The sequence below is a fragment of the Heterocephalus glaber genome, unplaced genomic scaffold (genome assembly GCF_053883595.1).
Source record: "Heterocephalus glaber isolate CG9 unplaced genomic scaffold, H.glaber_assembly_v1.0 deba00001613, whole genome shotgun sequence".
Classification (NCBI taxonomy): domain Eukaryota; kingdom Metazoa; phylum Chordata; class Mammalia; order Rodentia; family Bathyergidae; genus Heterocephalus; species Heterocephalus glaber.
In genome coordinates, this window is record NW_028258384.1 from 28,515,315 (window position 1) to 28,587,403 (window position 72,089).

The 72,089-nt window shown below is 40.4% G+C and overlaps 2 protein-coding genes across 3 annotated transcripts; one reads left to right on the top strand and one right to left on the bottom strand.

The window, feature by feature from the left end:
* Positions 1–1,175: 1,175 nt before the first annotated feature.
* On the bottom strand, positions 1,176–31,909 carry LOC147822529 (nuclear RNA export factor 2-like). 2 transcript variants are annotated; one of them, XM_087196679.1, is made up of 22 exons: positions 31,817–31,909; positions 30,429–30,495; positions 11,599–11,779; positions 11,226–11,379; positions 10,855–10,938; positions 10,639–10,743; positions 10,449–10,529; positions 10,256–10,325; positions 9,967–10,055; positions 9,739–9,846; positions 9,453–9,562; positions 8,034–8,070; positions 7,563–7,631; positions 7,421–7,476; positions 7,173–7,280; positions 6,991–7,049; positions 6,759–6,874; positions 6,622–6,664; positions 5,967–6,039; positions 5,273–5,455; positions 1,573–1,633; positions 1,176–1,443 (listed from the first exon to the last, which is right to left on the bottom strand). In XM_087196679.1, the coding sequence occupies exons 1-22, from the start codon at positions 31,820–31,822 to the stop codon at positions 1,399–1,401; spliced, it is 1,905 nt and encodes a 634-aa protein (XP_087052805.1). In that variant the 5' UTR covers positions 31,823–31,909; the 3' UTR covers positions 1,176–1,398. The 2 variants fall into 2 exon arrangements, with proteins under 2 accessions (XP_087052805.1, XP_087052806.1); XM_087196680.1 differs by lacking the exon at positions 31,817–31,909 and adding an exon at positions 31,612–31,810.
* A 19,500-nt stretch (positions 31,910–51,409) lies between these two features.
* Positions 51,410–56,306, top strand: Armcx5 (armadillo repeat containing X-linked 5). Its single transcript, XM_013069542.3, is given in 5 exon segments — positions 51,410–51,784; positions 53,209–53,287; positions 53,615–54,450; positions 54,452–54,899; positions 54,902–56,306. Coding segments are annotated over 3 exon segments (1,791 nt in total). The 5' UTR covers positions 51,410–51,784; positions 53,209–53,287; positions 53,615–53,788; the 3' UTR covers positions 55,583–56,306.
* Positions 56,307–72,089: the final 15,783 nt, after the last annotated feature.

Consider the following 72,089-nt stretch of genomic DNA (forward strand, 5'->3'; position numbering starts at 1 on the left):
ATGAAGCTGAGGTATGTAAGAAGACCAAGGCTTAAGAGAATTACAGGAGCTTATCTCTGACCACAAAGGCCCTAAGGGAAGTACAATGTTGACATTATTCTTTCTGTAATGTCATCGTTCCCCCTCCGTGTCTGTTTTTCAGAAATTGACTCTCCAACTCATGGCTCCCTGATGTAAATGTACATCAAGAACTGAAAAGTGGCAAGTGCTAAGGCAATTGCTTGTGCCAAACACAAAATAGTGCAGGCACAAGTTGTCGACGGTGGTGCCTCCTCACCTGTGTCATCCTTTGTGGGATTGTAACTTGAAGACTTTATACTGCTATTATCTTGCTTTCAAAGCTGATGCCTGCTTGTTGTCTATAGTGCAAGCATTACCAAATTGTGGGAAATAAATTGCGCAGATGACCCTTTCCACACTTGCCTGAAATTCAGAACCATTAATTCCCAGTTGTTCGTTGTGAAAGATCTCACAGAACCAACCACGAAGCGAGATTCTGTGCTATTGCTGTTGTTGCCTGGAAGTGAAAAATCAGTGTCCGAAGGCCCCAAGAACGTGGACATGGAGCATCGGCCATCAGCTCTGTGAGGGATGCTCTGGGCAGACAGGCTGACTCTCCTTCGCCCTGCAGATGCATAGCATGGGAGGCCTCCCAGAGCACCTTCAGGAAGGGGCGTGGTTGGGGCAGTGTGTGGGAGGACAGATGGAAGCCTGGAGAGAGCTGGGGAAAGGCCCATTTCCCATTCACCTGTGTGAAAGTCATAAAACTGATCATGGCGTGCTCTATGAAAATGCTCAGATGATTAGGGATGAGAAGTAAAATCTATGTGCCCTCACCTTTCTTCCTTCTTCCCACAGCCCCCACTAGCCAGGCGCCACCCCTTTTGAAGTTCCTGTTGTGGGAGGTTATATGCGTGGTGCTTCTGCAGGACCACAGGTAGAGCATCTGACAGAGCCACATGGCCTCCCGAAGGCCAGTCTATGGAAGCAGCACGTGTCCTTTCTCAGGAGGATTTTTTTTCACAAAGTACCCATGAGGACCAGCCTGTTGGATCTGCTTAAACACAGCTAGGGATGAGTGGGGTGAGAGTGGGGGTGCATGGGGCCTTCTGTTCCTGGCCCTGACGGCTAACAGCTGGGGCAGGGGGAAGAGCAATCCAGGACACACAACATGCAACCTGCAACGTAACTTTTTATTATGACAATAAACAGCCATCTTGAATGGGGACAACACACAGAACAACTGGTCATTTGGGTGGTTATGTTACCTGGCCTGCCAGGTAACCTTGGCTTCTTGGTGAGTCAGGATTCCAACCCCAGTCACAGGTACTGATTGTGGGTTGGTGACAGAGAAACAATGATGTGGGTGAAGAGCAATAAGATGTGCAAGGGCTCCTTTCAGGGCATTTGTTTGAAGGCTTCTGCTGGGATCTTGTCCTGGGTCTGAAAGGAAGGGGATGGGTTGTCAGAAGAGCCAGGAGCCCTGAGTTCCATTCCCAGGCCATCCCAGCCCCTACCTGCCTGAAGGCCCAGAGGCATCCATCTTTCACTTACGTCACTCCCAGACCTTACCTGGAGCATTGTGAAGATCTGACCAGCTCTGGTGTAGTTCCACCCATTGTCCTCAAGGCACCTGTGGTGGGAGAAGAACAGGTGATCCTCATCACTACCACAGGACAGACACACTGGCCCCACAGTGGTTGAGATGCCAGTCTTCACCTAGGGTGCTCTTTTGCTGGGACACCTGCCAGAATGAGCATGGTTATGATGAAGAAGAGAGACTTTGTGAAAATCAAAACATCGGTCACTAACATTCATGCTTGCTAGAGACCAAAGCAGAAAAACAAGAGGGTTTGAAACAATTAAGGAGCTTAATACCCAAGATAAGAAAGACGCTCAAGTAAATAACAAATGAAAATCAAAAATTTAAATTCTTCCAATAATTTTAAAGTTGAAATACTAAACACATACTCTAGTATATACCATTTTAAGGTGTGGTTTTCTGGTATATTCATTCGATTCCCACCTATCTAATTCTAATTGAGTTTTTATCAACTCAAAAAGAAACTCTCTACCATTAGAGACCATCCCCTACTTTCCCATTTTGCTCAGAACCTGGCAACCACTATCCTCCTACTCTCCTTTTTGTCCTCTCTGGATGTGTCTATTCTGGCCATTTCATATTAATGCAATCACACAATATGTGCCCTTTTGACACTGGCTTCTTTCACTGCGAATACTGTATTCAAGGTTCATCCATGTCGGCATAGCATGCATCAGGACTGTATTCTTTTTCATGACTAGATAATATCCCGCTGTATGCATGTTCCACATTGGTTTTGTCCACTCATCAGCTAGAAGATATGTGTGTCATTTTCACTTTTTGTCTATTTTAAGTATCAGAGTTTTCTGAGTAAACATATTTGCAATGCACATAGTATATACCTAGAGGAGTAGGATTAATGGTTTATATAGTAACTGCATGTTTAACATTTTGGGGAGCTGCCAAGGTGTTTTCCCCGGTGACCCCTTCATTTTCTATTTCTACCAGTACTGCAGCAGATTTCCAATTTCCCCACATCCTCACCAACACTTGTTACCTTTCATTTTATTGTTTAAAGCCATCCTAGTGGATATGAAGTAGCAACTCAATGTGGTTTAGATTTGCAGTTCCCTAATGACTAAGGTTGATGAGAAATGTTTCTTGTGCCCGTGGGCTATCTGTATCTTTGGGGAAATATCAATTCAAGTCCTCTTGCCATGTTTCCATTGGCCTGCTAGTCTTTTTATTGTTGAGTTGTAAGGGTTCTTTGTGTATTCCTGTGAGATTTGTGGTTTGCTCATTCTGTCACTTGGCTTTGCACCTTCTTGGTAGTGTCCATCCATATGCAATAGCTTTTAATTTTGACAAAGTCCAACTTTTCTATTTTTCCTTTTTATGGTATAAAATCAGTTTTACTTTTCAGGTGCTATAGCATAGCCAGAGATTTCCATTCATTTTTTGAACTTGTACTAAGTGTCACTGAGCTTATTCTGGAATTGTTTTGTTTTGTGTTTTTACTTTTATTAGTACATGTTTGTAGTACATAACGTTTACATTCAATGTAGGGACTTGGCACATGTACATAACACATTTCAATTCTTTCTTTTTGCCCACTCTCACCACTCCCTTTTATTTTTTAGCACCAGATTCATTTATTTATGAGACCATACGAAATTAATTCTCACATATACAGATGGAAAACCAGACTAAAAGACCAAAGAATATATAAAACATGTAAGACAATTGTACTAAGTCAAGGTACACTTTTAGATACATTGTCCACACAGGATTGTAATACCTTTTTCTCTCTCTCTCTCTTTTGCTACTCTGCCATAAAAAGCATAAACTGGGTTCATCTGTAGGCAAACGGATGCACCTTGAGACCCTATGGTTAAGTAAAGTAACCACAGACACACAAGCTTAAATATCACATGGTTTCTCTTACAGGAAAAAGTTCCTCTCTCCTCTCTCTTCTCCTCTCTTCTCTCTCTCCTCCCTCCCCCCCCTTTCTCTCTCTCTCTCTCTCTCTCTCTCTCTCTCTCTCTCTGTCTGTCTTTCAGATACATAGAAAGAAAGATAGAGATAGATAAATAGATAGACGATAGAAAAATAATAGGACAAAAGGGAAAAAAGGTATTCTAACATTTATTTCTCTTTGGTACTTGCTCTTACAGTGTCACATATAAGAAATGGCTGCCTAATTCAAGATCATGAAGACTTAACAACTGTTTTCTTTGTTGGGTTTTATACTTGTAGCTGTTGATTTTAGTTTTTAGATCCATTTTCAGTCAATGTTTGCATGTGGTCTGAGTTAGAGGAGTGGTGGTAAAAATTCACTGTTCTTCAAGTGTACACACACTTCTGTTTTGTTTTTGTTTTTTTTTCTCCATGGGAATTTCTTTTGCACCCTGGAAAATAATCCATCGAACATAAATGTTAGGGTCTATTCAGTGGAGGGTCTATTCAATCGTATCTTGTTGATTCATATGTCTGTCCATATGCTGGTACCCTTCAGTCTTGATCGGTGAAATTTTGTAGCAGGTTTTGAAATTGGGAAATGTGAGTCTTCTAACTTTGTCCTTCTCTTTCAAGATTGCTTTGGCTATTCCGGGTCCACTGCATTTTCCATATGCATTTTAAGATGATCTTAACACTTTTTGCAGAGAAGCCATCTAGGGTTTTGATAGGGATTGTGTTGGGTCTGAAGATTCCTCTAGGTAATGTTACCATCTTAACCACATTAACTCTTCCAACCTATGTATATGAGCTTGCTTTCCACTTGTTTAGGTCTTCTTTAATTTTTTTCAGCCACATTTTGTAGACGTCAGAGTGTTAAGGTTTGGACTGCTTTAATTACTTTTTTTCTTAAGAGTCTTACTCCTTTTGATGCTATTGTAAATTGATTAGCTTTTAAATTCATTTCTGAATTGTTTACTGCAAGTACATAGAAATAGAAATGACGTCGTGATACATTGGTTATGGATGTTGCAAACTGGCTGAACTTGTTGATTAGTTCTAGGGGCTTGTTGTGAAGGGTTCTTCTGGATTTTTCCATATGAAAGATGTCTTAGTTACTTTCTCATTGCTGGGACAAAATGACCAACAGCCTCAACTGAAAAGAGGAAAGGTTTATCTTGGCTCACAGTTTGTACAGGTTTCAGTCCATAGTCGGCTGCCTCCAAGGCAGAATGACATGGCAGAGAAGAAAGAGCTCATGGCATAGCAGGCAGGAAGCATCGAGGGATCATGACAGGAAAAGGGATACACACACACACACACACACACACACACACACACACAAATCTGCTTTCCAGGCCACCCCTACAGTGACCCACCTCTTCCCACCAGGCTTTACCTCCCAACATCACACCCAGCTATAAACCCATCAGTGGTCTAATCCAGTGACACACAGGCATGATCTAGTAGGACACACCCATGATCCAGTCACCTCCAAAAAGCTGTGAACCTATGAGCTATGAGTGCATGAGTCCCTTTGGAGGGACATCTAGATATAAGCCATAACAAAAGGTAATGCCACTTGGACATCATACTACTTCAAAAATTCTTTACATACGTCAGTATAAAATATGATACCTTTTTCACAGACCCACATTTGGGGAAACAAAATGTCCACATAGCTATTTTCCCAAATCCCATGTGAGTTTCCATTATACTCACTCCCCTCCTGGCTCCACTTCCCCACAATCACATGTGTAACCTGGCACTCACTTCTGAGACCATTCGGGTTTCATTCCAGACTGCAGGGAGAAAGCCTGCACCATTCTCTGATGCTCTTGGGAGAGGGTGGGCATGGAGCTGGAGCAGGGTGTGGCCATGGGCACGGAGAAGGCACTCTGGATCTCATCAGGCCTGGCATCCCTCACAAACAGTTGGTCATTCACAATGTATAGACTGGAAGAAAAATAGTCCCTGAAGCAACTGAACAGGTAGACAACCCCCATACCACCACCAACAGGATCCTCCCTAACGACTGCCACTCAGCAATGGGATTTCTTCCATATCCCTATTGTACCTGACTCCCAGATTACGTGGCTGGTACCCATGGAGCCTACGTTTGGGGAGACCATCTACCAACTTCACTGGACTTAACAGTTTTAATCCCAATGCATTCATACTATACAACAGCCCAAGAACTTTGATGTTCTTATTTCTGTTTTTAGACAAAGTCATACAGAGGTCAAATAATTTGACCAAGGACAGAGTTAGTGAGTTTTGGGGTCAGGAAGAGAACTGGTATTCCAATTTTAGAGCCCTCTCCCTGCACCATTAGGCTAGACTGCTCCTTGGATCTACCTGTTGGCCTTCCACAATATTGAGAATACTCCGAGGACTGCACCACCACATTCCTACAACACTGGCCCCAGGCTGAGATGGGCGTTCCCATCTACAACACAGCACTTACCAGGAACTGCTGCCAGGAGTAGCGATGAAAGTCCGGGTGAAGGCATGAACACCTCCCTGAGATGTTCCCTGTACTTCAAGGACAACAAACAACAATGCCCTCTTAGAGTTGCACATGCTTCACTCACTCACACAGCATTCCCCAGTCAGGGTCTTACACTGAAAGGGGCAGGACCCGAACAGTTGTTCATCTGGAGTCAGGAAGGTGTGGTGGCAGTGGGAAGGCAACAATAGAAACAATCCTCTCCTGGTGGGTGATGGATCCCCTAACACTTTCTGGGGGAAACCACTTTAAAAGCGAAAACCACTTGATTCCCACCTCACATCTACCTGAGAGATGGGTGCTAACCGGTCTCTTCACAAATAGGGGAAACTGAGAGGTCAAGTAAATGCCCACAGTCACAGAGTAAAGACCTGGGAGGGGAACCATCAAACTCCACAGCCTGTGTCCCTAATGACTGAGCTGCAGGCCAGACAGGTGCGGATCGAGGACAGACCAGGATGGTTTGTGCTCAGAGTGAGGGTAGGAGAACAGAGAAGGAAGGAAAGGAAGGAAAGGGCAGAAAATCACGAAGGCTGGGAGACTCCTGAGAGGGTTCCCACCCCGGGAAGAAGAGCAGCAGGGGATCTGGACAGGGGCGTCTATGAACACTCACTTTCCTTGAACACTCCATTGACAGAAAAGCAGAGCATCGTTTTCTGAAAGGGGAGAAAACAAGAGCTCAGGATCCTACTTAACCTCCTACTGTCTCCAGCTTTCTAGTCCGGCCCCAGGAAGGAAGCAGGTGCTTACCCTCTGGAGCCACATGTCCACCACAAAGTTATTGCAGTCATGCTGAGTTTTGGGCAACATGCTGAGGGAGTCTACAATGTCACGTTTCGTGTACTTCAGCAGCTGTCTCCGCAAGTCTGTAGAAAAGAGCAAAAGGGAAGGTCAGCGCACTGACACATCCTGTCCCTTGGCTCCTGTGACTCTCCCCCTCACAGGTCTGTACTCTGTCCAGTCTTCCCCCTCACACACTTACTGGGATCTTTGAGCTTCTTCATATTCCTGCTATACTTGAAGTACTCACGCAAGTTGCTCCTAGGAAAAAAAAAAGGAACAAGAAGTGGTGGTCCAGGCTGCACGTGTGTTTCCAGGAGCTGCCCCGTGTCTTCTGGAGAGCCACACACAGCCCAAGACCAGAGTCTGAGCTGTGACACTCACGAGTCTAGGTCCTCAGGGTTGAGGGGAATGGCCAGGGAGAAGCAGGCCTCGTTGTGGTAAGCATTGAGGAGACCCTGTCGATCTCCATAGTCATAGATCAAGTAATACCTGCAGGGGAGCAAAGGGGACAGGCTATCTCTGTGGTCAGTACCCCAAATGAGACCTGAAAGGTCCTAGGAACACACCTGTGCCAAGGCAGCCCATCCCATCCTAGCCCTCCCCATCCTCATGGTCCCCGGGGGTCTCACTCCTTCAGGAATTGCAGAACCAGGTTCTTCATGGTCTCAGATCCCTTATAGCTTTCCTAGAATAACAAGTCAGTTTTAGACTGTGCGGCTGATTAAACCTCCCCTGCAACACTCCAAATCTCTCTTTGTCCTTCTTCCTCACCTGGCTGGGTGTTATTAACCCGGGGGCATCAACATTAATGAAAATTGGTGGGCTTAACTCCTGGCCATCCTGGAGAAGGAAAGAGGAAGTCAGCAGTGCAGATCACATGGGTGGGACTGGATAAACCAGCCAAAGAGATGAACAGACCCAAGGGCGAACAAAGGGAAGAGGTTGGGTGGGAAATGGCCCTGGAAATTCCATGGGCAAGCTTACAGTGGGCATCTGTGTCATGGGGTCCTGGAAACCTCTACTAATAAGATGCAGCCTTTGTGTGCATGTGTGTCTCTGTGTGTGCTTGCAGACATGTTTTCCAGGGAGAACATTCATGCTTTTCTCAAGAATCCATGCCCTCTGAAATGGACGAGGGACCCATGCAAACTCGTAACCCAGGCACGACCTAAAGGGTTTGTGGGCAGGTGTGGAGGTTGTGTAGGAGAGAAAGAGGAGATGATGACAAAGGTAGGTACTTACCAGGCGTAATAACTTAGGGAAACAATTTCGGATGGCACTGTCCAAAAACCAAAAATCAAGTAGCGTGATTTGTCAGTTCAGGGTTGCTCAGCCTCTCTCCTTCTGACTCTCCCTCTTGCTCCCTCTCCAACCTCCCTCTCCAACCCCCTGGGTAGGTCCCACCTACACTGCCCTGATTCCCTTCCTGATGCCCCCGGGTTAATAAAAGAAGTTGCCATGGGAGCCCAGGCTCCAGGGCTTGCTTCCCCTCCCTGCCTCCCTTACCTCCCTCAGTGTCCCCACAGAAGGCTCTGCAGGGAGCAGGGAATGTGGTGGGAGCCCAGGGCTCCACTGCCATGCTGGGTGTCCATCAGGAAAGCAGGGGAATGGCCATAGAAGGGAAGTGATGGCAGGGGAGGAAGGGAGGGATGGGGGAAACAAAGGAGACTACAGTCAAAGGAGAAAGAGGAAGCGAAGCACGGGGAAAGGGAAGATTCTTTGTCCTGGTCTTGGAGATCAAGCAGAAGAGAGAAGACTGTGGCTCCCTTGCTGCAGCCCTTTCCTTTACCTGTCCCTGGCTGGCCCCGAGGCCTGAGGAAGGAATGAAATCATGCAGCTGCTGGGCTGGGACCCACTGGCTGCCGATTGAGCCTCTGTCTCCTGTGTGAACCCAGTCTGAGCCAGACACGGGGAGCAGGGAGGTGGGGGTCAGGGGTCATTCCCCAGAACCAGAAGGAGTGAAGAAGGGTCAGCCCGAGGCTCAGTAAGGGTCAGAGGGTCCGTGCCTCGCCCAAGAAATCCTGCTTGTCTGAAGTTACCGAGGGCTCCTCTGAGGGACCAGGTAGGAGGACGTGATGCAGCAGAAGAGGAGAGGTGCAGTAGCCCTGAGAGGCCTGTCCTTCTGCCTGCTCCCCCTCCCCTGTCCTCTGCTTTCCCCTCCTGCCTCAGGAAGCCCTCTGCTTGCTGCTGGTGGCACACTTCTGGCTCACCTATGCAAGGAACCCAGATTTCTCCCCCAGGAGGGCACTGCTCTCAGCAATGGCCTAGGGGAGTGGATGCCATGTCGGCAGCCACCTAGGGCCTCAATCCTCAGTGTGGGGCAGGAAAACGTCCATGTTAACCTGGGTCAGGCGAGGGGGACCTTTTTGGAGCAAGGGAAGGGGAGGGCAACGCTCAGGACAAGGGAGGGAAAACAGTATCAACTTGGGGGAGCAATGGGAGGGCATGCTGGAGGAGGGGGAGACTGGGTGTAGAGAGGCGGAAACACACCCCACATCAGGTCAGAAGAAGGAAGACACCTATGAACACAGCCAGAGGACACAGATGGTGAGGGCGAAGGGGTGTGGTGCACCTAGAGGAGCAGGGCTGCCTCCTCCTGCGCACGGGCATACCGGGGACAGCTCAGGCTCTCGGGGACACAGGGACAAAGGCGTGACCCACCTCACATAGGCAGACTGGTCTGGGAACTTGCTGCAAAAGGGGTTCCCTTGTAGCCACAACTCTTCCAGCTTCAGGCCCTTCACCTTGTCTAACTCACAGATCGACTTCAGCTATGAAAGACGGGGATGGAACTGATAGAGGAGTCTCAGGGAAAGAGGGGCATCTGGCACCAGCTCCCCCAGCCCCCACCCTCACCCACAGGTACCTTTGCCTGCCTCTTGCCATCACCCTGGAGTGCACTCCCAACCACCCCCAACCCCAGCTTCAACTGGCTCCCTGTACTCACTTCATTTTTGGAAAGGTTCAGAATCTTGACTTGGGGGGCCTTCTCCACAATGTTAGCCAGGCCATCCAGTTGGTACAGTCTGTTATTTCCCAAGTTCAAGGACAACAGCTTTTTGGAAGGGAGTGTTAAAGGCATGATTACCATCTAGGGCCTGGGAAACAAACCCGCCCTGCACCCCATCCTGTCTGCCCCTCTACCTAAATACTGCCACTAGGCCTAAAGCCTCACCTCAGGGAAATTGCTTTCAATGATCTGCAGGGTGGCAACCATGCAATTTCCTCGATTCAGGATCATTTCAATCTGGTGGCCCATCAAGTCTTCAGAAAGTCGAGAGAGAGAGAGAGAGAGAGAGAGAGAGAGAGAGAGAGAGAGAGAGAGAGAGAGAGAGAGGCTGAAAGGGCCCCAGCCGGACCAATGTCAGTACAGATCCTCTGCAAGTTGCCTTCCGTGTGTCTTCCTCCCAGGCAGATCCCTCCACTCTCACCTGGCCTAGAGTTACTGTGGGTCAGCCACATACCTGGGTCAAAGCGGAGCTTCCGAAGGTTGAGAGCTTGCTGGGAGCCATCATATCGTTTCTTCATGATGAACTGTAGAGACAGAGAGAGCGGCTGTGAGGCTGTGAGGATGGCAGTGACAAGAACATCAGGGGCTGGAGGAAGAAGACAGGTGTGGGGGAAGTGGGTACATAACGTGCTTTGACTCTGCACTACCTTTAGCTGCTCCATTTGTTCTGGCGTGAACTTATTCTTCACAGAGTAGGGTACAACAGAAGGAGTCACAAAGATAGATATCTGCGGGAAGGAGAGGACCTCTGATCTCAAAGCCAGTAACCAGCAACCAGCCCCTGGCCTGCCCACCAGCCCCAGGACTAGGTGCAAGGAATGGCCCACCAGCACACACCTTTCGCTTCTCCTCATCATAAATCTTATTCCTGACATGCTTTATTTTGGAGGCAATGCGCGCATCCTGGACAAAGAACAGGGCCCGATTGTTGATGTAGTGGAACTATAGGCAGAGGAGGCAGAAGCAGTGGTGTCAGATGCCAATGGCCCCTGCTGAGCCACACCTCTTCCCCTCCCCTGTGCCCACTCAGCTGGCTTCACCATCCTCTCTTACATCAACCGGGCTGAAGAAGACACTGCAATGGCTCTGGATTAAATTCATTAGCCAGGCCTTGTCATATTTTCTGCCAAATGGAATCTACAGATAAAAACAAGGAAAAGGAGAAAACAGAGACCATACGGAATTAGGACGGAGAGTAGACCCAACTAAGTGTTCTTTTCTGACTTTCTACCTAGCTTTAAAGGACTTCTAATGGGACCACTGGCATGATTCCTTGTTTCTGTGCCAAATATGGATTGCCTAAACCCCCTTCTCTCCATCTAGAGGTTCTTCTCCAAATTGTCAACATACCACAGTTAACACAATCGTCCTTCTGTTAGGTTCCAGAATACTCTAGCTAATGCAGACCTTGCCAGGATACTCACTGTGATCTTGAACCAGCTCTCCACCCTTCTGTCTTGTGTGTCCTCCTCCATTTTTCTCTCTCGAGACTGTGGGTCTCTGCACATGGTAATAAGGACTTGGCGTGAACCACGCCATTTCCCTCTCCTCTCGTTGAGTTCTCTGGCATAAGGAGTGCTGGCCAAGGGAGAGAAGGACAGTGTCTAGAAGTGTGAAGAGTGTCTTCTATACACCCTCCTCCTACTGATACCAGGGCCACAACTAGGACTGCTCGTCCAGTATTCCACAGCTACCATTCTTCTCCTGTCCAGTGAGAGATGAAAAAGGCTGCAGAGTGTGAAAGAGTCGTGCAGTTCTGGGCCTGCTACCAGCAAACCAGGCTGCCTGATCACTTACTATCTTACTCGGGGATCCTCACGGACATCCCTCATCCAGTTTCCACCATCCTCCTGGAAGTGTGAAGGCAGAAGTCCACGCCCACTGCGTTCATAAGGAACGCTCCTCCTGCCAAAATTACAGCGGGAGGAACTCCCACCTGGCTTTCTTCCTTGAAGAACGCTGATGCCATCTCTACAGTCTGAAACAGGGAATGAAGATACATGCTCAAAGACATGTCAGTGGTCCACTTACCACATACCACATCGTGAGCTAACACCGTGGTAGGGTAAGCAAAGGGCCCACCTGCCCCAAGGGACCAACTGCACAATCCCCAGAGAGCAAACTCCTCTGCCTGTCCAGGCACGAGAACCTTATCCCACAGGTTGCACAATCAGGAGAGGTATCTTTGGAGGAGGAAGCAACTGTGTTGAACCTTGTAAAGAGTGGAACAAGACTGATGGTAAAGAACAGGGGGATACACGCCCATGAGCTCGCTTAGACACCAGCCACATGCCAGGAAGCTGCGCTAATCTTGCTTTCAGGCTTCCCTGCTCCTGACAGCTATCTGACACCAATAGCTTGGAGACAACCTCTCTCACACCTCCCCAGTCCTTTCAGCCACCAAACTGATTCTGTGAGCATTCAGCAAGCTATACTTCCTTTTTGGGTGCAGTGCCAGCTTCAATGGCAGGTAGGATGGAGGAAACAGCCCCCTAAACTCTTCCCCTCCACCCCGGCTGCCAGCCTTGCCCTTAACAACATGGGGCTTCAAATATCCAGAGCAAGCTTTCCCTTTGCCCAGCTTGCAATGCTTTCCGAAAGCCCAGGAGAGGACTCTTCCTAAACTCGGCTCTTCTACAACAAGTTTCAGAGCCACACACTGGGATGATAAAGCTGGAACTGTGATTTCCAAACATGTGGAGATTTCCCTCTTATATTTCTGTTATTTCTAATTGAATACCACCTTGGTCAAGGTCATGGAATGTACTCTGTATGATTTCAGTTCTTTCAAATCTGTCCAGGTTGTCTGGGGGGCCTAGAAGGTGCTCTATCTTTGTGACCGCTACATAACACTTTAGGAAATATCCAGTGTATTCTGCTGTTGTCGGGTAGAGTTTCTAGTTATGCCATTTAGATCCTGTTATTGTATCATATTTCTCAGATCTTCTGTATCCCGGCTGATGTTCTGTCCCATAATTCTAGCGATCAGAGTGCTCAAGGCCCCAGCTCTCCCTGTGGATTCATCTGTTTCTCCGAAGCATTTGCTTCGTGTACTCTGTGTCTCTGTCGTTTAGTGTGTACACACTTAGGATCCTTATGGCCTCCTAAAGGATTGGTCCTTTTATCATTATGTCTCTCATTAATTTTCTCTGCTCTGACATCTAGCCTCAGGCACGTTTATAAAGCATTTTGGTTACATCTCACCCTGTACCCCCTCTTAGGAGTTGCTTTGTTTTTCACCCTAGCCCCCTTTCCCTTTCCCTTTGAACATATCTAATTCACCATGTGGCAGGATTTGGAAGTCTGCTGTTGGTCTCTATCATCTCAATTCTTTCTCCCACAGGTAGAATCACTAACAGTTTTATATTTTGAGTGAAGTCGACTGAACCCACCATGTACCGGCAGAAAGTAATATTAGTGTTTTGGGAGGCATGGGGATTAAGGTAAATTAGACCATCACAAAACAGCGGCCTGGCAGACTCTAACATTTAAGTTTCTCTATGCTTGTGCATTAACGATTCCACGTTGCCTCTGGACAAACTTATGAATAAAAACTGGCTCAGTCCTAATCACTTTACAATGCATTAATGATGATCTCCGGGGTGGATCACTGCTTTCACTGTGTGACTCACTGTCAGGACAGTCCTGTTACAAACTTTAGCACTTCTCGTATGTGGGAGAAGGGGAGGGAAATGAAATTAAAAGTAAGTAGAGCATTTGACCCACACATTCTACTTGCTTGGCCTCAAAGACTTGGATATGGCCTGGAGTGCTGTTTTTTTTTTTTTTTTTTGGTAGCGGGGATCGAACTCGGAACCTTGCGCTTGCGAGGCGTGCGGCGGAACCACTGAGCTAAATCCCCGACCCGGGAGTGCTCTTTTTCAATCACATTCCACATCCAACTACTCCACATATTCTCTTAGCTCACCTTCAAAATATACCTAGAGTCCAGCCACTTCTCACCTCCTCCAGGGCCACCACCCTGGCCAGGTCACCATCATCTATCCCCTGGGTTATAACACCTTCCAAATGGTACTGCTGCTTTTACACTCCTCCCTTACCATCTATTATCAACACAAAAGGCAGAGTGATTGTTAAAAGCACATGTCAAATTTTGACACTCCTCTGCTGAAAGTCTTATAGCACAGGTTTGCAGTCCACCCATACATTAAAAAAAGAGTCTGCAACAATCTTCTAAAACAACAACAAAAAAGAACCTTGTGGGAGACATTTGGAGAATGTCAGGAAACCAAAATGTTTTCACGAAAATTCATAACCAAATGCCAAACATCAGATATTTAAAGTGCAGGTTAACATGACACATGGTCCATGTCTGGAGTACAGGAAGAGCCAGAATCATTTCTGAGAACCAACATTACTTCAGGAATAGCACCACTGAGGGAAAAGTGGGAAAGTGAGTTAGCTAAAGCTACAGCTACAGTCTCGGGCAAGGCCCTGTGTCGGCAGTCACACAGGACAGAGGACATGTGATTAAAAAATCACAGAGGAACCCGATGGAGAGACACAACACGGAAGAGAAAACACACAGGAGGTGCGTATCCACTTACTGAACTCCTGCATCTCAGCTCCATCCCTGGCTTGTGGCTGTGTGATCAGAATCAAAGGCAGCAACAGGAGTATTACAAAGCAGCTAGTGCCTCTCACCCAGTCAGCCTGGGTTCCCCCTCAGGCTCCACCACCTATTAGCTGATCCTCCCACACAGAAATACTAGTGTGTATCCTTTATGACGTCACGTGTGTTCCTATGGCACCTCCCATGCTGCTTTGGAATTCTGCCTACCTCACTGCCATGCTGCTGAGTACACGGCAATAGCCTCCCGCTGAACGGGGTACGAAGGAAACCCCCACTTGCCCAGTGACAACCCACCATTGCTCAGTGTTGGGCAGAGTCAACTCTGTTTCTCCTGACCTGGTCACAGAAATCCCGTGAGAACTGAATCCCCAGTTCCCTTTCTGGTCATGAGTATTTGGCTCACATTCCTTAGGTACATTTCCCAGGATTTCTCAGCCCAGCAAGTGGCAGAACCAGAACCTACTGGTCTGTCTCCACACCCTGAGTGGTCTTTCTGTGACTGTACTGCTTCTACCCTAACAGGAAACTTTCTTGTCTACTGGAAAGACTTTTAGGAGTGGGCCAGGGATGACATTTTGTGCTACTCAGTCCTGTTGGTCTGGGAGCCATGCATCTTGGACCAGGTGGAGGTAGCTGGCCAGGGGGAAATCTATTAGGGTCACAGGGTTTCCAGAGCAGGACTGACTTTTAGGCTGCCAGGGTCTGGCACACAGCAAGAGCCCAATTAATGTTTGTGAAATAAATGCACCTGATGTAGAGTTGGGATCACCAACCAAACCACTTTTGAGAATGCATCTGCCTCAACCACTGCTACCTACACCTATTTCTTTAGCCCAGACAAATTCAAGCTACAGAACTGTTTCACACCCTGCTTGGAAAGCTAGCATAAATTGAATTTCCATTTTGAAAAACTAGCATTTTTCTTCAGTGTGCCCTTAGAAATAGAACTAAGTACCTCCTTGTGGACTAATGCTAAAACTGCAGATCTGATGATGTCGGAAAAAGAGGCTTTAGCAAACAGTGTTGACAGAGATGAGAGGCTTTCTCTGAATCCAGATGCAGCTTTCTAGATATGTGCCATGTGTAGGAGGAATATTATGGGCTTGCCAGGATGGCTTTTGCCACTCAGCTTCATGACAGACACACAGGACCACTACCAGTGTCAGAGGAAGGAGTGCATGAGTGTGTGCATGTATGTGCTCACATGGGCATGTAGTCGTGTTTTGTATTATGTGTTTTTATAACCAGGTTACAGATACAGGCATTCCAAACGTATGTTGGTAACCGCATGGCTACACAAAACTGGATTCCACTGCATTTTTCTGCTCATGGCCAAATGTCGTTCCTTGTTTTAAATGTGCTTTTCACATCTCTTCTTACATCTTGGTGTTTTAATATTTGTTTGTTTCTAATTAAGAATGTAATAGAATTCTCCGTTCAGAACAACAGTGAACCAATACTCGTGGGTTGCCCAGGATTGCAGAGCATCCCCAGTGGAGAAGGCTAAAGGGAGCAGTGGAGCACAGCCTGGGCTCCAGAGCAGCTCCAGGATTTTGAGTTCCTGCTCCGGTTTCCCAGGAGAAACACATGAAAACATTTACGTATGAGAGATATTTTTCTATGGATACCATATTGTATCAAACACATTTCACCATGAATTGTGTGCGCCTAACTTCCTAGGAAATATTGAAAGATCCAAAACTCATAATTACACTTTAATACAGACATCTCCTGTGTTGAATGTACCCTACAAAACATTCTCTGTTTAAATATATTCACATAATTATAGGGTTGTGTTTTGTGGTCTTTTGGAACAGAAGTATGATGGGGCCAGAGAGGGGCTGATACTGTCGGGACAGGGGTAGAAATGGTTGACACTGGAATGAAGTATATAGATGGAAAAGAAGGGTATGTCATGAGTTGGTGACACACAGAGTAAAAAGGGTGGATGCATGGTTTGGAAAGATGAGGGTGAGTGCTGGGAAGAGCATGGAAGGTATACTGAAAACGCTTGTGGGGAAGTGAATTCATCCTGGAGATAAGCACCCCTCCTCCTCACCTTTAAGTTGAACACCAGAGAAACAACAGTCTCCGCACAGTCTGAGAAAAGGAGAAACATTGCAGGGGAACAGCATTCACTGATGGGCTCTTGGGAAGAAGAATGGAAGCCCGAGGTCTCGGTTCCAGGCATCATGTCCCCTACTGCTGTCCAGATTCTGAGCGAGTCCTGCCCCAGCACTCATTTCAGTCCCAACACAGAGTTGCGTGTTATTGATTATGGGCATAGGGTTTGAGGTCAGATCAACCAGAGTTTGAGTCCTGATGTTAATTCTATGGCTCAGGGGGAGTAACTTTGACCTCACGCTCCTGCAAGTTTTTTTTTTTGTTTTTTTAATTTTTGAGAAGGGAGAGTTTGCTGCTGTTGTCATCATCCTCATGGGGTTATTGAGAAAAGTGAGTTAATATGTGAAAATATATGGAAAGAATTTTGGGAAATACCTGCACACTATAAGTAAATTGGCTATTACTAGGTCAAGTCCCTAGCACAATTTCTGATGTTTAGTGAGGGTGGACATGCGTGAGCCGCACTCCTTGTTAATTAGTCCTTCTAGAAGTGAGAAGGCAAACAGATTGGGTAAATGGGAGCAGGCTACCTGTCGGCTATTAATGTATTGCACAAAATGGCAATAGTAAACACAACATCCCCGGGAGAAGGTAATCTTACATACAGATTAAGGGAATCCAAATAAAACGTGCAGAGACTGAAGCGAGTATATAGAAGGATTCAGTAGTGGGCATGAGTTCCCATTTCCAGCCTTGTGGCAAAAAAGTATTTTTACTCCAGTAATGGCTCACATTTAAGTGGCTGACTACAGGAAGCGAGACAGAATATTCACCACACCACATGACACCAGGTGAAAGAAATGTACCTCAGGTTACAAAACTCTGTATTAAGGTATGTTTCCAAAGGAGAAAATGTGAATGAAAGCTGTGGTATTTGTGTGTAAATATAAGCACGAAAAAGCCAGTCAAAGGCACAGAGGAGAATGTCAACTGTGTGTCTGAGTGAGTGGTTGGGATGCAGAATAGTTATGCTTTCACATCCTTGCTTTCCTTGTCTAAAAGCATGTTTATGCCTGTGTTGGGGTTTGGCTGTCCTTACAGAAAAGCACTATTGCTATTGATCCCACTAGACAGTATAATAGAAAGAATTTATCATTGATAATCAGATGTATCTTCTCTCTGATAAATGAGCTACATTTCTTTCAAAGATTCACCCAACTTCTCCTGATCCCAAGCTCCTCCCATGTAAAACTCAAGGATTAGGGCTGACTACCGCCTCAATCAAAGTGTAGAACTTACCTCACACCCCAGACTATTCCCCTTTAATCTCTTCTTTGCCCCCTGGCCCCATGCAGGCCTTGATCAGCTCTGAGTTACTCTACATTAGTTTTATTGTTCTATAATGTCCTGTAAATGGAATTGTTCACCCTGTGCTCCTCTGTGTCTGGCTTTCTTACGTCAGCACAACCCTTTTGAGATCTATCTACACACTTGATTTGTTACTGATGGATCATATTCCATCATATGAATACCAGGGACAGGGAATCTATGGCACCTGTGCCGGAGCCAGCTGTCTGTAAGCATGGAAAGCTCTCCATGGAAAGTTTCACCATCACTGGGATAGACCATAAATTGTTTCCCTTGATGCCACTGTTTGAATGAAGTTTCAGGAGGAAGAGAAAGCAGATCCTTGTGTTCAATAAGCCATCATTCTTGGACAGTCTCTATTCCTTCATTCTAAGGAGTATAACTTCCTCTCTTATCAATCCTTTATCTCCCTGGGGGAAATCTTATCTCAAGGTTGTTTTCAGCCATTTCTGTTTTTTTCTCTTCCCTCAGAGCCAATGGTTGGATCAGATGAATTTGAGCTGTCCCTTCCTTCCTGGTCCTGGCTTGGGACTGTCCCCTGCAGTGGCAGCTTCACTGCTGCATCAGCACTGGGCCCATGGAACACTTGCCTATAGTTCTGACCTTGCTCTAGTCTTGCCAGCAGTTTACTTCCATCCCTAACCCAAGCTGAAGTGGCCCATGCTTTACCACTGTGTGTTCCCACTTCCTCTCTCCCTTAAAAAGGCATTCTTCTCAATTAGGTACAAGAGAATCCCATTTTGTATTTTCCACTGTAGCTATCTACTTGTTATGATCAGAACATTATTATTCCAAAACCACAATTATAAAAGTTGTAAATAATTTGCAACACTTGAACTCTCATCATTTAAACTGTTCCGGTAGCTGTCAACCTTGAATACACATTACAGCTACTTGGGGGGAACAGAAAAATCATCAAGATGAGGCTCCACCCGGCACACTAAGGCAGAGTTGGGTTCCGAATAGGCAAACACACTGTTTAAGCTCACCACCTCACTGCATCCTGCAACCATGGTTGCAGAGGCCAGGATAGACATGTCTGCTTTTGACCTATGCTTGCCAGAAGATTACCAGTAGGAATGGCTGCTGCCTCATTTGGCTGACTTTATGCTCAGTGTTTCCTGGAAACCTAATGAGTTTATCAGCTTTGAGCAGGGTGTATGCCATGGGGAGAAAATCTGACCTGCAGCTTCTTACTGTGTTGCCTGAAAGTTAAGAATGCTTGTTACATATTTAAATGGTGGGAAAAGTGCAAAAAAAAGAGTACTATTTCCAGATGTATACAAATTATATGAAATTCATGTCAGTGTCCAAAAACTTTCACTGGAAGACAGCCGCATTTTCAGTGTGTACAGCTGCTTTGGCTCTACAAAGGCAGAGTTGAACAATTTGAGCAGGGACTAAGTGGCCCGAAAAGCCTCAAGAATTCGTGATCAGGGCCTCTCCAGAGCAAGTGTGTTGAGCTCTGGTTTAGACCAAGTAGCTATAGAGCAAGCTCACGGTAACTCTGGTAAGGTCCTTTGGCTAAGCCTAGGAGGCAGTTTTACTTTAGTTCCCTGTGACTTCACGGTGGGGTCTTCTGCAGCAGACCTTCCTATCCAGGTGCTCTAGGAGAGGTGTGGGAGGAGAATAAGGAAGGAGCAGTCACTAACCATCAAACCTCGAAACTCACCATAGAGTTTCACTCTGACTTACTTCATTTATTTTAAAATTGTATTCCATTATAAAGAAATATCCTCTATGATGTACTTATTTTTAAATGGATCAAATGCAAACTTAGATCTTTGGATATTTCAAGATCCTGGGAACCTATGGACCACCTAGCCACTTTCAAAGATCACTGTAGGTCACACCATTATGGCTACCCTTCCAGTCTTGCTGCCTATCTACGTTAGCCCCTTGCTCGACCCTGAAGATGCAGTGCTTCTGCTGGGCCTCTGGCTCCAGGCTCCTTTCTTCGTCAATGAAATGGGGTTGAGTACGACAGTGAGAGGCTGTCCCACTTCATCTGTGGCCCACGGCCAGAGCACTTTAACAATGACAACACCCTCCCCAAACACAGGATGCCCAATGGCATGGGGAAAAGAGTGTCACTGGCATCTCTCAAAACAGCTGCTTGGTCCACCTGTGCACTGACACCAAACACTTCCTTTCAAGTGACCACAGGTGACAAACTGTGTGTCACGCAATACCTGCAATTCTTCCTCTCCTGTGAACTGGATCCTCGCCATCTTTGCACCTACTGAGTTCACATAACCTAGGCAGATCCCTATTTCCTTCAGCATCCTTTGCTTGCAATGAACTTGAGTGTCAGGTACTGCATTAACCAAGGTTCCAACTTCCCTATGCCAAAATTTGCTCTAGCTATGTTATAAGGGCAAGATCTACTTAATAAAATATATTACATTGCTTACATAAACTCTGCGAGGACCAGAAAAGCAGGCTCAGATATTGCCAAGACAAGGGAAAACTCTCTCATGCCATGTGACTGTCAGGACTACCTGTTAACTGATGTGTGTGACAGAAACTAAATTCCAGAACCATTGCCATCAAACCTGGTGAGCTCTCTCCTCACAGGTAGCTGACCCCCTTTGTGGGTCCCAAGTGACTCAGTGCCTGCTCTGAGCCACATTTTGGTATACGTGTTTGACGTGACCGACATTTCTTTAAGGACTCTGACCGCAAGGGACCCTGGTACATATGCGTGCCAGCGAGTTCCTGTGTGCTCCCAAGTGGGTTTGTGTGTGCGTGCATGTCTGCATGCATGCGTGTGTGTTTCATGATTTTAACTTTCCAGTCTCCACAGTCTAGAAAAGCACATAAGACTGTTTAAGAGCACTGGAATAGTTGCTGAGTGAGCCAATTCAACATATATTTCCCAAACCACTATAATGCTTCCCCTTGTAAATGGTATATTCACAATGAACATGGTATTTTGTCTGTGCTGCAATAGTTTTGTGTATATTATTATTTCACTCAACAAACTTGTCAGTGTGTTTTGCGGTGTCTGTAGCGTCTCTTGAGGCTTACATGAAGATGAACACATGGGCAGCTTTTGTTTATTTCCATGTTGGTACATGAATTAATTTACATCTGTATATACGCAGGCATGTGTTATGTCTTTACTGAGCTGCCTGTTTGAATGTACAGCTTATTGCAGTAGGCTCAGGGTGATGTTGAACAGAGATCTTCATAGGAGTCATCTTTGTCTCTTTTCCAATTGTAAAAGGAATGCTTCTAATATTTCACTCTAAAGGGTAGTATTTAGTGTGCATTATTGCTTTAATACTGGTGGCCAGTTGACAGAAATAGTGTTGTTTCCGATTTGATGGGAATTACTGTCATTGCTGTGATTTAATCCTGGCTGGCTAATTTACTGCATGGATTTTTGTTTTCTATTTTTGGGTTTTTTTTTTTTGGGGGGGGGTTGTTCGTTTGTGTTAGTGGATCTTTTGTGAAAATCATCCTTTCCTCCTTCCATTGTTCAGGTAATGTGTTAAATTTCATTATGAACCTCTTAAGGGTGATGAGCTAACTTCCTGTGTTTGGGATTAAGCACAATTTAGGCGTGCCATGTTACCATGTTACCAAATCCATGGCTGGATTTGGTTTGCTATTGATTTGTTTGTACGTTTTCCATGAATGTAACTAATTGATGTTGGCTAGTAATTTTGCCACGACATATATTACTTGTGAAGGGTACTTTTAATAATGTTAAGATTTTTCTACTTCTTCAGCTTTGAAAATTTTATTTGCCCCTGGGGTTTTTCTACCTAACCTAAAATTTCAAATAATCAGCACATCTTTACCATCTTATCTATTCAGTCTTTTTTGTAACTACAAGCAAACATGACACCTTCTTCATAATCCAAGAGAGGCTTTTCCGTGCCTTCTAATTTTCTCCTGCCGTGCTGCCAGAGGTTTTATTGCTATTCCGTTTCCAAAACACTGAAACTGAGCATTTTTGTTGAACTGTATCTCATCTGTTATCAGCTTCACTTAATATCTGCTCTTAGATTTGTTATTTTTCCCTGACAACGTGGAAGGACCTGAGATGGTTTTCTCCTAAGTAAATGATCAATCAACAATCCTTTCATCTACCATTGAGTTTTATTTTTTATGATTCTTATCTTTGAATACATTAGATAGTCTAGTATCCAATATATTCACTTGTTTGGCAAAGGCCGAAGGCTTATCTGTACTAGTGTTTTTTTTAGTTCTTTAAAAATTATTTTTTTCATTAAGTTCATTGGTACAGGAGGACCCCCGGGTACAACCACTAGCCGCCAGCGTACCAGCGTGGGCTGAGCCGCCCTGGGCCACATGTGACCAGCAGGACGGTGAGGACCCCCGGGCACGCCTACCAGCCATCAGCATAGCCTCGAGGGCGCCTGCAACCCCCACCCACCTCTGGCCGCTTGGCTGTCCAGCTACCTGGTTCCACACTACAGAGGCACAGGGGGACATAAAGGCCATTCTCCTGAGCTGCGGAAGTGAACATCAGAGAGAGGGCCTCTCTCAGGTTCCCTGATGACAACTGAAGCCCACTGGAAAAGTGAAGAGAATCTCTGCAATAAAGGCACACCAGACCACTGTACTTGGTAAGTTGGAGGGATCATCACCTGCCATCAGAACCTGGACTATCTTGGCAGGGAAAGGCAGCTGGAACCTGCAGTACAGCCTTGCAGAGTTCAACCCTGCAGGAGGACAGGGAGCTCAACTTGGGACATGCAGCCAGAAATCTGCCTGAATCTCACAGGTCTGTGACTGGCTTGCTGGGACTCACTGACTTATCTGCACACTGCTGCCCACACTGTCTATTGTGACAGCAGAGACATACACTGAAGGAGGCCCTACCTTTTTATCTTGTATTTGTTATTTTAAAAATTATCACTATTTTTTCTTTGCTCTTATTTTTAATTTTTCTTTTTCTACTCTTTTCAAATTTTTACTTTTCTCTTTTTGCTTTCTTTTCTCTTTTGCTTTCTCTCTCTCTCTCCCTCACTCACTTGCTGTCCTACATTGTTCTTCATCTCCGTTTGTGTTCCTGTTCTGGCCCCAATTCATATTTCTTCTTTATTTTTCTTTTCTTCTCTTTTCCTTCTCTTGCCTGTGTCCTCTGGCCTCACTGGTAACATTCCCCTAGCATTCTACCTACCTATCCCTCCCGCCCCAACTCCTTCTAACTCCCCATCCCAAAGGGTAAAGTCGCTATATTAAAGAGTTTATTCACGATAAACATATGTTGGGTTGGTCATCAATTTTGATTGAATTCACACAGCTAAAGGTGATAGATTAATAACTACCACAAGTTGTCATTTTCTAAGAGATACTTGATGCCATGGTGCTGCTGACTGCATCACTTGGGCTAAGGTGTTGTGATTGATCTAATCAGTTGTCCTTCCTGGTATAATGAAAATGAGACAGCCGCAGAGCCATTAGACTCAAAACCTAAAGACCAGCTATATCTGGAAGACACCTCTGAGAAGCAATCATTCCATAAGGGTTCTAAACACATCAACAAAGATACTTACAATAAGCAACTTCAAAGTATCCACCCAGGAACTAAACCAAGGACAGTACCAGAAACAAAAATGAGAAGACATTTAAGCAAGGCACAAACTCAGACTTCCATCCCACAAAAGACAAATTCTGGGGGAAACTAGGTGGAAAAGTCCGATTATCAACCACCTGGACACCCTGAACTGATAGCACAGGAAGTAACAAAACAGATGAATGAGGCAATAGAAAAATTCAAAGCAGAAATAATCTCCCAGATAACTACAGAGATGGCGAGCGGAGTGAAAGACATGATTAGAGGCTCTAGAACAGAAACAGATAAAAAAAAAAAAATCAATGAGCTCAGAAACATGCTGGAAGCCATGAATGCCCAGCATAAGAAAGAAATGGAAACCATGATCACCAAACATAAGAAAGAAATGGAATCCATGCAACACATTCAAACAGATATTCAGGAGATTAAAAACTCCACTGAAAGTATGCACAGCAGATTAAGGGAATCTGAAGATAGAATATCAGATATAAAAGACAGGACTGCGGTTAAGGACCATAAAAAGAGAGATCTCTTCGAAATGGCAAGGGACCACAAGAAATCAATCCAGCAGCTGCTAGATGAGGCAAAGAAGAACAACATAAGAATGATAGGAGTCCACGAAAAAGCAGGAGAAAGCACAATTGACACACACACACAAACTGTTCACGGAAGTCATAGTAGAACACTTCCCAGACAGAGGTGGAGAATTGGACATACAGATAAATGAGGCATATAGAACTCCAACTAGCCACGATCAAAAAAAATCTACACCTAGACATATAATAGTCCAGATCCCAGAAACCCAACAGAAGAACAAAATCCTACAGGCACTTAGAGAAAAGAAACAAATCACCTACAAAGGAAAGCCCATCAGAATCACAGCAGACTTCTCAACACAAACCCTCAAATCAAGGAGAGCCTGAAGTATTTCAAGCCCTAAAAGAAAATAACTTCCAATGTATACTGTTATATCCTGCAATATTATCTTTCAAAATTGATGGGAAAATTAGATACTTCCAGGACAAAGAACAGCTGAGAAATTTCATGAACATCAAACCAGCACTCCAAACAATTCTAAACAATATCCTAGAAAAAGATAATGAGGGTCACAACTCCATGAGGCCCAACAGAGGGAAGCCACCAGGCAAGGTAAGAAACTAAAGGGAAAGGGGGAAAAAATAAGAAATAAAAGAGCCAACAACAGTAAAACATCATGACAAGGATGAGTCAATATCTATCAGTTATAACCATCAATGTTAATGGCCTTAATTCACCAATCAAAAGAAATAGACTGACAGAATGGATTAAGAAGCAAAATCCAACAATATGCTGTATACCAGAAACACACCTAACTCAAAAAGAAATTCATAGACTGAAAGTAACAGGATGGAAAGCGGTTCTCCACGTGAGAGGAACCCAGAAAAAAGCAGGGATAGCAATCTTATTTGCAGACAAAGAAGATTTCAAACCACAACTAGTTAAGAGAGACAAAGATGGTCGCTACATCCTTGTGAAGGGAACAACCCAAGAGGAAGAGATGACAAACCTAAATATATATCCACCAAATATGAATGCCCCCAACTACACAAAACAAATATTAATGGACATGAAGAAACAAATGAACAGCAATTCAATTGTAGTGGGGGACCTCAGTACCCCACTATCACAATTAGACAGATCATCTACAAAAAATAATCAATGAAATTCTAGAACTGAACCAAGCTATTGAACAAATGGTTTTAATAGATGTTTACAGAGTGTTCCATCCCACCAAATCAGAATACACATTCTTTTCAGCAGCACACAGGTCATTCTCCAAAACAGACCACACGCTAGCTCATAGGACATATCTAAGTAAATGTAAAAGAACTGAAGTTACCCCCTGTATATTTCAGACCACAGTGCAATAAATTTGGAGATCAATAACATAAGAAACCGCAAAACCCCCACAAACACATGGAAATTGAAAAACACCGCCCTGAGCAACCAATGGGTCACAGAAGAATTTAAAGAAGAAATTAGACAGTTTCTACAAGTAAATGATAATGACAGTACAACATACAGGAATCTATGGGACACAATGAAAGCAGTTCTACACGGGAAATTCACAGCAGTGAATGCCCATGTTAGGACAACAGAGAGAACTCAGATAAATAACCTAATGCAGAACCTCAAGCTCCTACAAAAAGAAGAACATAACAAACCCAAAGCTCGTACAAGAGAGGAAATTGTAAGATCCGAGCAGAAATCAATGCAATGGAGACTAAGAGAATGATACAAAAAAAAATCAATGAAGCAAAGAGTTGGCTTTTCAAAAGAATAATTAAAATCGATAAACCTTTAGCCAACCTTATCAAAAAAAGGAAAGGCTCAAATCCATGCAATTAAGAATGAAAAAGGTGAAGTCACAACAGACCCAGCGGAAATGCAGAGGATCATCACTACCTACTTCGAGAACATGTACTCTAATAAAATGGAAAACACAGAAGAAATGGACCAATTTCTAGATACATATGAATTGTCAAAGTTACACGAAGAAGATATAGAAATTCTAAACCCACCAATTACAATGAGTGAAACTCAAAATGTAATAAAAATTTACCAACAATAAAAGCCCAGGTCCTGATGGCTTCACTGCTGAATTCTACAAGTCATTTAAAGAAGAACTAACGCCATTACTCTTTAAACTCATCAAGGAAATTGAAAGGGAAGCAAGGCTTCCAAATTCATTCCTGGAAGCAAGTACTACTTTGATTCCAAAACCAGGGAAAGACCCAACCCAAAAAGAGAACTACAGGCCAATCTCCCTAATGAACATAGATGCAAAAAATCCTCAACAAGATACTGGCAAACAGAATACAGAGGGGCATCAAGAAGATCACACTCCCTGACCAAGTTGGATTTATCCCAGGGATGCAAGGATGGTTCAACATTCGTAAATCAATAAATGTAATACACTATATTAACAGTGTCAAGGACAAAAACCACATGATCTAAAGAGATGCAGAAAACATACATCTCAATAGATGCAGAAAATGTATTCAACAAAATCCAACACCCATTCGTGATAAAATCCCTACAGAAATTTGGAATAGAAGGTCTTTATCTCAACTGGATTAAGGCTATGTATGTAAAACCAACAGCCAACATTATACTAAATGGTCAAAAACTGAAAACTTTCATGCTAAAATCAGGAACAAGACAAGGATGCCAACTATCATCACTCTTGTTTCCATATAGTTCCAGAAACATTAGCCACAGCAATTAGCAAAGAGAAAGAAACAAAAGGAATGAAGATAGGAAAGGAAGAAGCTGAACTGTCCTTATTTGCTGATGATATGATACTCTACATAGAAGACCCGAAAAACTCAGCCAAAAGACTTCCAGACTGAATTGACAGATTCAGTAGGGTAGCTGGATACTAGGTCAACACTCAGAAAACAATAGCCTTCTCATACACAAATAACAGACTCACGGAGAGAGAAATTAGGGAAACAACTGTTTTACAATAGCACCCCCCAAAATGAAATATCTAGGAATCAATCTAACAAAGGAAGCAAAGGACCTCTACAGTGAAAACTACAGCTCTCTGAAAAAGGAGATCAAGGAGGATATAGGAAAATGGAAAGACATCCCTTGTTCCTGGGTAGGAAGAACCAGTATAGTGAAAATGGCCATACTTCCAAGACTATTATATAGATTTCATGCAATGCCGATTGAAATTCCAACAATATACTTCACAGAACTAGAGAAAACAATCCAAAAATTCAGTTGGAACCAGAAGAGACCTAGAATCGCAAAAGCAATTCTAGGCAACAGAGACATGGCTGGGGATATCACCATCTCCAACTTGAAACTATACTACAAAGCTATTGTGATAAAAACAGCATGGTACTGGCAAAGAAACAGACCCGAGGATCAGTGGAATAGATTAGAAGATACAGAAACTACTCCAGACATACTCAGCCACCTCATCTTTGACAAAGGAGCCAACCACCCTTATTGGAGGAAAGATAGCCTATTTAATAAATGGTTTTGGAAATACTGGATTTCAATGTGCCAAAGATTAAAACCAGACCCATATCTATAAGCATGCAAGAAACTAAGATCAAAGTGGATTAAAGATGTAAATATTAAGACAGAAACTCTAAACTTGCTGGAAGATAAGTTAGGTAGAACTCTTGAAGACATTGGCATAGGAAAAGACTTTATGAACAAAACCTCAGTAGCACGGGAACCAGCACAAAGAATCAACAACTGGGATCTTATCTTATTAAAAAGCTTCTGGACTGCAAGAGAAACCACCAACAGAGGTGCGAGACAACCTACAATGTGTGAAAAAAATTTTAGCAGCTGTACCTCAGACAAAGCACTGCTATCTAGAATATATAAAGAACTGGAAAAATATCAGACCCCCCAAATTCAAAGACCCAATTCAAAAATGGGCAACTGAAATGAACAGACATTTCTCAGACAAAGAAGTAAATGCAGCATATAAATATATGAAAAAATGTTCAACATCACTGGTCATTCGAGAGATGTAGATGAAAGCAACACTGAGATTCCACCTCACCCCAGAAGGAATGGCTGCTATCAAGAAATCAACCAATAATAAATGCTGGCAGTGGTGTGGGGAGAAAGGAACCCTTCTCCATTGTTGGTGGGAGTGCAGACTGGTGCAATCACTGTGGAAATCAGTATGGAGATACCTCGAAGAACTAGGGCTAGAGGTCCCATTTGACCCAGCTATTCCCCTGCTGGGTATCTTCCCCAAAGAATTCAAAGAATCATACCACAGCGATATATGTGCACCCATGTTTATAGTGGCACAGTTCGTAATAGCTAAAGTTGGAAACACCCCAAGTGCCCATCAACTGGAAACTGGATAAAGAAGATGTGTTTTTTTTATAAAATGGAGTACTACTCAGCCATACAGGATGAGAAACTAGAGACGTTCATAGCTAAATGGATGCATATTGAGGCCAAACTCCTAAGTGAAATAAATAGGACTGACATGTGTAAATACCGAATAGTATCTCTAGTGTGAGGAAGTGAAAGTGTAAATAAGTATTAAAACGATTAAAATGAATAATTAATAATTTGAAACAGGAAGAAAAGTTCCAGAGGGGTAGGGAAGTGGGAGGGTAAGGGGAAAGGAGCGAAGGGAAAGGAAAAATTATGAGAAAAGAAAAAAATGGAAACAAAGTCTGTGTAAATAAGGAAGGGTGGAGGGGGTGAAGGGCACACAGGTTATGGGGAAATAAATAAGAGCCACAATACATCATGTACAGGTACAAGCACCTAATGATAAATGTAAATGTACTGTATACCTAAAATGTACCAATCAAAGACTTTAAGCAAAAAAAAAAAGTTTATTGGTACATCTTAGGTATACAATATGATGACATTCATCTTTGGGAATTTGTACCTTTACATGATACATCTTGGTTCTTATTTTTTCCCCATTCCCCTGCCCTCCCTTCAACCTCTCCATTCCTCCCTAGTTACAGACTTTGTTTCCGTTTTTTCCTTTCCTGAGTAGGGGAAGGAAAGAAGGTTAAGGAAAAGTATTGGTGTTTTTGACCAGTGTCATCATGTCTAAGCGATGCAACTGTTGGTTGAAACGTCAGATGATTAAGGAAGAAGGAATTCTATCACAGACGTTAAAGAGTTTTTATATAAACACATAGAAACTCCATTTAAGAGAGTAGCCTGTGGTGTGGAAAGGAATAGAAAGGACACTGACTTTGAAATCATACCTGTGTGGATTCAAACCCAGATTCTGTCACTTAGAGCCTCTGTGATTCTAGGCAAGTCCTTAACCTCTCTGGGCTTCCATTCCTCTACACGGCATAGTGCTGCTATTCGCCAAGGGTTTCCACTGTCCCTTGTAGTTCCCAACTGCCTTCCTTTGGATGGGGTGTGTGAGTGACTAGCTCTGGCCAAACCAATTGTGAGTGTCCTGTGCTATTCCTAGGCCAGAACATCTGGTTGCCAGTTTGAAATGCTCAGGGGCTCTCTTCCCCTCTGGCACAGTGAGTGACCATTTTTATTCTAGACAGTGGCTGCTCCATCAGTTTGGGGGCCCAATTATTCCATTAGGAGCTACTCAAAGCCCCAAACCATCCCATGCAGGATTTGCATCTGCCCCGGACTTTTTGTTGGAGTGAGCAACAAGCCACCCAGATGTGGGGCTTGCCTATAACCATGGCATAAGCCAATCCCTCCATGACTCATATGTAAATTAAAACAACGCCCTCTGAGTACTGTTCTGGGGGTGAAATGAGATAACTTACATGACAAAATTATCACGCTGCTTGCCACACAACAGGGACTCAAAATATGGCAGCTGCAGTTATTATATGATAGTAAGGCAGTTCTGAAAACCTGTGGCTTAACTGTATGAAACGAGGGGCACTGAGTCTGCTCATCTTGACAGTTACGTAAGTTGCATCCTATGCTCACGCACGAGACACTACACTTGATGCAACAGTTAACACTTTCTTTTTTTTTATTATTTTATTTTTTATTCTTTGGTACCGGGGATCAAACTCGGGTCCTTGTGCTTGCGCAGCAGGCGGTGGAACCTTTGAGCTAAATCCCTGGCCCAACACTTTCTAATGACTTACATTTATGTAAGTTATTTTTGCCCCCATGATATCAGAGGCATACTTATAAATTGGGGGTACCTCTAAGGAAGGAGAAAAGAAAAGATTTGAGCAAAAGAAAAACTGCCAAATGAGATAAGATGAATTAGGGAGCACTAAGTAATTTCTCATTAGAAGAACAGGTTATAATTATTAATAAAATGCACTCCACTATTCTTAGTACAGAGCAGCACACGGTTTTAACGTGGCAAAAGATTTCCACTAGTTTGAACAGGATTTTCTGAAACATTTCCTGAAGGACACTAGTATCTCCAAGGCTCTGTGGAAGAATGTTCCATTCCCACAGGAGTTGGGGAACTACCTCTCCCTTGGAGATTTCTGTTACATATCAATGTATTCTCTAGAAAAAGGATGTTCTATAGTATGGAAATTAATTTACCTTCATTTCGGGATTTCTGGAACTTCTTTACCATAGAACACATTTTTGTTCTTGCTGTCTCTTGGCCCTGGAATTTTACAGAACAAATTTGGAAATGCAGAAATGAGAGAAAAATAGAATACATTACTAAGCTTTTACCCATATTATAAATATATCACAACTGACAATATTCTTTAACCACCTATCGAGCAATATTTACAACCACATCAAAGTAATCAGAATCTTGCTACTGGCTCAAATTTACTCATCCAATACCATTTTCAGGATGTACCAAATGTATCACCTATGATTCTACTCCATATTTTTCTTAAATCTTTTCACTATACCTTTCCACTAGAAGAAAAAGAAGCTTTGGAAAGCAATTTAAGAAATAATGCTTAGAAAAGAAGGGAGAAAAATCACAAGCCAATACTGGACGGCTGGACTGCTTTAAGCCACTCAGAGATCCTCAAAACAGAAAGGCTGTCTCCCTGCCCACTTCCAAATGTACTCTGTAAAACTAACAAACTTCAAATTAAGTGCAATAACTTCTGAATCTTCACGTCATGGCTGCTGTGACACTTCTGCTGAAATATCCAACTTTTAAAAAAACTGACTTTCTCTCTGCTGCTCCAAACTCCCCTCCCCCCCTGCTTTCCTCCCCACACTGCTCATTCCCTGAGCCTATGTCTGTCTGCCAGGAAAATAAGTCAGGGGAACAAAGAGAATCTTTACAAAATAAAAGAAGAAGCGGAGACTGAGACTGGATTTGGAATCATCTGTGCAACAAACTAAACGAACTGGCATGTAAGAGGTCTCCGGTGTCCTTAGAAACGGCCCAGGCAGAGGAGTGGCACAGGAGGGCATCCCACTGCATAGACAGTGTATTGGACAGGGTGATAGGCAAAGGTACGATTTTATTCAGGGGGCGAGGGAGGGGAGGGTGGTCCCATTGGCTCCCAGTGCCCTGCTCTTGACAGATGACTAAAGAGCCGTGGACTACTGTGGCCTTCCACCTCCCAGTCCATAGCCCCAGTGCTTCTCCCTCCTTCACCTCATTCTCTGCCAACAACAGATCCTGCGAGTGCAGAATGAGGGCAGGACGCGGACATAGGCACACATGCGCAGTGCCGCCCCCCGCCCTCCCGAATCTTTCTTCCGTGAGGTGTACAGAAGTTTGTCCACACTCGAAAGCTCTTCTCACCTCCGTCCCACCGCTTCTCCTCTGTGCTGGTCGGCAGCCACTAGCTTACCCTTTTAAGCATGAAACCCTGAGGAAAAGTGTACTACAGGTAGAGCCCCGTCTACTGGAAAACCATCTACCATTTTAGTTCTAATAGTCTGTGGAGTTTGGGAACTCAGCCAGATCAAAACTGAGCTAGAGTGCAGGAACCAGTGAGAGTTCTAACCTTCATTAATTCCGACTCCTCAGAGAGCCACCTCCTGGAGCTGATGGGCGCGTGACTGGCAGATCCTGGTACTTGACGTTTAGGGGACGTCAGATGACGCTGGAACCACGTGACCCGCGGGAGTGAGGCATTATGGGCAACTGAGAGGTAACTGAGAGGGTCGAGAGTCAGGTGACGGGAGTGGGGCACGTGACCCCAGGAGCAACAGCCACAGGATAGCTGCAGTGGTCCTATGACCCATAGCAAGTACTTTGCCTCCAGTGTGATGATAATAGGTGCCGCTTAGCTGAGGAACCTGGATCTTCAGGGTTCCGTAGTTCACAATCCTCAAGTGAAGGAGTGGGCTGAGTCTGCCACTGTGCCGAGCTAGCGTGGGAGAAGGCAGGCAGTACAGCATAGATGGCCATAGGAGCCACATGACACTGAACAGTAGGTCACTACATGACTTTGAGGGCTGAGGCTTTTATATACCCCTAGCCAGCAACAACTACAGGAAGGGAGGCAGGTGAGTGTCAGGAGGACAACCATACTGTAGTGACTGGAAGAGCTGGGGCTTCCAACATGACCATAGATGCAGCATAACCAGAGAGACCTCTTGACCTCAGCAATTAAAAACCGATGGTGTTAACAGGACCGTGTGCTTGCCGTGTGATTTTAGTGGCTACTTTATGGCAGCATCCACGTGAGCCACAGCCTTAGAAACTCAAAATGTTCACATGCTTGGGAGGATGAGGTCACCATATTCAAAACCAGGGTCAGTGCCTGTAGGGTCCTCTAGATCTACATATTTCAGGAAACCATTCTTCTGTTCATAGTATCTGGAGATCTATGATTGCCCACAGTACTGGACTCCTTAGTGATGGTAATGCCTTAAAGTTTCCTTCTATAGTACCTAAACTTGGGCTGTACTTCTCCCACATTTTTTTTTTAACATAATGGATATGCTTTTTTTTTTCTCCAGGTAACATACTGAATTTAATACATAACAATGAAACAAAATAGATCCCTAAAACTGTAATTGTAGCAAACTACTGTTAAGAATCTAAGCAGTACAGATAAACACTGTTGGCTTAATTTCCCATGGGTCCAAAAGAAGTTAAACCTAATGATTTTTTCTGTTACTTTGACAAAGAAAATATGTATAGTTATTACTGTGGCATGCACTTAAAGTCTTAACACATTTAAGAGTGGTACTTCGAAGGAGTAAGTACTGTCACAGAATTTTATAGATGAGGATGTGGAATAAAATCACCTAAGACGTCACAGATACAGTAGGTGGTAAGTCCACCTTCTTCTCCAGAGAGGCTGGCTCCTGAGGGTTCTGATCACCCACCAGGTTCCATAAAGGAAATTAATATTAGTTCAATCCTACTCATTCACAAAAACCGCAAGCCAGCCCCAAATACTGAACACTTGAGGTGGTGGACATTCTCTTTGAAATTGCATCTAAATAATTTCAAGTACTAGCAGTAATTAGCAACAGTCAGTGGTGAATCCAATTAAGAACTCCGGGAGCACCTTTGTAATGTATGCCTATGTATGCACAAATACATATATATTTATATATATGTATTTGTATATACACATACTGTCTGTATATCTACCTACAATCAATCAAGAGATATAATTACAACTAAGAAGGTATAAAATACTTGGCATTCCTTGAAAATTTGGCTTCTTTGAAAAGAATGACATTGATTGTTTAAGATATCAAGTGTACTGTTCTGGTATATCAGGTATATCATGACTTTTATATTGAAAATGCTTACATGTCTGCTAAAGTTTTAGCCAAGAAGACAGACTTTTTGTGTCTTTTACATGTGTATCTGTTTTTAAGGCAAGAAGACCCGTTGTTGTTTCTTTTTTTAGATCCCTAAAAATCAAACATATTTTTTTTTCTCTTTTAAGCATTCCCCGGATTTTTAAAAAGACTACATTCTATCCATTTTCTTTCTTAGGTAGTTTTTATTTTATTTGTCATAATTTGAACAGATTTTTCTCATACATGATCAGATGCTATTTTTTCTACACTTCTTTCACCATCATTTCATGTACTAAAATACAAGTAATGTGATTAATTTATCCAATTCATTCAAGAAGGTTTCATTAGTTTGTCTCAACTTACATATTAAACATTTCCATTGTCCTTCTTGAGGTCACAGTTTCCTAGGTGGTCTGTCCTTCTATTTAAAAAACAACTTATGTTATGAAAGAAAATATAATTCATGCTATTCACTCCATTTTGTTTTTGTGAATTTTTCATAGGAGAATATATATTTAGAGGATGACATAAAATTATTGCTCTTTTGTTCCTTAGACACGCAAGAACAATGATATACTCACTTTGGTTCCAAAACTTTTTTTTCCTCACGTGAATTTTGCATTGAGCTAACTTTCGTACAGTGTCTTTTTAGTCTGAATTTTGAAAATTTGTGTTGGCATAGGAAAAATCAAACAAATTACACAGAATTGTAATGTGTGGTTCGTCTTCACAAGAGTCCACTAATCACATTGATTTTAGTATCACTGCGTGTCAGTTAATATGGTAAAAGTGTTGTTTTCTCCCCAGATTAATGGTGATAGTCAAATACAATATTTTCTTTAAAGGATTATGCCTCTGAATATATTTGATGAGGTCATCAAATATTTCTTCTCTGCATTCACCAGTTCATTCTACTGTCTTTTATAAAGAAGTAGTGTATCTTTGATGTGGCATGAAAGTATTTAAAATTTGTAATTGCAAAACAAACCTTTGTCTTCAGATCTAAAGCATATAAAATATTAATTTTTCAGCATTTCACTTTTTGCCAGAAAAAAATGTATCAATCTTTCGTAAAAGGGAGGAGGGTTTTTGCATATAGTTTTACTCTTTAAATAAAGATGCTTGGGCAACCCATTCAGGACCCCTTCTGTCTCTCAGGAGGTGTTCCTACTTCTCATTTCTATTTCCCAAGAAACTCTTCTACTTTTTTCCTCCACTGTTCCTTGAAATTTACTCTTCAGCTTCAGGGAACATGAACTCGGCATAGCTAACATCTAGCATTTTGAGAGTTACATTTATTTCCCCTGTATTATCTTGGAGGTCCCACCAAGTTCTTTGGAAGGAGGCGAAGAACGATGTCTGCAGGACTCTTAGAAAGGCCATCTCCAGGAGCCACTGCCTCCTCCTAAGGACAGGTATTCTGGAAAGCACACATCTCACAAAGTCCTACTGAAGGGCAGGGATGCTTGGGAATTTATCCACTAACTCCCTCCCCTGCGGTCTTAGGGGAGCTCCTCAACGTGGACATCAGCTTTCTGTCACTGGAACAGAGCCTTCTAAAAAGAAAAGTACATTTTGGCTCCTAGTTTGGAAGGTTCTGCTCCAAACACAGTGGGGTCCATGGATTTGGGCCTGGGGTGAGGTAGACTATCTCGGTGGGAATACATGGTGGAGCAAAGCTGCTCACCTCAGGGCCAGGAAGTGAAAAAGAGGGGACTGGGATTGCACAGTCCTCTCTGGGGACTCTAACCACGTAAGGACCTCGCACTGGGCCCAACCTTGAGTTTACACCAGTTCCCAGTGTGCCAGCCTGGGACCCCAACTTTTACACATGGGGGCCTCTGGAGGACCTTCAAGATCTGAACTAAAGTGATGAGACAAGCCTGTGTTGGGTGGAGAACACCCTCAGGCAGGGCAACAACAGAGCCCTTGGGCTGTGGGTGTTTTGCCTGCTGGGACCCAAAGGATGGAGGGATGTGTAGGGGCATTGGCAGCCCTGCTGCAGGGACTGTGCCTTCTCCCACTTGGCGTCCTCAGCACAAAGACCACATCTGGAAGTTCACGAACACTCAGGAAATGTTGAATGAACTCAGGAATGGATGAGGAATGCATGTACAGAAACAGTTTATTTTTTTCAATTGTTATTGTTTTATTAGTACGTGTTTGCAGGACATAATAATTACTTCCCTCATGGGGCATTACTACATCTCAATGTTTGCATGACACATCTCAATTCTTTTTTCATTCCCTTGCCCTCCTCTTCCTCCTCAATCCCTCCATTTCGTGGTCCCCCTCTTATTTGCAAAAGATCTATCTCCCTATTTCCTACTATCTTTTACTTTGCTCTTTACTTATGTTTTGTGTTTCACATGTAAGAAAAACTGTATGATAGTTAAGCTTGTGTCTCATTCGTTTTATTTAAAATTCTGGTCTCAAGTTAAATGTCTTTTCCTACAAATGACTTTAGTGTATCCTTGTTTATGGCAGAGTAGTTCTCCATTGTGTATGAATACCACATTTTCTTTATCTATTCATCTTTTGGTAGACAGACATATAAGCCACTTTCAATCTTTGGCTATTATGAATTGTGCTGCTATAAACATGTGTAGGTGTGTATCACTGGAAAATGTTATCTTTAACTCTTTTGGGACGATATCTAGAAGGGGAATTGCTGGGTCAAATGAAATTTCTAGTTTTAGTTTACTGAGGAATCTCTACTGGTTCTGTAGCAATTGTACCAGTTTACATTCCCAACAAACTAGAGAAGTACAGTTTAGTGGTGTGACAAATGCTACTGAATGAATAGTAAAAACCACCTAGGCCCTTTTAAAACCTATTCAAATCTCAATGACATTTATTTGTTTTCAGTTTGAAGTCCTGGACCAGAGTGGATCGGGAAGAATTATAGAAAGGCTACCAAACCCAAAGACAAAAATGGGAGTCTCACTAAGGAGCACCTTGAAAATTATTAACTGTGATGTAGATAAAAGATATTACCATCCTCCCCGTTTATCTGGGCATAGGGACTCCAAACCCCACTGGCTAGTCTGTCTCACTGTCATGTACCTTTGCTAGTCACAGGGCTTCTTTATATTGAGCCATTATTCACCTCTTAATTGCACATGGCTTCTAGTGGTTTCTAATTCCTGCTTCATCATTATATCTGTGTGAACAAGGTGCAGTGGCTTATTTTGGGGGGGCTTTGCTTTCCTCACTTGTACAATGCCTACAGTAATGCTGTACAGCAATTTGCTAAGAGCTGAGCTCTGATTTCTAGCTGCCTTGGTTCAAATTCAGGATCTACCATTTACTGGCTCGATTTACAATACATTCCTTGTATCTCCACATCTTAGTTTTCTTTTTTTGTAAACTGAGGATGATATTACTACATAGTTTGTGGGGTTGCAGCACTGTATTTACTATGTGATGTAGTAATGTTATTTATTATTTTATCTTTCAGTGTTACTATAGGTATCAAATGAGACAATATATGTAAAGTTAATGTAGAGTGCAATGCCTGGCATGGATTCAATAAATGTGAATTAGATAAAAACTAAATAAAGGTGCCTATCCTATCACAATAACATGTATTTCTTTGTGATGTTTTGTAAGTTTACATAAAACAGTTATTTTCTATTTTTACTCAAAACAAATGCAAAAATAGTAATATGAGAAAAATAAAATTATTATATGATAAAAAGCCACTGAAAAGAGAAACATTAGAAAGTAGTTTAACCATCATACCTGGCTCTTGCCTGAATTATGGCAATTATAATTTAGAGGAATCCAAATTAACTATGCTGTACTGTATTTATATCCTGTGTCTTCCTAGAAAGGATCAAAAGGTAAAAGAATACATTACATATTTTCAGATTTTTTTCAAATTGCAATTTCACAAATATCACTGTCAATCATTTGTGTGAGAAACTGTACCTCTCTCTATAGGTCCAAATAAATTGGGTATGGCCTTTCTGGTTAGCTAGCCCAGGTGAGCAATGTTATACCAGCATATGGATTACTTTGCTAGGATCTTATAACATGGCATGCTTACATAAATAGCCACAGAATGCTTAGCAGGCTGAAATTTCCACCTCCATTAATCCTAACTATTCTAGGAAGAACAACAAACTGTCTCTGTGGTTGTAAACTTATAGAAGGAAACCATGGATTCAGAATGAAGACTAGAAAGAGAGAACAGTATTTGTGCAAATCAGTGGGTCAGAGATCCCTTTGGAGATTTATCAGGCAACATGTAAACACATGGAAGAAAAATGAGCCCCATATTTATGCTGGACCCTCCTATGAAATTTTAATTTATGTTTAGAAAGCATCAATATACAGTCACAGATGGAATCCTACTTCAAGATTTGATATCTGTTCCAGTCATTGCTCCTGTAACACCATACAAATGAACATGTGACCACTGGAAGACATAGGAAGAATTACACCCAGTACCCCTATGCTCAACTGAGAATCACATGGTATTGATACTGATTGAGTTCCACCCAAATCCTGGGGATCTATAATTCTTCTGTAAATCAAATTTTGCTCCTGTCACACTGGGTACTTATATCATTGGTTCCTTGCCTAAGATGATTATCAGGAGCTTTCTAATAATTTGTTTTAGTTATATCAATGGGGATAATCCTCTGGTATACACAGGCAATGTGAGGAATGTAATTCTATGTATAAAAGTTGTAATGCCTGGGGTCTCTTTAGGCACTGAATTTGTCAGACACTGCATTTATTTAGGTGAGGAAAGTTGATAAGCCATTTATCTTTCATGTGATTTCTCAGAATGTAATATGAAAACCTTTCCTTTGCTGACCTTTTAGTTTTGTGGTGGATGTTTGGTGGATGTTTTGGAGTTAAGTACTAGTGGCTTTAGGAAGAGTGGCTGTATATAAAGCAAAAAAGAGAGAGGAGAGTAGCAGAACATCTGTGATGCTGTCAGACATAAATACTTAAGTCCATTTTATTCAAATATAAATAGGTTTTATAGGGACTAGATATCCTGGATAAATATCTAGCCATACCATATATAGAGAAAAATCAGGTAGGGCTCTGTCATTATGGGAGTTGTATTTAAAACATATTTTTGTTTGTTTGTGGAATTCATTGGCTTAGCTTCAGGTGACTTTATTGTCAATGCCATGCAATGGAAAAGAATGGAAACTGTTGCTGATAGTGCTCCCTAAACAATGTAATATCCAATGGCTTTAGGTAACAAGATGAATGTTAGGGTTACCACAGCATAAAAATACAGAGCTATGTGATGAAAAAATCTATATAATGAGAGTTTTCTTCAGGAAAAAATGGAAAAGGGTGAGAAAGTAGGGATTCCATGTAGGCCATTCAACTAAGAATTATGTCACTTTTGATTACACAAATCTCCAGGACAGTGTGAAATAACCCTCTACAGAAAGACCATTAAAAGTAAACAATTGTGGTTCAAATATTTTTAAACTATTAGAAGTAAGACTTTAAATTTCCCAAAATGTCTTTTTGCTATCTACTCATATCAACTATATTTTTAATTCAAAATGCAGTTGTAAATATTCCCTTGGGAAAATATATCTAGATAGATATGAGATATAGATATATAGATATAGAGGTTATAATATATAATACAATGATATATATCCATGATTTTTCTTTATTCTATACCCATATTATGTATCTTGTTTCTTATAATTGTGTTATCACTGTGTATTATTAACCATAATCTGACCATGTGAAAAATGCAAGTTGAATAATGGTTCTTTATAAATTCTTGCACTTAAATTCTTGCACATTTTTGTCTATGTGATACCAAACTTCTGTATTAAAAGTTTCTATTTAAAGTGAAATCAAGAAAACAGTGGAAAACACTGGATCAAGGTAAATCAGGCAAGACAGCATCTGCTGAGGACAGTTGTCAATACACAGGCATTTGGGTATACAGAAAAACTCGTTCCTCATTAACTTCATCCTTATTCAAATATTATCTACAGTTGCTGTTTCATGAAACCCACACTACTCCTCACAGAGCGCTTCTCACTGGCTAATAAAAGCAGGGTTACTGCGGAGTTTTATTCAAGTCTATCCACTAGAGCCAGGTCTCCTCCAGTCCTACCCCCTTTATAGTTTGAAAATTATCTCGATCTCCTTTTCCTTCTTCATTCCCCCCAAAAGGTAGCTGTGGGTCGGATCCAAAGAAAAGGAAAAGAATAATAAAGGTTTGAACTGAAATTACTGGAGTAGAGACAAAAAGAACAATACATAGTATCAATGAAACAAAGACTTAGTTCTTTCAAAAGATAATGCATCAGCAAGGAGCCACATATATGTAGTGGCCACAGAAAGTTGAGGTTCGGATCCCTACCAACAGAAAAGTGCCACACCATGATTTTATATAGATGAAAGTAAGTTTATTATAAAAATACAGCAGATATAAGCACAGTCAAATAATACATTACCACACAAAGAGGCAGTAGACAGCACCAAAGATGGAGAATCCTCTGCGGAGGGATCTTGCATGAGACTGAGCCTTAGGTGAGAGTCAGAAAATGCCAACAGTGTAGCCAGTTTGTTAGTGCCTTAACTACTGTGTTCAGACAAAACTGGCTTGGTTCCAACAGGCCTGCATGTCTTAGAGCAGAGTATCTTGGGTCTGGCTAAAACCAAGGATACTCACAGCACACTTAAGATTGTACACAACATTTCTTTCCCAGGGGAAATAGCCTGTTTCTCTGCAAAAAAGCAGAAGCCAAGGTCATTTCAGCAAACACCTGGATTTTGCCGACTCTTAGCACTTTTAACCCTTTCCCTGACAGATAAACAAGATTTATAAATGCTTAGCCAAACTAAACAAAAGAAAGAGAGTCGGGGCTCAGATCAGTAAAACTGGAAGAGAAATGACATGCCAGTGAAACCCAGTGGATCTTTAGGATCTATTTTGAAAACCTATATTGAAGGAACTGGGGAATCTAGAGGAGTTGGATACTTTTCTAGACACCAATGACCTACCAAAATTCAGCCAAAGAGATTTTTTAAAGAAACCATAAACAGATGAAAAGCAAGCAATGAAATTTAAGCAGTAACAAAAAGTCTCCAGGCAAAAGAAATTGCAAGACCAGACAAATTCACTGCTGAATTTTGCAAAACTCCTAAAGAAGAACTAACGTCTATACTTCTCAAACTAGTCCACGAAAAAGAAATGGCAGAAACGTTTCCAATTCATTGTACAAGGCTGTTTCCACTCTCATACCAAAGCATGATACGAACACACTGAAGAAAGAAAGCTATTCCTCTTTAACAAATATAGATATGAAAATCTTTCAAAAATACTTGTGCACCAAATTCAACAAAATGTTGAAAAGATTACCCAACATGACAAAGTTGTTTTCATTCTGGGAATGCAAGAAACATAAGTGAAATACTTGAAACCATAGGCAGAAGTAAAACCTTCCTAAATTGAACTTCACCAGTATGGAAAATGATGGCAAGAATCAATAAATGGTAGAGACTACATCTAATAATGTCATTTGCACAGCAAAAGCAGTCAGCAGAAAGAAGAAACAAGCTAAAGAACTGGAGACATTTTTGCCAGCTACACTATGTACAGAGGATTAACACTTGGAATATATAAAGAATTCACAAAAGCTCAACACCAATAAACCCCCAACGGACCCAATGTACAATGAGCAAATACATTGGAGGAACAGTTCTCAAAAAAAAAGAAGCACAAATGTCTAATAAGTATATGATGAAATATTCCACATCTTTAGCCATTAGGGAAATGGAAATTAAAACAATATTGAGATTGCATTTCATCCCCATCTGAATGGCTGTCATCAAGAATACAAAAAACCCAAAGAAATAACAACAAAACAATAAATGATGGTGAGGATGCAGGGGGAAAGGAACACTTCTACAATATTGATGCAGATGTAACTTAGTGCAGCCACTTTGGAAGTCAGTATGGATGTTCCCTGAAAAAACAAAACTCGAACTGTCTTATGACTGAGCTTCACCATGCCCTTATACATACTTGAAGGAACTCAAGGGAGCATATTAGAGGGATCCCTGCATACATATTTATTGTGGCACAAATTGCAATCCCCAAGCCATGGAAACAGTTGAGGTGTCTCTCATCTGATGAATGCATAGCATCTGATGAATGGATAAACAAAATATAGTAGCTATACAAAGAAGAATTAAATGATGTCATTTGCAGGAAAATGATGGAACTGAACATCATCTTGTTAAGTGAAAAAAAGCCAGACACAGAAATACAAATGTCACATGTTTTCTCAGATATATGGTATCTGAAAGAATGATCTGTAAGTTGAAGGAAACAACTATTAGACAGGAGGAAAAAAGTAAGGAGAAGAGTGAGGGGAGTAAGGGAGGGTCACAGGATAGATGGGTATGATGAAAATGTGTTATATACACGTATGAAAATGACACATTGAAACTTAATGTTTTGTAAAATTAATGTGCACTAATAAAACATATTTTAAGGAAAAGTAGTTCTATTTTTTGGTGATTGTTTTTCATATGTGCATATTTATAGATTGAGTGATTATCCCATTTTCCATTATTTGTTACAATATATATTTGACATGTATAGAAATCAATCTTTTTACATAAACAATTGTGTGCATTAGAGTTAAATTTTCAATATAATTTTTTAAATTACTCTTTAACTTCCTCTGAAGACCCAGAGCTTTTAAAGATGTTGCATGCAATAAAACTAGAACTTCTTCAAAGAACACTACTGATATAAACAAATGATGACAATTCTCTTTGTTCTGAACATTTGATACCTTTGTCTATATTGTATGTTTAAAACAAGATGAAACCTTATCAAATGGTAAATTGAAGAATGCACTCTTGAAACTATTCTGACACAATAATATCTCAACATGGTAGTGAATAGGAAGTACTGTAAAAACATTGAGGATGAATAAAAATTGGATTTAAGTACATCACACCAGATGTCTTTTGAGGTTCTTCCAAAATGCAAGATGTAACAGGGTGGGTTCTTGCATTTTGTAGCAACCTGTTCATTAATTTCATATAGGTAGTTCCTAAATACAAGTGTTTGTCTTTGTTTCCTAGAGTCATTCTATTTGGAAACAAGTACAATGCAAATGTTGTGATTGTTTTATTCATATTGAGATACATGCTTCAAGAGTTGGTGCCTCCAGGTGACATTTTTGTTTACCTAACCAATATACATTCCTTTCTCTTCTGATTGGGCTCAGGCTGCCAACAGTGCCTCTCTTCCTGACTGAGTTATGTGCTTGAAGATTATCTGCCCACTTCCCTAATTTCAAGCATGGAGTCAAAATTGAAGTAAAAGAAAAGTCATATGAGAAATAGGATAGCATTAGACTTTGAACTCTGAATTCCTTTTATTTATTTTTAAATTTTATTTATTATTCCTGAATTGATGAATAAAAATTTTATGCACCTCTGATGTGTCACATAATTTTTAAATTGAAAAATAATAGTTCAGGGTACAATGTGATATTTTGAAGAATGTATAATTGTAGAAAGATTATGATACGGAAAAGTTTTAGACAGCTTAATAGATTGAATATTAAGGTAATTGTAGAAGCAAAATAAGTAATGTGTTCTTTTAAGATTTGCTTTTCCCATAACTCCTTGTTTAAGGTGAGGATTATCTGACACTAACTGGTAACTTCATTAACCTAACAAAGTTACCATGCCAGGGTGAATTTACAATGCATATGGCCTATCTTGTGTCTGTGACTTGTAAATAGGAACTGGAATTGTATTTACATATCAAAGACCACTAGGGATGAGATAATGGCTAAAAAGCCTACAACAAGGGAAATGCTGAACAAAGGGGGCATGGATACTGACCAGACTGGTTTCTGGTGTTCCCGCCCCCTCGTGAGAAGAAATTTAATTATTTTATCCGAATTCTGTGTCTCTGTGTATTTCTTTCCGATATTTCTACAACAATTAAATGAAAATAAGTACTATATCATCGCCTCATTCATATCACTCGTCATTTCTTGGTGGTGACTACACTTAAAATCTACTCATTTTAAATAAAATGATAGTATATTTTTCTCTATTGCTTCTTGCTGAGGGCTTTCAGTCCACAAGTTACTAAGGTCAAATGTTATAGGTCAAATATTCCTGTTGCCATCCTTCTGTAAATACTGAATTTTTCCTGTCATTTAGAAATGATAATTATGATTCTGTCTGCCATAATGCTGGCATTAAGGCCATAAACCCTTTTTCTTCAATAGTGAAGGTTTTGAAAACTATTTTTTAAAGTTATTGATGAAATTTTATTTTTCATAATCTGTATTTAAACAGAATTGTATCATTGCATCCTCTTTTTAAAATTCATTTCCATTAAAACTTGCCTTAAACTACTCAATTGCTTTGCCATTAGCCATACTGTGTGTTTGTATGTTTAATTTACTTCTATAATAAACTGTGTGGTGAGAAAAGAGAAAGCAATAACTGAGGAATAAGGAACAAAAAATATAAGACATAGAAAACGAACAATGAAATGACAGAAAAATCCCTTCATTATTAGTAATTATTTTAAATACAAAGGGAATAAATTATCCAATTAAAATAAAAACATTGGAAGAATCAATAAAATAATGTTACCCAACTGGATGCTATCTAGAAGGGATTCACTTTTGACACATAAAAACAAATAGTTTAATTATGAAATAAGAGAAAAGGTGTATGAAATGATAACCAGAAGAGAGCTGGGTGGCTACAGTGATATCACTCAAAATTAAAATTAACTAAATAATTTTTATAAGATAACAAATTATATAGTATACTTATTAAATGTAAATGCACCAAGAATATATAATAATTATAAGCATATGCACACCTAACAACAGAGATTAAAAATATGTATAGGAAAAACTGAAAAAGGGAGAAAGAGTTCTAGAATCAATTTCAAAATTCAATCTTGTACTTTTATTAATGGATAAAATAATTAGATAATCAATAAGGGACCAGAGGACTTAAACAATACTATTATAAATAGAGTAAACCAAATGGACAGATATAGAACACTGCACCAAACACCAGAATACATATTCTTTTCAAGACCAAGAAATGCTGTCCAAGATAAAAGTATGTCAAACCACAGAAAAAAACTCAATAAATATAAAACTAAAATACTACAAAATATCTTTCCCCCCAAAACAGGTGAAGCTAGAAATCAATAGCAGAAAGAAAACGGGAAAATTCACAAAAATTGAAAATTAAAAAAAACTCCACAATAGTGCTTAGAAAATATTTTGAAATGAATAAAAACATAAACACAATATACCAAATTTATGGGAAAAACCTAATGTAGTTTTCAGAGGGGTATGTATAGTTTTACCCATATAATGTATAGTTATCCTTTTTTTTTTTGGTACCGGGGATTGAACTCGGGACCTTGTGCTTGCAAAGTAGGCAGTGGAACCACTGAGCTAAATCCCTGGCCCTAGTTATACATTTTTAAATGAGCATAATAAACTGAAAATTATCAGGGGGGAGATAATAAAGATTATACCAGAAGTTAAAAAAAGACTAAAAATTTTAAAATTCAGTAAAACAAATAGCTGTGTCTTTGAAAAGAGCATCAATATTGGTATACCTTTGGTTCAGCTAACCAATTAGAGAATTCAAATTATTAAAATCAGAAATAAAATTGGGGACATTAAACTGACCCAACAAAAATAAAAATTATCATAAGAAATTATTTACAACTTATACCAAAAATTTATACATAATTGACAAATTTCTATTAATACAAAAGCAGGAACAGAACTTTGTGGAGAATGGGGAGTTTTTTAAAATGGAAGAAATAATAGGATGTCTTATGCTACTGGAAAGTTAACTGTTTATAGTGAAATAAGTATAACGGACTATTATTTTGTAAATATAAATGTGTACATATGCATGTGTGTATATGTATATACATTGGCATTGATAAAAATCTAGGATCCATACTGAAATGTTAAGTGCATTTATTAGAATATGTGGTACTTCATAAAAATGTTTCTTATAATTACTAGTTTTTCTGGGATTATAAAAATATAGCCTTTCTCAGAATTTTTAAAAGGAAAATAATTCCATAGAAAATATCCGAAATCATTTTTGAAGAGTAACATTCCTAAAGCAATATACAAATTGATTTATAAGAGTCTGATCAAACAACTGTCTCACTGCTCTGTTTTCAAGGATGGAAGGGCCAAAATCTGGGATCCCCCCCCCCAAAGAATAAAGATGCCTAAGGAATAGAAATTGTATTCCCCATAATCCTTATTTTTAATGACTACTCATTCTTTTCATTGGGTGTTTCTTGAGTATCAAGAGAGACACACCAGGGCTGGGGATTTAGCTCTGCGGCACTGCGCCTGCTTTGCAAGCGCAAGGTCCTGAGTTCGATCCCTGGTACCAAAAAAAAATAAGAAGAGAGACACACCACAGTTCTGTATTTACTCAAATACATCCTACTAAATGGAAAACAAAAGTATTTTTAAGGATAATAAAGAAGGAGATTGGGGGGGACAAAACCAATTGAGCAAGTGGGGGTGGCCTGTAGTCATGGGGACCCAGAACACAGAATCCTGGATTACTATGCAATTTCCAAACCCTGTACCTGAGACCAATCAGAAAGCTATCTTCAATTCCTCATCTACATCTGGCAGAAACCAAGTGGGCCTTAGAAAGGACAGCTTAAATCTGAAGCCAGGCCAAGTGATTTTCTAATACAAGGGTCCCAAATGCCTTAATTTGCATGAAAGAGAAGCAATCTAGGAACTAGAGATACAAAAGACCCCTACCATTACGTTCATGGCCACTGTGATACTTTTCAGAGGCCTGCTCCCATTCTTGTGGGTGTACTTCTTTTCTACCTTCAATAAATGTAAACCATTGCTACATTTTCCACATGTCTTGCCTTATTCTTTGTTCAAGACACCAAAAACCTGGAAAAAAATCTCTGCAGGACTCAAAAGTTGGTAACAATAGTAGTAGTATTTATTAATGAACTTATCTAGTAAAGTAGATTGTGAATTACACAAGCAAAAAGAGTGACAAATGGACTCTGAAACCCATCCTTCAATTCTAGACCTTAAATCATCTACCTTCATTAATGTAATTTCAGAATTGGAAAGCTCTCTAAACCAACAAAAAGGCCTCTCTCACTATCTTCTGCTAATATATGGCCAGTTTTAAAGTTGACTGATGACTTAGAGCATTTCTAAGAACACATAGTGTAAATGTTTTAAATACCATGATTCTGAGACTTATTTTAATTAAATTAATATTTATTGTTAATAAATAAATAAATTAATATTTATGTTTAACAAACATGAGGTTTAAAATTAAAAACATAAAAATTCATACAAGAAAAGTTTCTAAATCTCCTTCCCATTTTTATCTGTCTGTCAATAGGTTACTTTCCAAAAAAGACAAGCTGTGTTACCAGTTACTTGTTGATACTAGAGATACTCTACATATACATATATGTAATAATATACTTTAAAGCAAGTTTAGAACACTAACACTTCATTCTGCACCTTGTTTTCTTTAGTTAAAAATGTATTTTGGAGATCATTCCATATCAGCATACAAATATGTAGATAGAGCTATTCTTTCTTTTTAATAGTTGTATAAAATATGATTGCATGGAGATATATCATAATTTATTTAATCAACCCTCTACTGATGAATATTTACTTTTTAAAAATCCTCTACTACTAGAAAAAAATCTGCAAATAATCCATGTATACACCATGTTTTACAAGGTATAAATTTTTTTTTAGGATAGATTCTTGAAGTGCAATTGATGGTCAATGGCTATATGTATTTGTATCTTGATAAATACTTGCAAATAATCTTCTTGGAGGCTGCACCATTTTATATTCTCTAAAAATGCACAAGACTGCCAGTTTTCTAGCCCTTTGTCAAATATAATTTGTTATCAAATTTTTGTTCATTGCCAATCTGATATTATAATTGTAGTTTGGATTTGTTATTATCAGTGAGATTAAAATTTTTAACGATATATTTAAGAAACATTAGTGTGTCTATTTTATGAAAAATCTTTTCATACATTTGCCTCTATTTCCACTGGATTATTGGCCATTGGTCTTTCTATTAACTCATAGTGCTTTACTATATATTAAGGAACTTAGCAAGGCATAATGGTAAACATAAATGGAAGATGGAAAAAGAAAAAAAAGCCACTAATATTGAATCTAAATTGCATGCATCCCCCCAAATACTCACTAAAACATAAGATATTAAGATACCCTAAGCTTCTTTCAAAAACATTGTTTCTTAAAACAATGTTTATTAATACATGTTTGCAGTACACAATGATTACAATCCTTGTGGAGAATTGGTACATGTACGTAACATATCACAATTCTTTTTCCAAAGCATAGTTTTAAAAATCTGTGTTCCTAGATCCGGGCCTGGTGGCATACCTCTGTAATCCTAGCACTCAGGAGGCTGAGGCCGGAGGATTGCCAAGAGTTCAGTGCCAGCCTGAAATACATAGCAAGACTCTGTCTCAACAAAAACAAACAAAAATCCTTAACTCCTTCCTCTATTGAAAAGCCATGTAGACAACATTACTTATTCTCTGGGGTAAGTCCTAGGGTTACAGGCATCAAAGACAAAGACACACTATAGATTGGCATTGGGCTGCAAAGAGTAAAGAGCACCATGGAATTTTTATGACTCATGGCCCCTCACATCCTTCAACCATTGACCACTTTGTGTGTTGAGGATACAGTGGTGGAAAAGACTGTAAAGGATATCCTTCCTTGGTGAATCTTGCAGTCTAATCCAAACGACTTACCACTTGGGAGATTCAAAACTTATATATATTTAGAGGAAAGTGACACAGTTACAATGTCAGGCAGAAAGCTAGTTATTAGCAGACTGGAGTGGTACTCGAAAAGCAAAGAAGATGTGATTGTTCTTCACTTTCTTAATCATTACTTATAGATAGGATCCACACAAGCTTGTGGTTTGAAACTTAGCTCATGAAGAAAATGGAAAAATAGGAACAAAATCTTTGTAAATTTGGAGGAATGGAGGGGTTGAAGGGAGGGCTGGGCAAGGGTGAAAAATAAGAACCAAGAGAGACTACGTAAAGGTGCAAATTTCCAATGATGAATGTCATTATATTGTATAACTAAAATGCACCAATGGTTAGAATGAATAATTGATAATACAAAATAGGAAGAAAAGGTCCAAAGGGGTAAGGGTAGTGGGAGGGACAGGGGAAAGGAAAGAAGGGAAAGGAAAAATGATGAAAAATGGAAATAAAGTCTTTGTAAATAGGGAAGGGTGGAGGGGGTGAAGGGAGGGCTAGGAATGGGGAAAGAATAAGAACCAAGATTCATTATGTAAATGTACAATTCCCAATGAGAAATGTAATTGTGTTGTATACCTACAATGTACCAACAAAAGAATTTAATTCAAAAAAAAGAAACTTAGCTCATGAAAAAGTAGCATCCTCTAAATGTGTTGATAGGGTCCAGGGCCCATATAAAGCTCAGACCACTGAAGAAGTATTGGAAAAACTTCAAGGTCTCAAAATAAATGGAGACATTCACCTAAGGAGTAAACAGAGACTTACTTGGTACACATAGCCCACTTTATATGTACAAGAATAATAGGGGTTACTATAGGGATGGGGAAACAGGCAGAATCCTGGGCTCTTGCCTGCTGCTCATTAATAACATGATTTGTGTTTTCTCCTAAAATAGCCAGGGACTTAGAAATCAGTTTTGCTACAAAGCATGACTCTTCATTTGGACCTACAAATGCCCAATAGGTAACTGAAAGAAAAAACATGAGTAATCAGGGCTTGAATCTGTCAGCAACAAGGTTGATTAGTCCTAAAAAAGCACGAACTCAATTCCCTCCACTATTTTGGTCACAAACCGTACTGGACTAGAATCGAATCAAATTTTCCCATAAGGTCAACATTGAACCTAACCATTGAATTTTATTTGATTCTCATCCAACTTGGTTTCTGACCAGAATCAGGTCAAAAATCAAGTTTGTACCGCTGTATTTTCACTCCCTTCAAGATTGAGAACAGCAGGATAGAGAATTTTGAAGGATATTTAACTGTGCCTGGAAGTCTCCAGCATTGTCCTAAATATGTGATCACCTGGATTTCAGACGAAGCAGAGCTTCACATGACTAGGACTACCACAGACAGAGACAATGCTTTCCTGGAAACAAAACCATCTCTCAGCCATAAAAATTCTGCAACCATAACATCAGGACAGAGATGATGATGAACCCCGACCCCAACCCACTAGCTAATCCTTAAAAGCTGGCCTTCTCCCTTGGTAAAGGAGGTAATCTGAACTGCTGTATCAGAGTGTGCGCCCTCTAGTTACCTGAGCTGCAGTCCTTTCTTCCCGCTAGAACTTTTTTCTCTGTAAATTTGTATTTTAGTTTTAATTTCTATTATTCCTAAAAGCAACGACCCAAGCTAGCCAGTGGCAAAAGGAGCATATGAATTCATTAGGAAGGATGCAGATCTTAGAGGAGAAGCAGAGGGTAGCCGGTATTTGCCTTGAGGAAGTATATGAGGGTACGGTGAGCAACTGGCCAGGGACTGAGTGCCTGACACTTGATTGCCCTTTTTCTTGGTCAGCTGTGGGAACAGCATGATAACCAAGTGAATTCCTGTTCAGAAAGAGAAAAAAAAATCAGTGTGACAAAAAGAATGATTCTTGGTGCAAAGGTCTAGAAAGGCTAGCTGTCTGGAAGAGAGGAAGTAGTGAGGAAGTCCTTTCTGAATTCCCTTGAGAGCAGTTCCCTTTAATGTCTTTCTCCCCTTCCTGGTTTCATGAAGCAGTGAAAGAAAAACATGAGATAACTAGCAGGGACTAGGTGGCTTGAAATGGTGTTTCCTCTCCCAGTCTGCTGTCCTGAGAGACCATTCCCCCACCCCCCAGAAGATTTTTGGGAAAACTATGCTGCGTCAGGCTTAAAAAGGGCCCATTAAGAGGGGAGTTGGTTCACAGCGACAAAGATATATTAGTATTAATTTTATTTCAAAAGAATAAGCGTTGTTCTCTTCTTCCCCAAGTTCAGTGCATATTTAGGTGGGAAAAATATCATAGGAGTGGGATACACCCACAGAGAAGAATTAATGCAATTTTTTCTCTATTCAATTCTGCTTTTCCCATATTCTTATTGCACGTTACCTAAGACTATTTCAATATAAGAATTATGCTGGGCAATAAAGAAAAACATTCAGGCAAGAGCAATAAGAAAAGGCAAAAGGGAAGAGACTGGTATTAAACTGTTAAGTTAGGCCACAGCAGCTTTCCAGACTTCATACATATGAAGTAGAAAAGCGCTGGGAGGAGCGGTTTGAAGGGCTTCTCTCATGGAGAGAAAACAAAGTTTGTGGAATAGATTAGAAATTATACTCCTATCTCAGTTTTGAGCCTTTCCCCTCTACTTTTTTACCTTGAGACCCTCCCTTAACCCGCCCACACCGGTGAGCTTTGGAGAGGTGATTTTGTAAACACAAAAATCAGTTATATTCGCCCGCCTTGTCAGGCCAGACCTAATTTACTAAGGACACAGTCAGAAGTCTACATGCATTTGTTTGGAAAGAAATTGTAGTGCGGGTTGGGGGGGGTGCACAGAGAACTTAATATCGTGATGTTTGTCTGCTTCTCTGCGTTCCGTGCTGTTTTTCGTAGGTCTGAAGCCAGCCTGGGGGCATTCCGGGCGGTCTCCAAAACGGAGTGGGCGGGTCAGAGTCCACTGACTGTGGAACAAGCCTCTAAGTAAAAGACTGGTATCACTCTGCTTCCCTAAGCCCAATCGCCTTAAACCACACTCCGGCTCATCTCGGTGCTGATTTCCGTACGGGAGACCTGGCTGAGTCTAGTCTGCGGAGCAAAAAGTAGATGTTGATTAGTCAGTGTGCGGGTTTCTGAGGAGCCCCGGGAACTGGAAAGAGAAGACAATACTAAAAAATGAAAACAGTTCGCCACTCCCAGACCTTTATCTAATCATAAGTCCTAGGTGCCGATCCAACTCCCAAACATGGTCGCCGCCATTGTCTCGGGTCCTTGTGACTGACTGACTGTACGTCCCTCCAGTATGGCACGTCACCCCTTGATGAGGAAGAAAGAAAATTGCCTCTGAGGCAAGCAGAGAAGGTCAGTGAGAAGGCGGACATTGCTTGAGGGTGTGAGTGTGGATATCAGAGATGAGGGCAGGATGTGTGTCCTGGTCTTGGGAGGTGGGCGGGGAAAGGGACTAGGGTAAAATTGACCTGTCGCCAGCTTCCAGAAACTCTCCCCTCTTCAGACCGTTTGGAAAGAGAATGGGCTGTAGTGCCGGCTTCCAGCGGGGAAATGGCAGACTATGTAAGAGGGGATGCAGCTATTGATGAAGACAGTTGTCTGAGGGGATCTGAGAGGGAGAGAGCGTTAAGAAACTATAAATGTGTGATAATCAAGGACCCGAAATCGAACAAGTTTCATGTCCTGGTTACTGGTCTATTAATAACCACGTCTCTCACGGTCTTTTCATTTGATTTCTGGGTGTGTATCCTGCGTTTATCTATGTAGATAGATTTCTAAGTTTGTAGCAGTCCACGTTTTTGTAATGATGTGTAAGAAGCCGCAGACCCCAAGGAAAGAGGAGAAAAAAAATATTGGCCTGTTTTCTGTACCCTACGCAGTGCTTAAAGGTAGTAGATGACCAAGTCTAGAGCAGGTTGAGATCTACAGCAATCACATGTCCTCCCCTACCCCATCAAATTGCAAAAATTAATGGGCATTGGGAGAGAGAAAGGAAACGTTAAGAAATTTGGAAATATTTTGTTGTCCTAGCTTCCATGATTTGTTTGGGCATTTCATCCTAACACCACTATTACCTGCAGTGATGTTTGAGTTGCCTCTGCACTGAAATTGTCAGACTTTGAGAATGGAACAGAGGGATCTTGGAGATTTGGGAATTTGGGAAGAAAGGGAAGTAGAAAATGTTTGGTAAGCAGATACCCTTATTTAGAAAGCCTAGGTACTGGTCTTTACTAAGGACTTAGTGTCCATGATCTCCTGTGTCTCTGTGGGTAGATCTGTTCCTGTTTATACAACTGTTGATTGTTGTGAAGGTTTGTAAAATAACCCAACCCGAAGCTAGGAAATAATGGAAAAAAACTGCCCTGAATTGCTAAGGTTGGTGTGAGAGTACAGGGTCAGGGATGACTAAGGCAGAGAATTCCCACTCTTCTGTTTTATCAGCTTAACAATGACTTCTGTGTGCTGTCCTGCTGATTTAGTTGGGGATACAGAATATGAAGACCTGCCTTTCCCACTCCCCACTTGCTTGTTTTGCTCTCATGCTTCACTGTAATCTAATTGTGAACTAGAGAAGTAGCTGATAATCATTGAAGAGGAAAATGGTGGGTTATAGGGAGGAAGAGGGACTGCTCTGAAGCAGGACAATGGGGGAGGGAACCAAGAGGAGGGAAACACTAGGAAAACTGTATCTTGAAAGGCAAAAATAAGGGTTAGGGACCAAAGCCTCTACCAAGAGATCAGTTTTCATATGCTCCTATTTGTTTATTTGTCCATAGGTCTGCTTGTAGGTCTGCTGTAGGGCTTGTCACCATTGGAAGCAAGGAAAGGAGAAGAAAATACTTCAGATCAATACAGGTTGGTATGAGTGTGGGGACTGTCTGGGTAGACCCGTAGGATGGACTAATAGAGATCTCCTTGATTCCAACAGGGTCAAGAGCCAGTGTAGATATTCCTAGCCTCTCTCACTCCCATGTACCTTTCCTACCCTTTATGCTCTTTCTATTGCCTAGAAAGGAGATAGGTAGTACCTAGACATGTAGAATATGGGTGAAATGAGTTTGTTGATGATCTGCATCTCCCACACAACACTGAATTTCATACTTTCCTATTTCTCTGCTAATCAGTGTGAGGAGAAAAAAATTGGGAGAAACTTAAAGCCCCATTTCCTTCTTCCACCTCTAGGTCCAACTTCAGTGGCAGATCTGGTGGCCTTGGAGTGGCTGAAGACCACCATCCTCACAGGGCTGCACCCAGGCACAGCCATCCTTCTTTACCTTGAATTTGCTTCCTTGGCATGTTGTCCATACCACCAGAACCTGTAGTTGGAAAGGGAGCTGAGTGACTACTGGACTTTGTATGAAAACATTAACTTGGGACAGACCTTCAGTCAAGGCCTGCACAGGGATAGGACAACATTATCTGGTATTGCTTTTAACTTGGGCCATGATTAATTCTAGTGCTAGAGAAAAAGCTAGAGAAGAGATTGGGGATGGCCTGAAAGCTGAAATCAGTGGCCCTGACAATGCAGGAGTGAGGGATGAGGCTAAGGCCATGGCAGTGGTTGAGGCAGAGCCAAAATCAGAATTAGTGACCCAGGTCAAGTTTGGGGATGGAACAATGGCCATGACACAAACAATGACCTACACTGAACCTGTGACTGGGACAAAGGAAGTAAACAAAATGGAAAATATGACTGATAATAGAGTCATGGATCAAACTAAGACAAAAGTCCTTCTAGAGCTTGGTATAGTGCCCCAAACCAAGTCAGAGGCTTCATCTATGTCTAGGCTCAGTGCTATAACTAAGTCTACAGTCAGGGTTGTTTCTGGCAGTGAGGCAAGTTTCAGGTCCTGTTCCAAGGCTGATGATAGGGCCAATATTGTGTCCAGATATGAGACAAAGGAAGAGACCAGCATCAAGTCCATGGCTAGGAACAAAGTTGGCATTGGAATAAAGTCCACTGATGAAGAGGAAGAAAATATCTGCTCCTGGTTCTGGATTGGAGAAGAGCCTAGTGTAGTGGCTCTGGTCTAAAGAAGAAATCTCTCTTCAAATTTATAAGTCCCCACCTAAGATCCAGGAAAGGCCCAAGCCCACACACAAATCAAAACTTACTATAAAACAAAAAGCAACAGCCTGGTCAAGGGCTAGATACATTGTCCTAGTCCCAATTGAGGGAGAAGAACAACCCTTGCCTCCAGAAGGAAACTGGACCCTGGTTACAACCTTGATTGAAACTCCTCTGGGAATTCGGCCTCTGACCAAGATCCCACCTTATAATGGGCTTTACTTCCAAACTTTAGCAGAGATCAAAACACAGATTAGGCAAAGGGAAAAGTATGGGCCTAATCCAAGGGCCGGCCTCTGCAAATCACATTGCTTTAGCTTAGAGCCTAAAGAGTTTGATAAACTTGTTGCTCTACTGAAGTTAACTAAGGATCCTTTCATTCATGAAATAGCTACAATGATAATATAATGGGCATCAGTCCTTCTTATCCATTTACCCAAGATGTAATTCATGATGTTGGTATTATAGATATGATTGAAAACTTGATCAATAATCCCAATGATCATGAAGACTCTGGAGATTTCGATGTGGTTGATAGTAGCTCTGAGTCTTCTGAAGAAGGAAAAATGGGTGAGTCATATATATACACAATTTGTAAGAACATAATGTATTGTTCTTTGAACTCCCCTGTGCAACTGGCTGGGATAAAATTATTAGTGCACCTGAGTGTGAAATTTAAGAATCACCACTTAATTGTCAGTTATATTCCAGATTTCCTCACATTGCTAAACAATGGAAATGTTAAAACCAAGTTCTGTATTTTGAAAGTATTTTTATGTTTGTCTAAAAATCAAGCCAACGTAAGAGAACTGATCAGTGCTGAAGTACTATCATCATTGGTTGCACTTTTTGACAAGAGTGAGTCAAAGGGCCTTATTCTTAGTATCCTGGAAATTTTTGAGAATATAAATTTCCAATTCAAAAAAAGAGCAAAGCTGTTTACCAAGGAGCACTTCACTAAATCTGAACTTATTTCCATATTCCAGGAAGCAAAAGGTGTTGGTCAGAAACTCCATAGCTTAGCAGAGCACAGTGATTACGAGGTGAGAGATAAAGTTATACAATTACGACTCAAACTTTGAGTAGCTGTGTGTTCTCAGAGCCTTTCATGATGCCAATGCATATTATAATTTAAATACTTGCATTTTCTGTGTTGATTCAACGAGCCAATTTTATGAGTACCAAATAATCTTGAGAGCTTGAACATTTGTCAATTTTTTATTGTGGTATAGAACATAAATCAAGATATTTTTTAGTATTTCTGCAACGTGACCTGACAATCATGCTATTCTATGCTTTATATTGATATAAGCATATTCTTCAAGATTTTATTTACATGTTAATAAAGTTGCATGCTGAAGCTGGTGAAAATTTTGTCCTAGTTCTTCAGTTGAATATAGTCAGATGGATAAAGCACAAACAATATAAAGATGGTGAAGAGCACTATCCGTATGGGTTTATCTGTAGGGGGTGCAAGCAAAACAAGTTCACATTGGAAAATTATTTAGTTTGAGCATGTTCAAACTGTGATCAAGAAGACCAAATTGTACTACTAGCTTTTTGTAGGTTCCATCTGATAGGTTTTCAATACGGAGAGCAGTGTTTGGGCAGTTCAGGGGAAGTGGTCAGGACAAGATTCGGGAGGAAGGAAACACAGATGCTTTTGTCTGTGAGTCCCAGAACTCATAGACATAGGCATAGACTCATAGACATAGGATGTCTTACCTGGATGCCTTGAAGCTTTTCAACCCCTAAGAGGATTCCTTGATCTCATCACCATTCAGTAAAGCTGGAGGAAGTGTAGTTTGGAAGGAACCCAGCCCTGTTGTGTCTTCTCCTTCTGTATAGAGAAGTAATAGATTTACTCCTTCCTCTGAGGTTGTCTTCCTACTGCAGTCCTGAGCCTCAGAGGAGGGTCTGGGTAGCCACCTACTGAAATTATGTCATAGATAGTCTCATATGTCTTACCTTGGTGACTGTTAACACTCATTCTTGCTTTTGTTTTCTGGCCAATTCTTTGTATTTGGTGACTTGTACCTATTTGTGATGGCAGCCTCTTGTTTGGGCTGATCCTTCTTGGTCAGACCACAGCTCTATGAGTGAAATGGTGACATGATACCAAAGTCCTATAGGCGTATATAGTTAGGAAGAAATAAGTTCCCCTAATTTCACTATCATATCAATTTGCACAATTTACAGAGTTGAAGGCATATTGTCTACACCTCCTTAGCTTCTGTTTATAATTAACAAAAGCTAGGTTCTTGGCAGGGGTTTATGGCATAGGATGACAGAATACAAATTGGGATCTGGGATCACCTCTGCATCTTCTACCCACAAACTCCTTTGCTGTTATTGTTCTTTTTAATTTACTGCCCAGCCTAGAGAATTATAGATATTAGGATTAGTGTAGAAATGCTGTTTTTTCTGATGACTATCCTCTCTTTCTTAACTTCATGCATTTGGGGGAAGGCCTAGCCTGAAAAATGTCAGCATAATGGAATAGCAGAATATATATCACTGGTTTTAACAGCTATCCCAAGTTTAATTTCTGTTTTGTTTGGTTTCATTTTTTTGAGACAGGATCTTGATTTGTACTTCAGGCTGGCTTTCAACTGACTATGTAGCCTCGGCTAGTCTTGAGCTTGCATCAATCTTCCCTCAGCCTTCCAAGTGCTGGGATTACTGGCATATGCCAGCACCATGCCTTGCTTCTAAGTTTTGTTTGTTTGTTTGTTTTGGTACCAGGATCGAATTCAGGAACTTGCACTTGAGAGGCAGGCGGTGGCACCACTGAGCTAAATCCTTGGCCTGCCTGGCTTCTAAATTTAATTCCTGTGAAGGTCAGGTGTGAACCTGTTTTTATCTAGGAGTTAAAATAAAGAACAATTGGCCACACTTGCATTAAGAGGGGAAAAAAGTAAGTTTATTTATTTATTTATTTTTTGCAAAGCGCACCTTCAATTTAGGTAATTTTGGGGGGGGGGTACCGGGGATCAAACTTAGGACCTTGCACTTTTGAGGCAGGCGCCGGAACCACTGAGCTAAATCCCCAGGCCAGTTTAGGTGATTTCTGAAGTTCTTTATAACCTGCTTTTTTAAAAAAAATTTATTTTATTGGTACATTTTAGGTATACAATATAATGGCGTTCATCATTGGAAATTTGCACCTTTACATAATCTCTCTTGGTTCTTATTTTTCCCCTTCCCCTGCCCTCCCTTAAACAGCTCCATCCCACCCTATTTGCAAAAACTTTGTTTCCACATTTGCATTTTCTCATATTAATTCTATTCCTTTCCTTCCTTTCCCCTACCCCTCACACTTCACCCTCCTCTTTGGCCCCTTTCTTCCTATTTCACATTATCTTCTATACCTTTTAGTGTCCTTACTTACACTTTCAGTTTCTCACACTAGAGAAACTATTTGGTATTTATACATATGTCCTACTTATTGCACTTAAGAGTATCACCTCAATGTGCATCCATTTAGCTATAAATGTCTCCAAAATTTTCATTTTTTATGGCTGAGTAGTACTTTTTATTAAAAAACCCACATTTTCATTATCCAGTCTCCAGTTGATGGCATTTGGGTTGTTTCCAAATTTTGGCTATTACGAATTGTGCTGCTATGAACATGGGTGCACATAGATTACTTCGGTATGATTCTTTTAATTCTTTGGGGAAGATACCCAGCAGGGGAATAGCTGGGTTAAATGGAACTTCCAGTCCTAGTTTGTTGAGTTATCTCCATACTGATTTCCACAGTGTTTCTACCAGTCTACACTCCCACCAGCAGTGGAGCAGTGTTCCTCTTTTCCCACAGCCCTGCCAGCATTTGTTTTTGGTTGATTTCATGATAGCAGTCATTCTTTCTGGACTGAGGTAGAATCTCAGCATTGTTTTCATTTGCATCTCTCAAATGGCCAGTGATGTTGAACACTTTTCATATGTTTATTTGCTATTTCTACTTCTTTGTCTGAGAAATGTCTGTTCATTTCAGATGCCCATTTTCAGATTGGGTCTTTAAATTTGGGAGGTCTGATTTTTTTAAGTTCTTCATAGATTCGAGATAGTAGACCTTTATCTGAGGAAAAGCAGGTGAAGATTTTTTCCCACATTGTGGGTTGTCTCTTCACACTGCTGGTGGTTTCTCTTGCTGTGCAGAAGCTTTTTAGTAAGAAGAGATGCCACTTGTTGATTGTTTGTGCAAGCTCACGGGCAACTGAGGTTTTGTTCATAAAATCTTTTCCTGCACCAATGTCTTCAAGAGTTCTACCTAACTTCTGTTCCAGCTGGTTCAGCATTTCTGTTTTAATATTTATATCTTTAATCCATTTTGATTTTAGTTTAGTTCATGGTGAGAGATATAGGTCTAGTTTTAATCTTTGGCAAGTTGAAACCCAATTTTTCCAGCACCATTTATTAAAGAGGCTATCTTTCCTCCAATGAGAATGTTTGGCTCCATTGTCAAAGATGAGGTGGCTGAGTATGTCTGCAGTAGTTTCTGCATCTTCTAATGTGTTCCACTAGTCCACAGGTCCGTTTCTTTGCCAGTACCATGCTGTTTTTATCACAGTAGCTTTGTAGTAGAGTTGCAGGTTGGGGATTGTGATACCCCCAGCCATGTCTGTGTTACGTAGAATTGCTTTTGCTATTCTGGGTCTTTTCTTGTTATAAATAAATTTTTGGGTTGTTTTCTCCAGGTCTGTGAAGTATGCTGCTGGAATTTCAGTTGGTATTGCATTGAATCTATATAGCAGTTTTGGAAATATGGCCATTTTCACTATGTTGATTCTTCCTACCCAGGAGCAGGGAATGTCTTTCCATTTTCTGATATCATCTTCAATATCTCTTTTAAGAGTGTTATAGTTTCAGAGTCGAGTTCTTTGATTTCTTTTGTTAGGTTGATTCCTAGGTATTTCAGTTTTTTGGATGCTATTGTGAAAGGAATTTTTTGACCTATTTCCCTCTGAGTGAGTCTGTCATTTGTGTAGAGGAAAGCTCTTGATTATTGTGTGTTGACCTTGTACCCACCTACTTGACTGACTTTGGTTATTAAGTCTAGAAGACTTTTGGTGGAGTTCTTGGGGTCTTCTATATAGAGTATCATGTCATCTGCAAATAATGACAATTTGACTTCTTCATTTCCTATCTTTATTCCTTTTATTTCCTTCTCTTGTCTAATTGCCATGGCTAATGTTTCCAAAACTACACTGAACAGAAGTGGCGATTGTCTTCTCTAGTTCCTGATTTTAGTGTGAAGGATTTCAGTTTTTGACCATTTAGTATGATATTGGCTGTTGGTTTTTCATAGATGGCTTCTATCAGTTTGAGGTAGAGACCATCTATTCCAATTTTTTGTAGGGTTTTTATCATAAATGCATGTTGGATGTTGTCAAATGCTTTTTCTGCCTCTATGGAGATAATCATGTGGTTTTTGTCCTTGGCTCTATTGATATAGTGTATTACATTGATTGATTTTCGTGTATTGAACCATTCCTGCATCCCTGGGATGAATCCCACTTGATCAGGGTGTATGATCTTCTCGATGATCTTCTGCATTCTGTTTGCCAGTATCTTATTAAGGATTTTTGCATCTGTGTTCATTAGTGAGATTGGCCTATAGTTCTCTTTTTCACATGGGTCTTTCTCTGCTTTGGGGATCAAGGTGATGCTTGCTTCCAGGAATGAATTTGGGAGTATTGCTTCCCTTTCAATTTCATTGAAGAGTATAAACAGTAGTGGCAGCAGTTCCTCTCTAAATGTTTTGTAGAATTCAGCAGTGAAGCCATCAGGACCTGGGCTTTTCTTAGTTGATAAGGTTTTAATTGCATTTTCAATTTCACTGCTTGACGTTGGGTTGTTCAGAATTTTTAGGTCTTCTTCGTTCAACTTTGGTAATTCATATGTATCTAGGAATCTGTCCATTCCTTCTGTGTTGTCCTTCTTATTGGCGTATAAGTTCTGGAAGTAGGTCTTGATGATCCTCTGGATTTCTGCTGAGTCTGCTGTAATTTCACCTTTTTCATTCCTAATTGCATGGATTTGGGCCTTTTCTTTCCTTTTTCTGATAAGGTTGGCTGAGGGTTTGTCAATTTTGTTGATTCTTTCAAATAACCTACTCTGGGCTTCATTGATTTTTTTGTATCATTCTTTTAGTCTCAATTGCATTGATTTCTCCTGTGATTTTTATAATTTCTTCCCTTGTATGAGCTCTGGGGTTGTCCTGCTCTTCTTTTTCTAGAAGCTTGAGGCTCAGCATCAGGTTGTTTAATTGGGCTCATTCTGTTTTCCTAATATGTGTATTCACTGCCATGAATTTCCCTCTTAAGACTGCTTTCATTGTGTCCCATAGATCCCGATATGTTGTATTGTCATTGTCATTTAATTGAAGGAACTGTCTGATTTCTTCTTTAATTTCCTCTGTGACCCATTGGTTATTCAGAAGTGTGTTGTTCAATTTCCATGTGTTTATGAAATTTTTTGAGTTTCTTTTGCTATGAATCTCCAATTTTATCGCACTGTGATCTGATAATATACAGGGGATAACTTCAGTGCCTTTGCACTTACTTAAACATGTTCTATGTGTGAGTATGTGTTTTATTTTGGAGAATAACCCATGTGCAACTGAGAAGAATGTGTATTCTGATTTGGTGGGGTGGAAGACTCTGTAAACATCTGTTAAGTTCATTTGTTCAAGAGTTTAATTGAGTTCTAGTATTTCATTACTTATTTTTTGTCTAGTTGATCTATCTATTTGTGACAGTGGGGTGTTGAGGTCCCCCACTACAATTATATTAGTGCATATATGACTTTTCATGTCCTTTAGTATTTGTTTTATACAGTTGGGTGCACTAGTGTTTGGTACATAGATATTTATGATTGACATCTCTTCCTCTTTGATTGTTCCGTTCACCAGGATGTAGTGTCCTTCTTCGTCTCTCTTAATCAGTGTTGCTTTGAAATATAGATGACCTGCAAAGAGGATAGCTACTCCTGCTTTTTTTCGGGTTCCTATCACATGGAATATTGTTTTCCACCCTTTAACTTTCAGTCTATGAGGTTCCCTTCGAATTAAGTGTGTTTCTTGTATGCAGCGTATTGTTGGATTTTGCTTCTTGACCCATTCTGCCAGTCTATTTCTTTTGATTGGTGAATTGAGACCATTAACATTGATGGTTATAACTGAAAAGTATTGACTTGTCATTGCCATGACTTTTTCTTTTTGTTGGGTTCTCCCCCTTTACATTTAATTTCTTGTCATGCCAGATGGGTTCATTCTGCTTTGCTTCCTGGGGTTGTGCTCCTCAATGTCTGTTCCTAGGATATTGTGTAAAATTCTTTGGAGTGCTGGTTTGGTATTCATGAAGTTCCTAAGGTGCTCTTTGTCATGAAAGTATCTTATTTCTCCATCCATTTTGAAAGATAGTTTTGCAGGGTACATCAATCTTGGTTGGAGCCTGTTTTCTTTTAGGGCTTGGAATATGTCACTCCAAGCTCTTCTTACCTTCATGCTTTGTGTTGAGAAGTCTGCTGTGATTCTGATGTGCTTTCCTTTGTATGTGATTTGTTTCTTTTCTCTCACTGCTTGTAGAACTTTGTTCTTCTGTTGAGTTTCTGGAATCTTAACAGTTATATGCCTATGGGTAGATTTTTTTGATCAAGGCTATTTGGAGTCTTATATGTCTCACTTATATGTATGTCAAGTTCTTTTCCCCTGCTTGGGATGTTTTCTGCCATTACTTCTGTGAAGAGTTTTTTTATGTCATCTGCACTCTCTCCTCTTTCTTCGTTGACTCCAATCAGTCTTATGTTATTCTTCTTTGCATCATCTAGCAGCTGCTGGATTGATTTCTCATGTTCCCTTATAATTTTGAAGCAATTTTTCTTTTCCTGGTCATAAATTGCAATCTTATCTTCTATATCTGAAATTCTGTCCTCACATTGGCTCATTCTGCTGTGTAGACTTTCAATGGAGATTTTCATGTCCTGCAAATCTATTTGCATCTGTTTTATGGATTCCATTTTTTTCCTATGTTGTGATTCCATCATGTTCCTCAGCTCCTCTCTAGATTTATTAATCATGTCTTCCAGTAGGAGCAGAATTTCTCCTGTTATCTGAGAAATTATTTCTGATTTCATTTTTTCCAAATCCCCTTTTGTTGCCAGTTCAGTGGGTCCAGGTGGCTGAGTATCAGAGTGTTCCATCTCATTTCCCTTTGGGGTTGCTGTAGGTGATCTGGAAGTCTGGTTTTGGGACTTATTTACATGTTTTCTCATTTTGATTGGGGGGGTGAGAGGGTTGCTGTTGGCACCCATGAGGATTACCTCCTCTGACCTGGGAGAGGTGGGACATTGGCTAGGAGCAGTGGTAGGGATGGTGGCCCAAAAGCCCTTTCCTCTGGCTAAGAGCAGCCGGAGGGATGGTGGCCGGGAAGCCCCTTCCTCTGGGCCAGGAGCAGTGGGACGGCGGCTCAGAAGCTCCTACCTCTGGGCCGGTTGTGCTGGGACCCAGTATCGTGGTCTGGTGGTCCCGTGTCCTCTGCGTCTTTGTGGAACCAGGTGGCTGCCTGTCTGCAGCAGGCTGATTTGATGTGTTCCGCGTGACTCGCGACCTCGGCATGGCTTTCCTGTATGATCTTCTTGATGACCTTCTGCATTCTATTTTCCCGTATCTTATTAAGGATTTTTGCATCTATGTTCATTAATGAGATTGGCCTATAGTTCTCTTTTTTGGTTGGGTGTTTCTCTGCTTTAGGGATCAAGGTCATGCTTGCTTCCAGGAATGAATTCAGGAGAATTGTTTCCCTTTCAATTTCATTGAAGAGTTTAAACAGTAGTGGCAGTAGTTCCTCTCTAAACATCTTGTAGAATTCAGTGGTGAAGCCATCAGGACCCGGGCTCTTCTTAGTTGGTAAGTTTTTAATTACGTTTTCAATAACCCACAGAATTCTCTTAGTTTATAATACCAGCATTGGTACTGCTCTCAGTATTGGAGATATTCCCAGTACAGTCAGACCAGATCCTTTGGAAATACTGTATCTCAGATGCCCTATGGAGAACACAGTTGATGACTATGGAATTTACAATATCAGCTACAGAGAAGAGTGAGTGGGGATGTGTGTGTATTTGTCTCAAGATGTTCATGGTGTTGCCTTGAGTGGAGATTGTGAGAGGCAGAATCATCTCTAAAATTGCTCCTGTGATGTCATCTTTTGATGTATGCTTAGTTTGTGTCCATCCTTTCACTATTATGAATAGTGCTGCAATACAACTATCCATTGGAGTTCCTAATTTCAATTATTTTGAGTATATACCTAGAAATGGAATTGCGAGGCTATATGATAATTATATATTTATCTTTGTGAGAAATTGCCAAATTATTTACCACAGTAGGGACACCATTTTACATCTTCATGTACAACTGTTCTAATTTATGCACATACTCACCAACACTTGTTTATTTTCCATTTTTTGTACTTCTTTTTAAACTGAAATATAAAGACTATATGTATTAATGGGGTATCATGTAATATTTTGATGCACATATACAATTTTTGATGTTCAAATCAGGTTAAACATATCCATCTTCCGAAACATTTATTATCTCTTAATGCTAAAAGCTTTCAAAATTCTTTCTTTCATCTTTTTGAAATGTACAACATACAATTATTTTCTGTAGTAATCCCACTATACAATATATCACACCAGAACTTCTTACTCTTATCTAACTGAAACTTATAAATCCATTGGTCAACCTTTCTCCATCCCTGGCTTGGCTTATGGTAGTCACCATTCTTCTCAACTTTTATGAAATCAACTTTTTCAGATTGCGTATGTGAGTGAGATCTTGTGATACTTATTTTTTTCTGTCTGGTTTATTTCACTAAACATAATGATACATGGTTCAGGATTTTATTCTTTTTAGGGCTGATAGTATTCCATTGTGAATATGAACTACATTTTTCTTTATCCATTCATCAGTTGATGGACACTTAGATTGTTTTCGTTTCTTGGTTACTGTGAATAGTGATGCAACGAAAACAGGTGCAGATGTCTCTTTGACATACTGATTTCATGTTCATTGAATATATACCCATAGAGAGATTGCTGGATCATATGGTACTTCTACTTTTAATCTTGGAGAGGCTGCATACTCTTTTCCATATCAGCTATACTAATTTACATTTCCACTAACAATACAAAGTTTCCCTTTTTTCCACATCCTAACCAATGCTTATCTTTAGTGTTTTTGAAAATAGCCATTCTTACTGGAATGAAGTGGTATTTACATTTTCCTAATGATTAGTGATACTGAGTATTTTTCCATATAACTTTTGGCCATTTGTATGCCTATCTTATTTTGATAAATGCTATTAGATCTGTGGCCCATTTTTAAATTGGGTTTTGTGGTTTGTTGCTTTGTTTGTTTTCCAATTGAGTTTTTGGAATTCCTATTATATTCTGCATGTCAACCCCTTATCAGATATATTGTTTGCAAACATTTGCTCCCATTTGGAAGGTTGTCTCTTCATTCTGTTGATTGTATCTTTTGCTTTGCAGAAGCAGTTTAGTTTGATGTCATCCCATTTGTTTATTTTTGCTTTTATTTCCTGTTCTTTTTGAGCATTCCAACTATGCCCTATGTTATCTTCTATTAGTTTTATAATTTCTGGTGTTAAATTTCCATCTTTACTTCATTTTGAATTTGTTTTTCTAACTGATGACAAATAGTTGATTTTTGTAATTAGTGAGAGATTTTTCTTCATATGGATATACAATTTTTCTAACACCATTTCTTGAAAAAATGTCATTTCTCCAATGTATATTCTTAGCACCTTTGTTAAAAGTCACTTGGCTCTAGATTTGTGGATTTATATCTTGGATCTGTATTCTATTCCAATGCTCCATGTGTCTGATTTTATGCAATAGCATGTTCTTTTTTATTACTACAGCTTTATAGCATGTTTTGAAGTCAGGTAATATAATGTGTCTTGTTTTGCTGTTTCTGCCCCAAATGACTTTGGCTATTTAGGGTTTTCTGTAGTTCTATATAAATTAATAGGGTTGTTTTCTAGTTGTATGAAGAATGTCATAGGTATTTTGATAGGGATTGCATTCAGTCTGTAAGTCACTTTCGTTAATATGGACAAAACAGTATTGATTCTTCCAATCCATGAGCCCAGGATGTCTTTTCACACTTTTTAATCCTCTTCAGTTTCTTTCATTAATGTTTTATAATTCTTATTGTAGAAAATATTCAACTCTGTGGTTAAATTTCTTCCTAGGCATTTTATTTTTGTAGCTATTATAAGATAGATTTAAAAATTTCTATTTCAGATAATTTGCCATTGGCCTATATGTTGTTTTTGTATCACGCAAATTAGCTGAGTTTATTTGTTCATTCTAATAGTTCTTGGTGGATTAGGGAGGCTTCTATCTATAAAATCACAATTTGATTTTTTATTTGAATACCATTTGTTTTTTTCTTTGGCTTGATTGCTCTGGCTAGAATTTCAAGCATAATAGTACTACAGTGAATAAAGGTGGTAAAAGTGAGCATCCTTGTCTTGTTTCAGATCTTAGTGAAAAAAAACTATCCCATTCAGTATAATAATGTTAGCTGTTGGTTTACTATTATTGCCTTTAATATTTTGAGGTATGTTTCTTCTCTATACAAAGTGTTCAGAAGTTTTATCATTAAAGCCTGTTGAAATAAGGATGTTGAATTTTATCAGTGCCTTTCCTTGATCTATTGAAATGATCATATTGTTTTGTGTCCTTAATTTTATCAATGTGGTATATCAGTTTATTGACTTGTACATATTAAACCATCCCTGTATCCCTGATGAATCCCCCTTGATCATTGTGAATAATCTTTTTAATGTGCTGTTGGATTCAGTTTGCTAGTATTTTGTTGAAAATTTTTGCATCTAAGGTCTTCAAGGTCCAGTAGTTTTCTTTTTTTGTAGTTGTTGTTATTGCTGTGTCCTTGACAGGTTTGGGTATCACTGCAGTGTGGCCCTTATAGAATGTGTTTTGAAGAATTCTTCCTTCTTCTATTTTTTGAAATAACAAGTTGAATTTGTATTATTTCTTCTTTAAATGTTTAATGAAATTCAACAATAAGCCATCTAATCTGGACTTTTCATTGACAAGAGGCTTTTTCTTAATTGATTTAAGTCTCATTACTTGATACCGGTCTGTTTCTGTTTTCTATTTCTTCATAACTCAGTCTTGGAAAGGTATATCCAACTAGGATTTTGTCCATTTTCTCTAGATTATCAAATTTATTGGCATGTTCATAGTAATCTCCAGCGATCACTTATATTTCTGTGGTATCAGTTGTAATTCTCCCTTTTAATCTGATTTTATTACTTAAGTCTTCTATCTTAGTCTAGCTGAGGGTTTCTTTATTTTGTTTATGTTTTCCAAAAACTAGCTCTTGTTTTTGTTGATCTTTTATATTTTTAATGTTTTATTTATTTGTGCTCTGATTTTTATTATTTATTATTTCTTTCTTTCTACTAATTTGGGGTTTGCTCTGGTTTTTCTAATTCCTTGAGATGAAGTGATAGGTTGTTTGTTTGAGATCTTTGTACTTTATAGTAGATGTTTATGCTTTTATGTAGTCATTGATTACTATAATCTTTCTGCATAATACTACTTTGGTTGTATCCTGTAAGTTTTGGTATGTTGTATCTCTATTTTCATTTGCTTCAAGAATCAGTTTTCTTCCGATTTCTTCCTATTATTTCTTCCTATTATTTCTTCCTGATCTATTGGTTGTTCAAAAGTAAACTGCTTAATTTCCATGTATTTGTATAGTTTGCAAAGTTTTCTTGTTACTGATTTCTCATATTATTGCATTATTGTCAGAAAAACACTCAGTGCAGAGCCGGGGATTTAGCTCAGTGGTTTTGCAGCCTGCTGCACAAGCACAAAGACCCGAGTTCGAACCCCGGTACCAAAAAAAAAACCAAAAACCCACTCAATGTGATTTCAGTTTTTAAAAATCTGTTGGGATTTGCTTATTAAATGGGTTTGTTTTTATTCTTGGTTTTGTTTTTGGTTTTGGCAGTGCTGTGGATCTGGCTAAGGTCCTTGCACATGTTACATGTTACACAAGTGTCCTGCTGTTGAGCTACATTCCCAGCCCTTTGAGACTTATTTTGTGACCTGGCATATGATCTGTCCTGGAGAATGTTCCATGTGCTATTGAGAAAAATGTGTATTTGGAAACTGTTGGATACTATATGCATTAGTTGACTGTTAGGTCTAGGATATAGTTTAACTCTCCAGATTCTTTTTGATTTTCAGATCTGTCCCTTGCTGAAAGTGGGGTATTATAGTCCCAACTATTACTGTATTGGAGTTTATCTCTTACTTTAGGTCCATTAATATTTGCATGTTCAATATTGGGTGCATACATATTTAGAATTGCTATTACCTCTTGCTGAATTGCTTTCTTTATATAGTGGCCTTCCCTGGGTCTTTTTAGTGCACTTGATTTAAAGTTTATTTTAACTGATAAAATACTGCTACTCCTGCTTTCTTTTGGATTCTATTTGCACAGAACAATATATTCCATCACTTGACTTGCAGCCCATCTGTGTTCTCAGAGGTGAAGGGAATTTCTTGTAAGCAACATATAGTTGGGGTTGTTTTTTAATGCGTTCAGTTACTCTGTGTCTTTTATTTGGAGAATTTAAGCCATTTATATTCAAGGCAATTATTGATAAGTGAGATTTTATTATAATTATTATTATTATTATTTTGGTACTGGGATTGAATTCAGGACCTTGCGCTTATGAGGTAGGCAGGGTGCCACTGAGCTAAATCCCTGGCTCTACTATTGCCATTTTGTAACTTTTCTACTTTTGTTATAGTTCCTTTCCTTTTTTTCCTCCTTTCAGTATTTCTTTGTGATTAAATTGATGAAGTAATGTATTCTAGCAGTGTGTTTTGATTCCTTGCTTATTATTTTTGGTCTATCTATTATAGATGTTTGCTTTGTGGTTACCATGAGGCTTATAAAAATGTTTTTATTATAACTAGCTATTTTGAAATGATAGTAGTAACCTGATCATAAAGATAAGCACAGAAACAAAATTCCTCAACATATTTTCAATTTTTGATTTCCCATTTTACATCTTTGTATATTGTCTCTTCTAAAGTTATTGGTCTGTAGTGAGGCACTGTGGGATTTTGCCCAGCTCTGGGATGTCATCGTGGAAGGACCAGCTCCAATCTCTTATGAGACACCTATGGCCACTGGGGCTACCAACCTGAATCCACAGCTTGCCAAGACCAGCACTACACTGAGGAAGGACCAAGGTCTGCACTGCTATGGGCTGCCCACAAGGGAGTTGAACTTGTTACCCAAGATTGCTCTAACCAGCCACAGGTACCTAGAAGTCCAATAGAGTGAGGCCATGTGTCTCCTGATTCCAGAAGCTCTGTCTACAGGTAGGCATGGTGATGGGGGCCAAAAGGATCTACTCAGTGTTAGGTTTCAGCAGTCCAGTAGCAGGTCCCAGAGCAAAGTCCTGTGCTCCCTATACTCTCCTACCTCCGGTGAATGGAGTCTTGTACCAGTCTATGGTTACCAATGTTGGGGTAATATTGGTAAAGGTGGATCTTTGCTCATCAAAGCTGATGCAAAACTAGGTCATACCTTAGTTTGCAGATGTAGGAACCTACACAGTCATAGAGGTGTGCCAAGGCCCATGCCACAGCTGGTATTGATATAGGCTGAAACACAAGCCTGACCCTCTCCTGGGATGCATGCAGATCTCTCTCTGTGGGGAAGTTCTAAAGCTCCATCTGTGAGCAATGACCTGGTGATAGCTGTTTTTTTCTGAGGTTGAGGTGGGGCCAGGTGGCTTTCATTACCAGTTCCTTGGTAATAAAGGCCAAAGCTAATCTGAGTTCTACCTGAGTTTCACACCTACAGGATTCTACACAGTGGCAAGAGAAGGGTTGGTGTACCTCAGGTCCACTCCAAGGCTGAAAATGGTACAGATCAAAACTTGAGTATCCCTACCAGTGCACAGATCTCCACCCAATGCAGATCTTGGAGGCTCCATCTGTGACCTCTGACCTAGGTACAGGGCCTTTGCTTTCTACTGGGTGATGGATTCACTGCATGGGGCTGGCATTGAGCTCTAAAACAAAGCCCAGTGTTAGCTTTTGTGCCTTGCTCCCCAGTCAGTTGCTTCCCTCTCCAAGCTTGGAGAAGGAATGGTGGGGCTGTCAGCCACCTGGCAGATCCACCAGCTCAGTTCCCAGGTATTTGATTTGGTGGTAATGATTGTGGGGCCTTGCTGCGTACTGAATTTTACCATGGTTTCCAGTCTAAGGCCTGAGTTTAATTATTTCTCCCTCCCCAAAGCTGTAGGCATCTTTCTCTAGGATGTCTTGCTTAGAGCTGAAGGCAGGGATGATGTGGCAGCTCTTTTCTTGTACCTTTTATCAATGTGTTTTTTTTTCTATTTGTTATACTAAAAGGTCTCTTATGTGATTTCCTTAGCTCTTATGAAGGTAGTTTTGTATGTGAATAGCTATTCAACTTGGTGTGTCTGTGGGAGATTCCTGGAGGATCTTTCTCAACAACCATCCTGCTTCACCTCACTCCATTGAATTCTCTCTCTCTCTCTCTCTCTCTCTCTGTCTCTTTGATGTGGTGTTGGGTCTTGTACATGCTAGGCAAGCACTCTATCACTAAGGTACATACTCAAGACATTTTATATGTTATTTTGAAATAGGTTCCCAATAAGTTGTCCCAGCTGGCCTCAAACTTTCAGTCCTCCTGTCTCAGCCTCCCAAGTAGCTGGGACTACGGAGTGTGTACCAATGCAGGGCTTCCTTCCATTAATTTTTTGACAGCTATTCTATTAGGTATAGAGTGATATCTCATTGTAGTTTTAATTTGCATGTCCCTAATGACGAATGATGAGAATCTTTTCATGTGATTATGGTCCACTTGCATATCTTCTTTGTAGTTGTGTGTATTCATGTTCTTTGCCCGTTTTTAAATTGGGCGTTTCTTGTTGTTACATTGCAGGAGTTCTTTATATATTCTGAATTCAAACCCTTTATCAGCTATATGATTTGCAAATTCTCCTGTTCTGTAGGATGTTTTTCACTTTTAATGATGTCCTTTAATACACGAACTTTTAAAATATTAATAAAGTCCAATTCATACATTTTTTGTTCCTGATATTTTGGTGTCATATCTAAGAATAAATCCATGGTCATAAAGATTTATCACTAAATTTTCTTCTAAGAGTTTACACTTTTAACTTATTTTTAGGTTGTTGATCCCATATTGAGTTAATTTTTGTATGTGGCATGAGGAAGCGGTTTGACAACATTCTTTTGCATGTGGAAATGCAGTTGTGCCAGCATCATTTGTTGAACATTAAGTTCTTTCTCCCTTGAGTGAACTGGACACTCTTGTGAAAAATCATTTAGTCATGGATATTTAAGTTTGTTCTGGGCACTCAATTCTATTCCATTTGTCTCTGTGTCTGTACTTAAATAGAGTTTGATTTCTGTAGTTTTGCAATAAGTTTTGAAATCAGGAAGTGTAAGTGTTCTAAATTTGTTTTTATGCTCCAAGATTATTTTATTATGGGGCCACCATTCCACCATTCCCAGGGCAGAGGAGGTGAGCCATGCGGGCACCAGGAGCACTGCCCCCCCTCAGTGGAAATGAGAAGACACATAAACAAGCTTCAAAAACAGACGTCCAGATCACCTACAGCAACCCCAAAGGGAAAAGAGATGGAACAATCTGATACTCAACCACCTGGACTCCCTGAACTGGCAACAAAAGAGGATCTGGAAAAAATGAAATCAGAAATAATTTCTCAGATAACAGCAGAGATTGTGCCCATTATGCAAGACGTGATTAATAAATCTAGAGAGGATACAGATAAAAAAAATTGAGGATCCAAGGAACATGATGGAATCCCAACAAAGGAAACAAATGGAATCCATAAAACAGATACAAACAAATTTCCAGGAGATTAAAAGCTCCATTGAAAGCTTATGCAGCAGAATGAACCAATGTGAGCACAGAATTTCAGATATAGAAGATAAGATTGGAATTAGTGACCAGGAAAAGAAAAATTGTTTTAAAATTATTAGGGAACATGAGAAATCAATCCAGCAGCTGCTAGATGATGCAAAGAAGAATAACGTAAGACTGATTGGAGTCAATGAAGAAAGAGGAGAGAGTGCAGATGACATGAAAAAACTGTTCACAGAAGTGATGGCAGAAAACTTCCCAAGCAGGGGAAAAGAACTTGAAATACAAATAAGTGAGGCATATAGAACTCCAACTAGTTTTGATCAAAAATATCTACACATAGGCATATAATAGTTAGAATTCTAGAAACCCAACAGAAGAACAAAGTTCTACAAGCAGTGAGAGAAAAGAAACAAATCACATACAAAGGAAAGCCCATCAGAATCACAGAAGACTTCTCAATGCAAACCCTCAAGGCTAGAAGAGCTTGGAGGGATGTATTTCAAGCCCTAAAGGAAAACAGCCTCCAACCCAGATTGATGTACCCTGCAAAACTA

Excerpts from the sequence above, each read along its gene's own strand:
- LOC147822529 (XM_087196679.1), bottom strand. Across the intron at positions 9,563-9,738 it reads TGAACCTTTCCAAAAATGAA|CTGAAGTCGATCTGTGAGTT; the intron begins GTGAGTACAGGG and ends CGTCTTTCATAG. Across the intron at positions 1,634-5,272 it reads AAACCCGAATGGTCTCAGAA|GTGCCTTGAGGACAATGGGT; the intron begins GTGAGTGCCAGG and ends CTCCCACCACAG.